Source organism: Macrotis lagotis, chromosome 3 (genome assembly GCF_037893015.1).
Source record: "Macrotis lagotis isolate mMagLag1 chromosome 3, bilby.v1.9.chrom.fasta, whole genome shotgun sequence".
NCBI classification, from domain to species: domain Eukaryota; kingdom Metazoa; phylum Chordata; class Mammalia; order Peramelemorphia; family Peramelidae; genus Macrotis; species Macrotis lagotis.
This window is the reverse complement of record NC_133660.1, coordinates 136,676,195-136,748,283: the sequence shown is the minus strand read 5'-3', so window position 1 is coordinate 136,748,283 and position 72,089 is coordinate 136,676,195. Positions and strand designations below refer to the sequence as shown.

At 33.4% G+C, this 72,089-nt stretch overlaps 2 pseudogenes; one reads left to right on the top strand and one right to left on the bottom strand.

The window, feature by feature from the left end:
- The first annotated feature begins 42,868 nt into the window (after positions 1 to 42,868).
- LOC141519212 (GDP-D-glucose phosphorylase 1-like) lies at positions 42,869 to 53,956 on the top strand (annotated as a pseudogene).
- Positions 53,957 to 61,873: 7,917 nt separating this feature from the next.
- On the bottom strand, positions 61,874 to 62,727 carry LOC141516258 (ceramide synthase pseudogene; annotated as a pseudogene).
- Between the last annotated feature and the right edge of the window lie 9,362 nt (positions 62,728 to 72,089).

Here is a 72,089-nt window from a genome sequence, read left to right as displayed (position 1 = left end):
ACATGGAAGGGGATGAGATTCAGAAACAAAATACTGGCTAATATGGATAAAGGGGGTAAAAAGGGAAAATACACACAGAGGAAAGATAGCATGGAGGGCAATAAAGACTTAATAATTGTAGCTTTGAATGTGTCTGGGATGAACTCTCCCTTAAAACATAAGTAAATAGCAGAGTGGATTAAAAACCAGAATCCTACAATCTTACAAGAAACTCATTTGAAGCAGAAAGATACATAAAGAGTAACGGTAAAGGCTTGGAGCAAAATATATTTTGCTTCAGCTGAAGAGACAAAAACAGGGGTAGTAATCCTTATCTCACACAAAACAGCTGCAAAAATAGATAGCCTTAAAAGAGATAGGGAAGGAAACTAAAGTCTCTTAAAAGGTACCATAGACAATAAATTAATTGCAAAACTAAATATGCATGCATTCAGTGGGATAGTATCCAATGTCTTAGAGGAGGAGCTGAAAGAACTACAGGAAGATATAGACAGCAAAACTCTACTAGTGGGAGACCTCAACCTCATGCTCACAGATTTAGATATAGCAAATCACAAACTAAACAAGAGAGAAGTAAAGGAGTTAACAGATTGTTAGAAAACCTAGATATGATAGACTTCTGATGGAAATTGAATGGGGATAAAAAGAAATATATGTTTGCTCTGCAGTACATGTCAGTTATATAAAAATTGACCATGTACTAAGGCATGAAAACCTAATAATAAATTTCAGAAAGGCAGAAGTAATGAACACATATTTCTCAGATACAATGCAATAAAAATCATACGCAATATTGGGCCAGGGAGATATAGACCCAGAACTAATTGGAAACTAAATAACCTCATTTTAAAGAATGAGTGGATCAAACAACAAATTATTGGAAGAATTAATTATTTTATTTTATCCTAGATAATGACAATAATAAGATAACGTACCAAAACCTGTAAGATTCACTCAAAGTGGCACTCAGGGGATATATTATATCTTTAAATGCTTACATGAATAGATTAGAGAAAGAGGAAGCCAATGAACTAAATTAACTACTAGAAAAAATTAGAGAAAGAACAAATTAACCCCCCCAATTAAATACCAAATGAGAAATTTTAAAAATTAAAGGAGAAATTAATAAAATGGAAAGCAAAATATATTGAATTAATAAATAAAACCAAGAGTTGGTTTTTATTTAAAAAATAAAATTGATAAAACTCTGATCATTTTGATTAAAAAAAGAAAGAAAACCAAATTGCTAGTATCTCAAATGAAAATGTGAAGTCACCACCAATGAGGAGGAAATTAAAGTAATAATTCAGAATTATTTTGCCCAACTCTTTGTCAATAAATTTGCAAATCTAAGGGTAGTGGATGAATATTTACAAAAATATAAGTTTCTCAGGTTAAATAAAGAGGAGATAAAATATATGAACAACCTGACCTCAGAAAAAGAAAGTCAACAAGTCATCATTGAACTCCCTAAAAAAATATCAAGGACCTGATGGATTCATAATTGAATTCTACCAAACATTTAAGGAACAATTGGCTGCAATTCTATATAAACTCTTTGGTAAAAGAGTGAAAGATAGAATTTTCTATCACACAAATATGGTGCAGTTAACTAAACTTGGAAGAGTTAAAAACAGAGAAAGAAAATTATAGACCTATCTCCCTGATTAATATAGATGCAAAATCTTAAATAAAATCTTAACAAAATGATTACAACAAATTATGACTAGGATAATACATTTTGACCAAGTAGGGTTTATCCCAGGAACAAGGTTGGTTCAATATTAGGAAAACTGTTAGTATAATTAATTATGTCAACAACAATCCTATAAAAAATTATATGATTATATAAATAGATGCTGAAAAAGTTTTTGACAAATTATATCACACATTCCTATTAATAACAATAGTGTAGGAATAAATGAACTGTTTCTTAGAAGAATAAGCAGTATCTATTTGAAACCATCAACAAGCATTATATTCAATGGGGAGAAGGTAGAGGCATTCCCAGTAAGATCAAAGGTGAAACAAGAATGCCCATTATCACCACTATTATTCAATATCACATTAGAAATTTTTGCTTCAGCAAGTAGAGAAGAAAAAGTAATTGAAGGAATTAGAACTGGGAAAGAAGAGGCAAAACTCTTACTCTTTACAGATGACATGATGGTATACCTAGAGAATCCCAAGAAATCATCCAAAAAACTACTGCAAACAATTAGCAATTTTAGCAAAGTTGCTGGATATAAAATAAATCTTTATAAATCCTCAATTTTTCTATATATGACCTGAAAGATACACCAGGAAGAACTAAAAAGAGAAATCCCATTCAAAGTAACATCAGACAATATAAAATTCCTGGGAGTCTATTTGCCAAGACAGACTCAGAAACTTTTTGAAAACAATTACAAAACATTTCTCATACAAATTAAATCTGATTTAAATAGCTGGGCAGACATCAACTGCTCATGGATTGGTCAAACTAATAAAATAAAAATGACGATTCTTTTTTTTTTTAGGTTTTTTTTTTGGCAAGGCAAATGGGGTTAAGTGGCTTGCCCAGTGCCACACAGCTAGGTAATTATTAAGTGTCCGAGAGCATATTTGAACCCAGGTACTCCTGATTCCAGGGCCGGTGCTTTATCCACCTATCCACCCCCAAAAATGACAATTCTACCGAAGCTAAACTACCTGTTTAGTGCCCTACCTGTCAAATTTGCAAAAATTTACTTTAATGAGTTAGAAAATTTATAAGTAAATTCAAATGGATAAATAAAAATTCAAGAGTTTCCACAGATTCAATGAAAAAAAAATGCAAAAGAAGGGGATTAGTCGTACCTGATCTAAAATTATACTATAAAGCATCAGTCATCAAAACTGTCTGTTATTGGCTAAGAAACAAAGTGGTGGCCCAATGGAATAGACCATGTGCAAAAGCAGGAAATGATCATAGTAATCTACTGTTTGGTAAACCAAAGGAGTATAACTATGGGGATAAAATCTTTCCCTTCAGTAAAAACTCCTGGGAAAATTTGAAGTTAGTATAGAAAAAACTTAGACTAGACCAAACCTCACACCCTGCACTAAAATAAGATCCAAATGGATACAGGATTTAGACATTTAAAAATATTATAAGCAAATTAGAATATCTAGTAGTAGTTTACCTGTCAGATCTATGGAAAGGGAAGCAGTTTATGTCTAAGGAAGAGATGGAGAACATCACTAAACACAAACTAGATGATTTTGATTACATTAAATTAAAAAATTTTTGCACTGACAAAACCACTGTTACCAAGATCAAAAGAAATGTCGAAAATTGGGAAACAATCTTCACAACTAATCTTTCTAACAAAGGACTCATTTCTAAAATATACAGAGAACTGAGTCAATTTTTTTAAAAAGCCATTCCCCAATTGACAAATGCTCAAAGGATATGGAAAGGCAATTTACAGATGAGGAGATCAAATATATATATATATATATTTATAATATATATATATTATATAATATATATATATATATATTTATAATATATATATATATATATATATATATATATATATATATATATATATATATATATATATGTCATGGAGCACTATTATTCTATTGGAAACCAGGAAGGATGGGAATTCAGGGACTCCTGTAGTGATTTACATAAACTGATGCTGAATGAGATGAGCAGAACCAGAAAAAACATTGTACACCCTAACAGCAACATGGGAGCTATGATCAACCTCGATGTACTTGCTCATTCCATCATTGCAACAATCAGGTAGAATTTGGGTCTGTTTGCAATGGAGAATACCATCTGCATCCAGAGAAACAGAGCTTGAACAAAGACTATGAATTATTATCTTTAATTTAGACAAAACCTGATATCTTATTTTCTGATCTTGCTATCTCTTTTATTTTAATTTTCTTCCTTAAGGATATAATTTCACTCTCTTCACATTTAATTTGGAAAAATGTATACCTTGGAAACAATGTAAAGACTTGCAAATTGCCTTCTGTGGGGGATGGGGGAGTGATGTAAGATTAGGGGAAAAATTGTAAGACTCAAAATAAAAAAAATCTTTCTAATGAAAATAACTGAAGTTAAAATTAAAGTAAAATTTAATGTAGTGGGACAGCGAGGTGGCAAAAATGGATAGAACACTGGCCCTGGAGTCAAGAGAACTGACCTCAGACACTTAATATTTGTCTAGCTCTGTGAACTTGGGTAAACCACTTAACCCCACTTCCTTGCAAAAACTAAAAGCAAACAAACAAACATAATAAGCTGATATAGTAAAAACAAAAACAGTTAATGCAGTGTTCATCAGAGTCAGAAGCATTTTTTTGTGCTTTTTGTTTTGTTTTATTTTGTTTTTCTTCCTCTGGATGGGGATAGATTTGTCTATATTCAGTCTTATATGGTTGATCAAACTCTCTGAACTGCTGAGAGGAGCTACATCCATCAAGGCTAATCAACTCAAAATGATGTTAATGTGTTGGTTCTGCTTCTTCTCTCAAATCCTATAATTCAACCATGCTTCTGTAGTCTGACATTTATGGTTTCTTGTAGAACAATAGTATTCTATGACATTCAGATACCATAACTAATTTTATCATGCTCTAACTCATAGGTGACCCCTCATATTCCAATTCTTTACCTCTATGATAAGAGTTGCTATTGAATATTTTGATATATGTGGGACTTTGCCCATTTTTTGTGATTTCTTCTTGATAAAGGCCTAGAACTGGAATGTCTGGGTCAGAGGGTTTGATCAGTTTTATTGCTCTTTGGGTATAGTTCCATATTTCTCTCCAGAATCATTGGATCAGTTCTCAACTCCACAAGGAATGCATTGTCACAATCCTTACACAATCTCTCCTACATTGGCCATTTTCCATTTTTGTAATTTTAACCAATGAGATAAGTATGAAGTAATAACTCATAGTTAATTTAGTTTATATTTCTCTATCCATTAATGATTTGGAGTATCTTTTATATAATTATATATAGTTTGAATGTCTTCATTTCAAAAATTGTCTATTCATATCCAATGACAATTTAGCAATTAGGGAATGACTTAAGTAACCTTATAAATTTGATGCAAATCTCTATATATTTTAGAAATTTGATCTCTATCAGAAATTCTAGTTGTGAAGATTGTTTCCCAGATTTATATTTTCCTTCTAATTTTCACACAATTCATTTTATTATTGCAATTTCATTCAATATGGCCAAAATAATTTATTTTGCAATTACTAAATTCTCTATTTCTTCCTTGGTCATAAATTTGTCCCTATTCCATCAATCTGATAGAGTATTTCTTGATCTATTGATTTATCCACTATGTTGCCCTTTATGTATAAATTCTGCAGCCACTTTGACCTTACTTTAGTATAGAATGAGAGAGGTGGATTTATATCTAGTTTTTGTCAGTCTGTTTTCCAGTTTTCCCAACAATTTTTGTCAAATAATGAATTTTTATTCCAGAAACATTCAATGTCATTTGGCTTGTCAATAGATTATTGAAGTCATTAACTTTTGTTTCTTTTGAACCTATCCTAATCCACTGATCCATTACTATATTTCTTAATTAGTACCAGGCAGTTTGATGACTTCCTCTTTATAGTATAATGTTAAATTTTGTAGAACTAGGTCACCTTCCTTTACATTTTTATCATCAATTCCCTTGATAGTCTTGACCTTTTGTTGATCTTGTTGAATCTTGTTACTTTTTTCCTATCTTTGTAAAATAATCATTTGGTAGTTTAATTGGCATGTCACTAAATAAGTAATTTAATTTGGATAAAATTGAAATTTTTATTATATTAAATTGAAATAACCATGAGCAATTGATGTTTTCCCAATTATTTAGATTGGACTTTATTTGGGTGAAAATTGCATTATAATTGGGTTCATACAGTTTTTGAGTTTGACTTGGGAGGTATATTCCCAATTATTTAATGTTGTCTATAGTTACTTTAAATGGAATTTCAATTTCTATCTCTTGTTCTTGGGTTTGGTTGTTCGTATATAGAATTGCTGATGATTTAATGTGCATTTATTTTATATCATGCTGTTTTACTAAATTTTTACTTGTTTCAAGTAGTTTTAAGGTGATTTTCTCATGCTCTTTATGTATACCATCATTTCACCTCTAAAGAGTGAAAACATTGCTTCATCATTGTCCATTCTGATTCCTTCAATTACTTTGTCTTCTCTTTTTGCTAAAGCTAATATTTGTAATACTATATTGAGTAGTAATTGCGATAATGGATATACTTATTCCAGTTCAGATCTTATTAGAAACACTCCAAGTTTATCTGGACAGTTTGTATTTTTGTAAATATTCATCTATCTCATTTAAATTTTTTTAGCATACAGTTTGGCAAAGTAGCTCTGAATTATCTGTTTAATTTCCTCCAAGCTGGTGGTTAGTTCACCCTTTACATTTTTGATATGGTAGTTAGGTTATCTTTTTTTTATCAACCAGATTAATCAATGGTTTATTGATTTTATTGTTTTTTTTCATAAAGCTAACACAGTCTTACTTTTAGATCACTGATTTTCTTACTTTCAGTTTTTTTAATCTCTCCATTGATTTTCATAATTTCTAATTTGGTAATTGATTGGAAATCTTTAAAAATGTTCTTTTTCTAAATTTTTAAGTTGCATATCCTATTCATTAATCTATTAATTTTATTCCTATAAAACTTTAGAGGTGAAGTTTCCACTCAAAACTGCTTTGACTGCATCCCATGAATTTTGGTATATTGTCTCATTATCATTTTCTTGCATTTATTTAATGAATATTTCTATATTTACTATTTGATCCATTCATTATTCAAAATTAAGATATTTAGTTACATGTAGTTTTTGGTTCCTCTTTGCATGACCCTTTATTGCATGTAACTTTTATCGTATCATAGCTGAGAAGTATGCATTTATTATTTCTGGCTTTCTGCATTTGATTCTAAGGTTTTTATGCCCTAGTTCATGGTCAATTTTGGTATAAATGCCAAGTTTTCTCCTGACGTTTGTAATATCTAAGTTTTCGAAGATTTTATTCAATTTCTTGACTTCCTTCTTGTTTATTTTGGTGCTAGATTTTTCTAGTTCTGAGAGAGGGAGGTTGAGGTCTCGCATTAATAAAGTTTTGTTGTCTATGTCTCTTAATAATTCACTCAAATTTTCCTCTAGGAATTTGGATGCTCTACCACTAGGGGCATACACACACACACACACACACACACACACACACACACACACACACACGCATATATTATATATATGTATATATAAATATATATGTTTAATAATGATATAAATTCAAAAATCCTTTTAAATGCTAACCCTTCAAAAAGTAAAACCTTTAAAAAAAGATGTCATTTCCTCCTCTAACTTTTTTAATGAAATGAATATTTGCTCTTGCTTTTTTTGATATCAAGATGGCTATTGCTTTTTTTCTTCAGCCTGAAGCATAACACATTTTGCTCCATACTTTTGTCTATACCGCTGTGTGTATCTCTCTGCTTTAAATGTTTCTTGTAAACAACATATTGTAGAATTCTGTTTTTTAATCCATTCTGCTATCTATTTCCATTTTACAGAACTGTTCATTCCATTCATATTTACAATTAAGATTAATAATTCTGTATTTCCCTCCAGGTTATATGTTCCTATTTACATTTTCCTCTTTCATTTTCTCTCATTTCTTCTTATAAAAGTTTTACTCCCTTTCCCCTTTAACTTTTCTTTGCAAGTTTAAATTTCACTTTTTTTTATTTTCACTTATGCCTTTGTCTCCCCTTTGATAATTTCATTCTTCCCTTATCTTTCCCTTCCCTTGGCCCTGTCTGAGTAATGGTTTTAGTCTGATTCACACCTACAATAAGTCAAAGACCATAAGTGGAAAAATACAAAGTAATTTGCTATCATTATAACAAAGATAAAGTCGCAAAAAGCTTGCAACAATAGTAATTAATGATTCCTAGGAGAATAAATATAACAAGTACAATTAAGATAATGAAAGAAATGGTAAATGTTACCAAAGATAAGCAATAGAGATGGAATGTTTTACCAAAGATAGTAAATCAATCAAGTTCCCAGAAAACTCCAACCTCATTTTGGAGAATCACAGTTCAGCCCTTTCACAGTTCTGATCAGAAGAGACCCATACAGATTGTCCTCTCTTTGAGTGAGATTGCAAAGGGTCTGAGCAAGAATTGCATAATTATAAGATTCTGAACAAAGAGATCTCAGTAACAACTATCTCCATGACTCTGGACCCAGATGATCCACCTTTAAACTGGCAAAGTATCAGGATGAAGGTTCATGCTCCAGGTAATTGAGGGAAAAGCAGGTGAGCTTCCAGGACTGGTCAAGTTTCCAGTAAACTCTCAGCTCCTTATTGGGGACTGGCTAGGTTCCCAATTATGCAAGTGTAAATCTACAAGGTCACCATGCCTCTAATTTGTTCTACTATTTTTGTTTAGGTCATACTAGTGTCATGGAAGACATTAATTGATAAATCATTCAGTTCCCCATCCCTTCCCTGTAGAGTAGGATAAATTTTTAAACCCAATTGGGAATGTATCTTATTTCCTCTCTAGTCCAAACCTGTTGAATAGAATTTAATTAGTACTCACAACTCCTCCCTTCTTTCCCTCTAAAATTATAAATCTTTGTGCCTCTTCATCTGGTTTTATGTATCAATCAAGTACTATTAATCAGATATCATCAGGAGCAGCTTGATGGAACAATGGATAGAACACAAAACCTGCAGTCAGGAGGACCTGAGGTCAAATCTGGCCTCAGACACTTAATAATTACTTAGCTATGTAACCTTGGGCAAGTCACTTAATCCCATTACCTTGCAAAAAATAAACAAAAAGCCCAACAACACCCCCCCAAACCCCACCATTATCAGTCACAGCTTCATTGATTGATTGCTTGATAATCTCAAAGTGGATTTGTATTAAATTTATCCCTTCAGAGTAAAATAGGTATTCAAAAATGCATTGTAAAGCATTCAGAATGCATACTTTACTTGAACAGTGATTGAATGTAAACACTTTAAAGGTATGAACTTTTATTTTTGGTCTTTGCATCACCAGTACTTAGTTTAACTTTACTTAAGGTCTAAGTTCTAAGAAAAAAATTTATTCAATTTTCTTTTAAGTGAACTGGGTTTCTATTGAGTAAGATATGTGCAAGAACTTTCCAGGTGGCAAATGAGTCAGATTTTATATTTGTGATCAAGAGCTTTGAACATGCAATTATTAAAAAATCAAATATCTTAATTTTTAAGTCACCATTTAATATAAATATATATATATGTATATCATATTTTACATGGTTGTGTTTACATGATTTTATTCATTGAAAAAAATCACATATCAGAATGTGGCAAAAATAAATAGAGCCTCCCCACTTCTTACTGAATAGGTAAAATAAGTCCTTAATCTTGCATTCAAGGGTCTTCAAAATATATTATTTCATTACCTTTCTTTTGTTATCTAAATAGTATTTTTAAAGACTATGTAAGAAAGAGTTTTCAACATTAACATATAAAAAATTTTTTGTTCAAAATTATTCTCCATCCATACCTACACTTTTACTTCATCAAGAGAGCAAGCAATCTAATATTAGCTCATACTTAAAAATCATGTTAAACATATTTCCATATTAGTCATGTTGTAAAAGAAGGATCAGAATAAATGGAAAAAGCACATCAAGAAATATGAAAATATAATGTTTCATTGAAACACCATATATCTTTTTGGGGATATGAATTGCATTGTCCATTTACAAGTCCAGGGTAGGCAAAATGTACTACCTAAGAGTTGTTTATTTTGCATTTCTCTAATTAGTAATGATTTTGAGTATTTTTTCATATGACTATAGTTAACTTTAATTGCTTAAATCTGAAAACTGCCTGTTCACATCCTTGACTATTGGGAAATGACTTGAATTCTTAAATATTTGAATCAGTTTTCTATATATTTGAGAAGTGAGGCCTTCATGAAAAACACTGGCTGTGAAAATCGCTTCTCAGGTTTCTATGTTCCTTCTAATTATGACTGTATTGATTTCTATCTGCAAACATTTTAAATTTAATAAAATTGAAATTATCCATTTTGCATGTTATGCTCTCTATCTCTTGTTTCATTTCAAAATGTTTCTCTCTCTCTCTCTCTCTCTCTCTCTCATTCTCTTTCTTGCTCCAAACATCAGATAGGCTAATTACATCCTGCTCTACTTATTGTTTTATGCTATCACTTTTCATGTCTAAATCATGACCCTATTTTGATTTTATTTTGGTATACGGTGGAAAGTGTTGTTCATGCTTAGCTTCTGACATGCTTTTTTCCAGTTTTCCTAGCAGTTTCTCTCAGATAGGTGAGAGTTTTTTGGTTTAAAAATAGATTGCTGTATTTATTTTCTACTGTATATTTTACCTAATCTATTGCACTGGTACCAAATAGTTTTCATGACTGCCATCTTAAAATATAATTTTTGATCTCATAAGTTTAAATAACATTCCTTTGGATATATTTTGTTAATTCCCTTGATATTCAATATTTTAATTAATTTATTTATTTTCACATTGCCACAATTTTATTTGTGCAAAAGTGTTTTGCAATTGTATTCATATAGTTTCTAATTTGTCATGGAAGATAGACTCTCAAGTATTTTATGTTGTCAATAGCTACTTTAAGTGAAATTTCTCTTTCTTTCTGCTGGGCTTTTGGCAATATATATAGAAAAGATGAAGATTTACATGGATTATTTTATATCCTACTATTTTGCTGGAATAAATTGTTTCAAGTAGATATTTAGTTGACTTCCTTAGGATTCTGAAGTATATCATCATATCATCAGCAAAGAGTTTGTTTCCTCATTGCCTTTTCTAATTCCTTCAAATTATTTTTCTTCTCTTATTGTTAAAGCTAATTCTCTATTACAATACCAAATAAGAGTGGTAATGGCAAGCATCCTGGTTTCACCCCAAACTTATTGGGATAGTTATTCCCCCTTACTTATAATGTTCATTGTTGGTTTTAGACAGATACAACTTATCATTTTAAGGAAAGATCCATTTATTCCTTCGCTGTCTAGCGTTTTATATAGGAATTATTGCTGTATTATATCAAAAGTTTTTCAAGTATTTATTGACATAGTCTTATTATTTCCCTTAAGTTTTGCTATTGATATGATCAATTACTTTGCTCTTTTTTCCTGACTTTGCACCATCCCTGCATTGCTGCTATAAATTCCACTTTGTAGGGGTGGCTAGGTGGCATAGTGGATAAAGCACCGGCCTTGGAGCGAGGAGTACCTGGGTTCAAATCTGATCTCAGACACTTAACTACTTAGCTGTTTTTGTTTGTTTTAAAATCAAATTTATCAGTTATTTATCTATTTTGTTATTTTTACAAAAAGTCAACTGTTTCAGTTCAAAATTTTACTGACTTTCAGTTGTATTAATTTCTCCCTTGATTTTCAGAATTTCTAATTTATTAGGAATTTAATTGGGAAACATTAATATTATTTGTTGTATGCCTAAATCACTGATCTCTTCCTCATCTATTTTATTCATGTAAGCATTTATAGATATAACATTTCACTGAAGAACATTTTGAAAATGTTCCATAAGTTTTTGCATGTTGTCTCATTACTGTCAATTTCTTTGATGAAATTGTTATCTTAGGATGTTATTTAACACTTTCTTTCTTTAGCCTTAGACTATTTAACAATTAATTTTAGATCTATCATTCCATGTACCTTTATTATATATTCTTTTTATTTAATCATGATCTGAAAAAAACATAAATTTCATATTTCTGCCTTCCTGTATTTGAGTGATTTTTTTTGTCCAAATACATGGTGAGTTTTTGTTTATTTGCCATGTAGTACTAAGGAAAAATATGTATTCCTTTATTTTCTCATTAAGTGCCCTCCAAATATAAATCATATCTAACTTTTCTAATTTTCTATTCCCCTCATTAATCAATTTGCTGTTTATTTTGTTTTTATATTTATCTAATTCTGACAGAGGAAGTTTGTGACAGTTTACTAGTGTATTTTTGCTTTAGACCTCTAACTCATTAAACTCCTGGAACTGAAGTTGATGTTATGGATGTCATATCATTAGATGAATATGTGCAGTTTTATATTATTTCCTTTTCTTTTTTTTTAGGTTTTGTAAGGCAAATGGAATTAAGTGGCTTGCCCAAGACCACACCTAGGTAATTATGAAGTGTCTGAGGCCTGATTTGAACTCAAGTACTCCTGACTCCAAGGCCAGTGCTCTATCTACTGTACCACTTAGCCACCCCTATTATTTCTTTTTCCATGGTACCTTTTAGCAAAATCTAATTTCTAATTCTTTTGATTAGATCTAATTTTGTGTTTACTATATCTGGGAAAAGGATTAGTATTCTTGCTTTTTGTACTTCAACTGAAGCAAAATATATTCTGCTTTAGCCTTTTACCTTAAAGTTATGTATAATTCTGTTTCAATGTTTCTTATAAACAAAAGGATATAGGATTATAGTTTGAAATCGACTGTGCCACTTTATGGAAGATTTCATCATATTCCCATAAACAGTTCTGATTATTAAATGTGTATTTCTTTCCGCCCTATTTTTTTCTATTTTTTTTTAGATTTTTTTTTTCAAGGCAATGGGGTTAAGTGGCTTGCCCAAGGCCACACAGCTAGGTAATTATTAAGTGTCTGAGGTCGGATTTGAACCCAGGTACTCCTGACTCCAAGGCCAGTGCTCTATCCACTGTGCCACCTGGCTGCCCCTATTTTTTTCTGTTTTTAAGAAAGATTTTACTTATTTTGAGTTTTACAATTTTCTTTCTATTCTTGCTTCCCTCTGCCTACTCCCCACAGAAGGCATTCTGTTAGTCTTTATATTCTTTCCATGGTATACATTGATCTCAGTTGGATGTGATGAGAGAGAAATCATATCCTTAAGGAAGAAAAATAAAGTATAAGAGAAAGGAAAATTACATAATAACTTTTTTTCTAAGTTGAAGGTAATAGTTTTTAGTCTTTCTTCAAAGTGCACAATTCTTACTCTAGTTACAGATGGTATTCTCCATTGCAGATAGCCCAAAATTGGTCTTGGTTGTTGTACTGGTGGAATGAACAAGTCCATCAAGGTGGATCATAGCCCCCGTGTTGCTGTTAGGGTGTACAATGATTTTCTGGTTCTGCTCATCTCACTCAGCATCAGTTCATGCAAATCACTCCAGGTTTCCCTGAATTCCCATCCTTCCTGTTTTCCAATAGAACAATAGTGTTCCTTGACATACATATAGCACAGTTTGTTAAGCAATTTCCCAACTGGAGGGCATTTACTTAATTTCCAGTTCTTTGCCAACACAAACAGGGCTGCTATGAATATTTTTGTACAAGTAATACAAGGGTATAAGTAACCTTTCTAATAATCTCTTCAGGATATAGAGCAAATAGTCACATTGCTGCATCAAAGGGTAACCACATTTTTTGTTGCCCTTTGGTCACAATTCCAAATTGCTCCCCAGAAAGGTTGGATGAGTTCACAGCTCCACCAACAATGTATTAGTGTCCCAGATTTTGCACATCCCTTCCAACATTAATCGGTGTCCTGTCAGGTCATGTTGGCCATTTTGAGAGGTGTGAGATGGCATCCCAAAGATGATTTAATTTACATTTCCATAATAAGTAAAAATTTGGTGCAATTTTTCATATGACTATGGATTGCATGAATTTACTCAGCTGCGAATTACCTTTGCATATCCTTTAACCATTTGTCAACTGGGAAATGGTTTGTTTTTTTGAAAATTTGACTCAGCTGTCTGAATATTTTATAAATGAGTCCTTTGTGAGAAATACTAGTCATAAACATTCTTTCTCAATTTACTACATTTCCTTTGGCCTTGGTTACAGTGTTTTTGTTTGTGCAAAAGCTTTTGAATTTAATGTAATCAAAATTATGTAGTTTGTTTTAAATAATGTTCACTGTCTCTTCTTTGGTTATTAACTGCTTCAGTTTCCATAGATCTGACAGGTAAACTATTCCTTGATCTTCTAGCTTGCTTATAATATTGTTTTATGTGTCTAGATCCTATATTCATTTTGATCTTATCTTGGGATAGTGTGTGAGGTGTTGGTCTAATCTAAGTTTCTGCCATATTAACTTCCAATTCACCCAATGGTTTTTATCGAAGAGAGGGTTTTTATCCCAATAGTTGAACTCTTTGGGTTTATCAAACAGTAGATTACTATAACCATTTCCTGCTAATGCACTTAGTCTATTGCATTGATCCACTCCTCGATTTCTCAGCCAGTACCAGACAGTTTTGATGACTGAAGATTTATAATATAATTTTAGATCTGGTAAGATGAGTCCCCTTCTTTTGCACTTTTTTTTCATTGAATCCCTGGAAATTATTGACTTTTTATTGTTCCCTATAAATTTACTTACAACTTTTTCTAACTCATTAAAGTAAATTTTCAGAATTTTGATTAGTAGGGCACTAAACAAGTAATTTAGTGTTGGTAGAATTGTAATATTTATTACATCGGGGGTGGCTAGGCAACACAGTGGATAAAGCACCGGCCCTGGAGTCAGGAGTACCTGTGTTCAAATCCAGTCTCAGACATTTAATAATTACTAGTTTTGTGGCCTTGTGCAAGCCACTTAACCCCATTGCCTTGCAAAAAAAAACTAAAAAAAATTTATTACATTAGCTTGACCTATCCATGAACAATTGACATTTGCCCAGTTATTTAAATCTGATTTTAATTGTGTGAGAAGTGTTTGTAAATTTTTAGTCTGCCTTGGCATGTAGACTCCCAGGTATTTTATATTGTCTAAGGTTACTTTGAAGAGGATTACTCTTTATAGCTCTTTCTGTTGTATCTTGCTAGTCATTTATAGAAATGTTGAGCACTTATGAGGGTTTACTTTATATCCTGTGAATTTCCTAAACTTGCTAATTATTTCTAGTAGTTATTAGATGACTTTTGGGGATTTGCTAGGTATACCATCATGTCATCTGTAAAGAGGGAGAGTTTTGTCTCTTTCTTCCCAATTCTAATTCCATCAATTACTTTTTCTTCTCTTATCATTGAAGCTAACATTTCTATTATAATAATGATTAATATTGGTGATAATGGGCATGCTTTTTTTCACCCCTGATCTTATTGGGAATAATTGTAGCCTTTCCTCATTGCATATAATGCTTGTTGATGGTTTCAGAAAGATACTGTTTATTCTTCTGAGGAACATTCCATTTATTTCTACATTCTGTAGTGCTTTTACTAGGACTGGATGCTGTATTTTGTCAAAAGTTTTTTAGCATCTATTGACATGATCATATGATTTCTAATAGATTTGTTATTTATATAATTAATTATACCAACAGTTTACCTAATATGGAACAAATCTTGCATTCCTGGGATAAATCATACTTGAACATAATGTATTTATTTAATGATAACTTTTGTAATCTTTTTGCTAAGATTTTATTTAAGATTTTTGCATCTATATTCATCCCCAGATAGGTCTATAATTTTCTTTCTCTGTTTTGACTCTTCTTGCTTTAGGAAGACCATATTTGTGTCATAGAAAGAGTTAGGCAGAGTTCCATCTCTCTCCCTCCATTTTCCCCATTTTCATACTTGAAAATAAGATATGTTTGTTAACTGAGTGTGACTTTTTTCCAAAAAAAAGTTCATATAGAATTGGTATCAATTGTTCTTCATATGTTTGATAGAATTCTCTTGTAAATTCATCTGGCCCTGGAGTAGGGAGTTCAATAATGAATTGTTAAATTTCTTTTTCTGAGAGAGGATTACTTAGGTTTTTTGTTTTCTCTTCATTTAATCTGGGCAACTTATATTTTTGTAAATATTCATCCATTTCACTTAGATTGCCAAATTTATTGGTGTAGAGTTGGGCAAAATAATCCTGAATTATTACTGTAATTTTGTCTTCATTGGTGGTGAGTTCACTTTTTTTATTTATGATACTACCAATTTGGTTTTCTTCTTTCTTTTTTTAAAGTCAAATTGACCAAAGCTTTATTAATTTGATTGATTCTTTCTTAAACCCAGCTATTGGTTTTATTTATTAGTTCAATTGTACTCTTGCTTTCTATTTTATTAATTTCTCCTTTAATTTTTAGAATTTCTAATTTGGTATTTAATTGGTGGTTTTAATTTGTTCTTTCTTTAATTGTTTTAGGTGCATATTTAGTTCATTGATTTCTTCTTTCTCTAATTTATTCATGTAAGCATTTACACATATAATAAATCCCCTGACAGTTACCTTGAGTGTATCCCATAGGTTTTTGTAAGTTATTTCTTTTTTGTCATCATCTAGAATGAAATAATTAATAGTTTCTATAATTAGTTGTTTAATCCACTCATTCTTTACAATGAGCTTATTCAGCTTCCAGTTAGTTGTGGGTCTATATATCCCTAGTCCAATATTGCATGTGATTTTTATTGCATTAAGATCTGAGCAAGATTTATTCACTATATCTGACTTTATGAAGCTGATTATTAAGTTTTTATGCCCTAGTACATGGTTGGTTTTTGTGCAAGTGCCATGTACCGCAGGGAAAAAAGTATATTCCTTTGCATCCCCAATCAATTTCCTCCATAAGTCTGTCACATCTAAGTTTTCTAACACTCTATTTTACCTCCTTTACCTCCTTCTTGTTTATTTTATGTATAGATTAATCTAAATCTGAGGGCAGGAAGTTAAGTTTTCCCAATAACAGGGTTTTGCTGTCTATATTTTCCTCTACCTCTTTCAACTTCTCTAAGAATCTAGATGGTATACCATTGGGTACATACATATTTAGTCTTGAAATTACTTTAGTGTCTATGGTACCTTTTACGTGGATATAGTTTCCTTCCTTTTTTCTTTATGCAGCTGCTTTGTCTGAAATAAGGATTGCTACTCCTGCTTTGTTTCACTTCAGTTGAAGCAAAATAAATTTTGCTCCAACCTTTTACCTTTCCTCTATATGAATTTCTTGTAATCAGTTTATTATAGGATTCTGGTTTTTAATCCACTCTGCTGTTAGCTTATGTTTTAAGGGACAGTTCATCCCGTTCAGATTCAAAGTTATAATTACAAAGTTATAATTCCAATAAATTGCCCTCCATGCTAACTTCCTTCTGTTTGTATCCCCCCTTTTTTCCCTTTGTCAATATTCCCCATTGTTTTGTTTCTGAATACCACCACTGTTTTCCCTCCTATATCTACACCCTTCCCCTTTCTTGCCACTTTCCCTTTTCCCCTTCTTCCCTTCCTTCCTTCTGTTAGTTCCCTGTTCCCCCCATCCCTCCCTCCACTTTCCCCATTTTAACACTTGAAAATAAGATAAGTTTCTTAACTTAACTGAGTGTGTCTAAGTTAACTTTAAGACAAGTCTGATGAGATGAAGATTCAGGTGGCTTTCACTTCCTCCCTTCTTCCCCCCATTACAATGGATCTTTTGTACCTCTTGATGTAATAAGATTTACCCCATTCAGTCCATCCTCCAGTCTCTTTACTTTCCCCCCTTTTAAGGAGGTATTATTTTAATCATTATGCGTCACAGAAATGTTATGAGTGTCCATCACTTCTGGCTAAGCATATTCTCTCTCATAGAGTTACAATTTTCAAGAGTTATGAGACTTTCTCCCAAATGGGTATATAGCCAGTTTCATATTATTAGATAGCAGTTTTTTATTTACCTTTTTCCCCTTGTTTTCCTTTTCATGTGTCTCTTGAGTCTCCTGTTTGATGTCCAAATTTTCTATTTAGCCCTATTCTTTTCATCATGAAAACATGGAAGTCTCCCATTTCATTATATGTCCATCTTTTCCCCTGGAAGAGAAGGCTCTGCTTTGCTGGGTAGTGGATTCTTGGCTGCATTGCAAGCTCCTTTACTGTTTGGAATATGTCATTCCATAATCTTTGTTTCCTTAATGTTGATGCTGCCAGGTCTTACATAATACTTGTTGTGGCTCCTTGGTATTTAAATTATTTCTTTCTGTTTGCTTGCAGTATTTTCTTTAATATTTGATAGTTCTAGAATTTGGCACAACATTCCTTGGTGTTTTCATTTTAGGATATCTTTCTTGTGGGGACCTATGTATTCTTTCAATAACTGTTTTGCCCTCTGGTTCCATAATATCAATGCAATTTTCTGTCACTAAATCTTGTAATATTATTCCCAGGCTTTTTTTTCCTCTTCAATGTTTTCAGTAAGATCTATAATTCTCAGGTTTACCCTTCTTGATCTGTTCTTGAGCTCAGTGGTTTTGCTGATGAGGTATTTTACATGTTTCTCTATTTTTTCAGTCTTTTGGTGTTGTTTAACTAAATCTTGTTGTCTAATGAAGTTATTAGTCTCCATCAATTCCATTCTTTTCTTTAGAGAAGAATTTTCTTCATTTACCCTTTTCAACTCCTTTTCCAGTTGGTCAAATCTATTTTTAAGGAGTTTTCCATTTTCCCAAATGTACTCTTGAGAGATTCATTTTCTTTTTGAATTTGCCCAATTGAACAGTTATTCTCATATTGTAGTTTCCAAGGATTTGCTTTCTAGTTGCAAAGTGTTGATTTTCTTTTCCCAGTTTTTACAATTGATTTTTAAACTCCTTCCTGATTTCTTCAATGAAGTCTTTCTGGGCTGGAGATCAATTCATATTCTCCTCATAACTGCTAGATCTCTCTGGGTTAGAATCTGTGTCTTCTAGGTATTTTTCCATGGTCCCCCTTTTTTACTGGCCTTTTTTTATATTTCTAGGATCTTGTCTTGGGGAGGGGGCGCTGTCTCTCAGAGGTTTGCTTTTCAAGATCCCAGAGGTTTTATTCACTTGTCTTAGTAATTCCAAGGGCCAGCCAGTATGCATGTGGTTGCTTTCTCAGGAATGTTTACCTCCAACAATATGCTGAGTCCTGGGGGGGGTGGGGGGGTGAGTTAATCTCTTTTATTTGAGTGAACTTTTTTGCCCTGAGGCAGTGGGTGGTTGTTTATTTGTTTGTTCTGGGCAAAGGTCTCTGCTGAAAGTATGGAGCTCAGGTCTCTGGCCCAGGTGGTTGTTCTCCAGGAATGCTCTGAAACTCTGTGCTGGAACTCATCCTCCTGTAGCTCCTCTCCCCTGGGCCAAAGACTCCACAGCTAAAGTTGGGTCTCATACTTGCCACTCATCTAAGTTTCTGAGGCTGAGGCTGGCCCTCTGGCTTCCCCGCAGCGGCTGTCCCTACACTGACCCTCTGCTGTCCTCTCCAGGTTCACTCAAGGTCCCCTGAGACAGAGACAGACTTTCTTGGTAAGTGTTTTCTTTCTGGGTTTTGTTAATTGAATTTCTGTTAACAGAGTTCTTTCATGTTGTTTTTGAGGTGAAAGAGGAGTACTTAACACAGTGCCTGTCTTCTTTCCACCCTCTTGGCCAGAAGTTCCCCACTCTCCCTATTTTCCTTCTTTCCTTCTTTCCTTATACTTTTTCTGCTCCTTTCATATTATTCCACCCCATCAGTGTTTTGCTTCTGCTCCCCATCACCACTCTTCATCTATTCTCTATTTTCTATCAATCCTCATTTTTCTTTCTCCTTTCACCTCTGACTTCTATTTTCCCTTTTGACCTTCCTGGTACCAACTCCAGCCAAACTTTTCTTTGTCTTTTCACCCTTCTTTTTCTTATGTCCTATATGCTAAGATAAATTCTTTACCCCAACAGTGATTTTCTTATTCCTTCTTTGAGACAATTTTAATGAGATTAAGATTCAAGCAATGCTAACACCCTCCTTTTTTTTGCTCTAAATAGGTTCCCTGCGCTTTTTCATATGATGTAATCATGCCATACTACCTCTCTCTCCACTTTTTTCTAGGATCATCCTATTTTTAACTATATTTTTCATACCATCCAATCAAAGTCTTCTTATGATCATACCCTCTATCTTAGTATAGTCTAACTACCCTAACAGACATACAATTCTCAAGAGTTTAAATATGCAGTTTAAATGTGATTGAATGCCATGATGTGTTATTTTTTTCTTTCTTGTTTACCTTTTCATATGTCTTTTGAGTCTTGTATTTGAAGATAAAATTTTCTGTTCAGCACTGGTCCTTGTTCAGGAAACTTTGAAATTTCTCCATTTCATTGAATATTCATATTTTTTACTAAAACTTTATGATTGGTTTTGCCAGGTATTTGATTCTAGGTTGTAATTCAAGCTCTATTACCTTCCTGAATAATGTTTTTCACAATCTCCCAATCCTTTAATGTCAAAGCTGCTCAGTTCTATATAAGCCTGACTGTAGATTCTTAGTTTTGGATTGTTTGTTTCTTTGTTTTCTGGATGTCTGCAGTATTTTCTCATTGATCTTATAATTGTGGAATTTGCCTACAATATACCTTGAGGTTTTCTTTTAAAGTTAACTCTCAGGAAGTGATCACTTAGGTCTTTCAATGACTATATTGCTCTCTGATTTAAGGATAGCAAGGTAGATTCTCTTCAAAATTTCTTGAGGATTATATGAGGAAAAGAGGAGAGAGAGAGAGAGAGAGAGAGAGAGAGAGAGAGAGAGAGAGAGAGAGAGAGAGAGCCATAATTACATCACATGAAAAGGTACAAGGAATCTATTACAGTGAGTAAAAAAAGGGAGGACTAAGCATTGCTTGAATCTTACTCTCATCAGATTCATCTCAAAGAGGGAATAAGACTCAGTTGGGGTAAGGAATTTATCTTATCCTATAGAGAAGTTTTTTAGGTAGTCCTATACTATTTCACTTATCTCTCCTGAATGTATTTTCCACTTATGTTGTTGTTCCAATGAGGTGTCATACATTTTCTTTTATTTTTTTCATTGTTTTTATTTTGTGGTGGTTGATAGAGTCTTAGTCTGCTACTTGCCAAATCTAAGTTTTACAGAATTATTTTTTCAGTTTTTCAATATTTTTATCTGATTGATTTTATTGAGTTGTTTTCATCAAAGAATTTTTTCAATTTTTTCAACTTATTTCTAAAGAATTGTTAACTCAGTTTTTGTCCTTTCTTTGCTAAACTGTTTAATCTGATTACCTTGCCTGAATCACATTCTTTTGCCCAATGTTTCTTCTGACTCACTTCCTTTAATTGTAAAATTCTTTTTGTGATCTTCCCAGAGGATTTTTTTGCATTTGAAATTAGCTCATATTCTCCTTTGAATCTTCATATACAGGGATTTTGTCACTATTGTGTTTTTTGAATATGTGTTTGATCTTCCCTGCCAATAGAATAGTTTTCTATTTGAAAGGTTCTTTTTGTTTGTTTGATCATTTTTTTTATAATTGACCTCTGCTCCTGTGGCACAGGTTTCTACTATGGGGGATGAAGGATCTAGTCAATGACTTTTTACATAGGTCATAGTAGCTTGTCCACTGTGCTGGGTTAGCCCAATTTAATAATGCTGATTTCTTGGGATTCCAGGGTTCACAATTTGTCTTATGTGCTGGAGCCACTGGCCTGCTGTGGCACCAGCCTCCTGATTCCAGAACAGTGCACCTTAGTTGCTGAACTGTTCTTCAGCTATGAGCCTCTTACTGACTGGCTCCCATGCTGCCTATGCTGGGCTGTACTCCCTTTTTATCCAAGTTACATTTCCTGTAGTCCTTCTAAGATGCCATAATGTGGAAAAGTTTCAATTAAGCACTTGTGAATTCTCACCCAAATATTTTTTAGAGACTAGAATTAATGTTGTTCCTGAGGTAAGGTAGGGAGAGTTCTGTCAGCTTTCTGGCTTCTTTCCACCATCTTGGCTCTATTTCCTTCAGTTACTTTTTTTTTTAGTTTTTTTTTTTTGCAAGGCAGATGGGGTTAAGTGGCTTGCCCAAGGCCACACAGCTTCAGTTACTTTTCAGATATTATTAATGGACACTCATTCTTGCCTACTCTGCATTCTAATTCCAAACATCTTTAAACTTAACCTGTTTTGTTCCAAAGCTATTCCTCTGCTCACAAGAATTTTGAAGTTTGAAGGGTCTTCAGTGGTCATGGCTCATTTAAAAAAAAACAACAACTTCAAATTTGGTATCCCAATATTTGATCATCTAATTTTTGTTTAAAGAATTGCAGGGAATTGAATTACATGGTCATATAATTAAGAACTGGAACGTTTTATATATATATATATGTATATATATATATATATATATATATATATATATATATATATATATGTCACTGTCACATGGGGCAAAGTTTTAGACTTAGATGAGTAAATTTGAGTTTCAATTAAATCTCAAATAGTTTTTAGTCACATAACTTCTCTCAACCTCAGTTTCTTTGTCTGAAAAATGAAATTAATGGAAACCCTATCCTTCTATGACTGGTATAAGGATCTAATGAAAAAATTTGTTAAGCACTCTGTGAATCTTAAACCTTTTGCTAAAAATTAATTTTTCATTATTTTTGAACCATCAGTGGCTATGTCTGCTTTAACTTCTATTTGAGGATTCCACAACTCAGAGAATAAGTTACTCATTCAAAGTTATACAGAGAGGACATAATGGAGTCTAGGTTCTTTCTCTCCAAATCTAGTGTTATTTCAATTATATTCCTATGGTTTCTTCTGGAAACTCAACATTATATTGGTTAAATCTGCACCTATTTGTCCCCCATTTCAGACTTTTCTATTTTTTTTTTTTTGGTAAGGAAGTCATCAGCTACTCAATGTCATTTTTACACCTCTTATCTTTGTTTTTTATATATCATCACTTATATTCAATCAGTTGTCAATTTTAATTTTTGTAACTTTTTTTATTATATTTCCTCTTTCCCTTCCTGCTAATTTAACAGAAGTTCTTATTACCATCTATCTCATCTGGATTTTTACAATTTCCTTCCAATTGGTTTTGCAGTCTCTAGTTTCTCATTGTGCCAATTAATTCTTCACACTTCAGTGACATTATTCTTCCTTATGAATAACTAACCATGTCCTCCTCTATTCAAAATCCTTCAAAAGTTCTCTCTTACCTAGTGGAGAAAGTAGAAACAGATTTAGAGTTATATTTAAATCTGCCATTATATTGAGCCCTGTTAGCCTCTCATAAGTTCTCTCCATAGAATTTAAGACTCAGCCAACTTGAATAATATGCAATTCCGGGAGACATGCTGTTTTACTCTCTACCTCTTAACTTTAATGTAAACACTCTCTACACCTGGACTACATTTGTCTCCTCTCCTTTAGAAACTTTATACATTCTTCATTCCAGATGAAGTTAAGCCATGACTTTTTGATGTGAATCATTTATGATCTCAAGTCTGACATTTTCCTTTCACCCTCTTGGACCTTCATTTTGAATATATATCCTTATTATATACATAAGCCATTCTGTTAAGTTATTGTTGTCATAGTTTTGTTTTTAGTTTTAGTTCATCATTTGATAGAATCTGAGTTCCATGGTATCAGAAATTGTGTCTTGTTTAATATGATTTTCTCTAGGATCTACCGTAAAGATTTAATCATAGAAGGTCCCTGATATATTTATAGTTGTAATTGTGATTTACTCTGGTATATTTGGCACATAATATGGATTTCAAGTAATCTAGTTTATAGGGTCACATTCATTTTATATTTAAAATGAAATGCAGAATCACATTCTTTCAGAGTTTTAAGAGACTGTGCTAACTAATGAAAACCCTACTTTTAGAAAATTATACTGCCTACCATACATCTGAAAAATAATTATATAGTTTTACATAATTATACAGTTTTTATAAAAAAATTTCCATGGAATGTAAATCATTATATTACTTAAGGAAGACCATTGCAATTTATGATGTCTATAAATGTTAGTATACTAAGCAGAAGGCACTGTCATTGATTCAATTCAGCAGGCAAAAAATTTGGGCCTGTAATTGCAGTATTATATTTTATATATTTCTTCTAGCCCTACAAGGAATTTTGGGCTAAACACCAACTTTTTGTATAAGTCTATGACTCTTAGAGAAGTTAACTGCTACTCTCTTCACATATAAGACATTCTTTATAAAACTCTTACAAAATCGTAATGACTCAAAACAAGTTGATATCAATATATACAGAAGTTGCATTTCTAGCACATAGAAATTCCCATACCAACTCATAGCAACACCTTCATCAGCTCTCAAGGCAAAGCTATTAAAAATCAAAGATTTATGGTTTCTTTTAATTTTACTTTACTTCCCCTCCCCATTTTATATAGAAAGGTAGATTATTGCCTTCATGCTTTTGCAAACATTTGAGTTCCATATTTTTCTACTATCTATTCTTGCCCACCCCCCTCCCTGTGGCAGTGAATAATCTGATATAGATTGTAAATGTATAATTGTGTTTAAAATATTTCAATATGGAGGTAGAACAAATATGGTGCCATGAGAACAGGCTTTCCCAGGAGCTTTCTCCAAAATATTTCAAAAACCTTAAAATTATGACTCTAAGTTTTTGAAAGACAGAACCCACAGGAATGCCTAGGGAGGCAATTCTCCAACCCATGGTAATCTGGAAGGTCACAGGAAGGCTCTGTTCCAGGGTGTTGGAGAGGGCAGCATTGCAGCCAGAATCATTGCACTGGGACAAAGGAGCTGCAGTCTTCCAAGAATAGCCTGCAGGGTGCCTGGGTCATTAGAATGCTGGCTCCTGGCAGCAGAAGCAGTTTCCTGACCTGCCAATCCAGGGAACACCAAGCACAACTTGAAAGATCAGTGCTGAGTCCTCTGCCAGAGTCAGTTTGGAGCCTAGGCCAACGTGGCCCCTCAGTGCAGTCATAGCCTTCAGCGCAGCCCAGATTCCAGGAAACAGAAACAGGCCTATAGAACCACCCAGCAAGGAGCCACCTGGCAACTATTCCCAGAGCATTCAGTTCACAAATGTAAGTGGGGGGGGGGGGGCGAGAGACTGTTAAGGTCTCCCCCCTGTCCCTGGGACAAGACCCTGGTGTCTATATTCAGACACTGGTCACAGTCTGGGCCCCCAAACTGCTATAGTGAAGTAGGGAACCTCCTCACAGATCCAGGGCAGATGCATGTGCTTCTGGTCATTCACAGACCAAAGTACAGGCCATCAGAGCAGTCAAACTCTCTCATAAGACTTTAAAGGAACTGAAGTCTTTGAGGTAATACTCAAAAGCTCAGGAAGCACCCCCCAAACAGGGCACAGTCTGAAGAAATGAGTAAAAAAAAAAAGGGACCTGACCTTAGACAATTTCTTTGGTCCTAGGGAAGATCAAACACACACTCAGAAGATGACAAAATCGACATCTGCATATAAGTCAATATCTGCATGTCTCCAAGAAAAATAGGAGATGTGCTCAGACTATGGTTGATCTCAAAAATACTTTGCAAATCAAGTTAGGGAGGTAGTAGAAAAATTGGGAAGATAATTGAGAAAGAAATGAGAGAGGAAAGCCAAAAAAAGATGAAGAAAATAACAGGTTTAAAGACAGTTTATGTCAAATGGAAAAAGTAGTTCATAAAGTTAATGAGGAGAAGAATGCCTTAACAAACAGAACTGCCAGAGGAAAAGGAGATAAGAAGGCTCTCAGAAGAAAACAACTTGTTCAAATGTAGAATAGAGCTAAAGGAAGCTGATGCCTTTTCAAGGAAACAAGAAATAATAAAACAATATCAAAAAAATGAAAAAGTAGAAGATAATATGAAACATTTCATTGAAAAAAAAAGAACTGACCTGGAGAACAGATCCAGAAGAGACAATTTAAAAATTATTAGGCTACCTGAAAGTCATGACCAGAAAAAGAGCTTTTAATAATATTAAAGACTTTATAAATGAAAATTGCCCTGATAGCCTAGAAGAGAAGAGCAAAATAGAAATTGAGAGAATCCACTGATTTCTCCTGGATAGAGATCCAAAAAAATAATAACCCCCAGGAATTTTTTTGTCAAAATCCAGAACTCCTAAGTCAAAGAGAAAAATATTACAAACAGCAAGAATGAAACAATTCAAATATCATAAAGATACAGTCAGAATTACACAGGATTAAGGAGCATCCACATCAAGGGCTCATGGGATTTGGAATATAATAATCTGGAAGACAAAAAAGCTTGTTACCCAGCAAAACTAAACTTCTTCTTCCAGGGAAAAAGGTGGGCATTCAAATGAAATAGGGAAGTTTCAAATGGTCCTCTTGAAATGACCAGAGTTGAACAGAAAGATTGATCTTCAAGTACAGGATTCAGGTGAAGCATAGAGAGAGTAGATGGGATGGGTAAATTGTGAGGGACTTAATGATGATGAACTGGGTTTTCTATTCCTGTTAATTTCAGAAAGATATTTTTAGAAAGAAATTTTAATTATGACTGCATACATAAATATATTCAGTAATTGATAATTAGGCAATTAATGTAGACTAAACATTGTTACTCAATAATTAAGGAAAAAAAGTTTTTGTCTGAAGTGCAAAGATTGTTTATCTCTACTGTTCAATTGTATCTAATAATAATTTAAAAAGTTACTTCTCCAAATTTGCATACCTAAACATGTTATAACTTGAGTAACAAGAATGATAATTCTTTTTATAACTTATAAAACATAGTGATGTAAAAATATCACAAAGTTTTTTCATTGAATATACAATGTTTCCTATGCTGTAAACATACTGTAAGCAGATTGTAAAATTTAAATAATAACCATTATTTATATCATAAAACTCTCCCTCATATTCTTCAACAAGTCACTTATAAAAATGCACTCTTTGAACCAACCAATTAAAGACTTGGCTTGTACTTTACAGCTGTTGTCCAATATTTATAAAATAGAGGTGAAACATAATTATTGTTACATTTCACATAAATATTGCTATCAATTTAAATTAGTCACTAGGTAGCTATTAATACCAGATGGAATGAGTGTATTTAACAAGTAGAAAAGAGATGTTGATAATATAACTCTTTGCCTCATACTGTCCACTCAACTGGCAATAGTTTCATAACTATTAATTATCTGGTATAAATGAGCTAGTAAGTTTGAGTTTCTTTTTTTTAGCCCAATCACTTTTAGAAAAAGAGATTGTAACTAGAGAGAAATACATAATTAAATACCCAATAGAACTGTCATATCTTATAATGCAAGTCATATAGAATGAAAACTCTTTAAAAGCTTTCTTAAAACTAAGAAATTAAAGCATTTGCAGTTATAAAGGCTTATCTTAATCAGATGAAATCATATTGTTCCTTATAAGAATATAACATTTTTAAGTCCCTCTCAGCAAATTTTTGTCTTTGATTGTCACTATATTCTTTCTGATTTGTTCATGAGGTCAGCAAAATATACCTCATTTTTCCCTTTGAGTCCCCCATCTGTGAGGAGGTAAAAAGGGTTTTTATTTTTATTCTGTGACAGTGGATAATTTTCACAGCAGAGAGCATGGATAACTGTTGTTAGGTTGTTTCAGTTTTGTCATGTCATTTGGGAGTTTTCTTAGTAAATATACTGGAGTGGTTTGCCATTTCCTTCTCCCTCTTTTTTAAAAGGAGTCAGCAGGATTAAGTGACTTGTCCAGAGTCACACATCTAGTAATTGTGTTGATTTCAGTAATGAAGAGGAGGATTCCTGATTTCAATTCCAGTATACCACTTAGCTGCCCACTTGGCTAGCTAAAGCTTTAATTCTTTTGTACAATACTATAATTATTTTTTGACACATGGTATATCTATCATTTAAAATTCTTGTATGTTTAGATTAAATTTCAATATGTAGATCAAAGATAAAATAAAAGTCAGAAAAGATTCCAGCTATTAAACAAACTGACAGATAGAAATCAAAATGTCGATGCCTACTGATCATGATGTAAAAGGAGTAGAAATCAATTTTTTTGAAAGCCTGTAGTAGAAGCTACTTATAAGGATATAGCCAGATTTCATTCTGGTTAACCATTAACTCCTGGCATTTCTAGAACACTTTATTTTTGTTTATATTGAAGTGTTTTTACCAAAAAATCTATATAACTTTGAAAAATAACAAAGTACAATATCTGCATGTATGCATTATGTATAGACTACATAATTTGATATAAGAAGATGTTGGTGTGCATTTTGAGTTCCCTCTCAGTCATTCTTTCTCTGCAATTCATTGATTAAGCATCTATGAGAAACTAATTTAAATAAAATTAAAAGATAGCCTAGGCCTAAATGGGGCAGTTAGATGGAACAGTAAATAGAACATTGGGCCCAAAGTCACGAGGACCTAAGTTGAAAACTGACTTCAGACACTTACAAAGTGTTTTATCTTAGACCAGTCACTCTGTCTGCCTCAGTTTCCTCACTGTAAAATGCGTTCATGAAGAAAATGGCAAACAATTTCAGTATCTTTGCCAAGAAAAACTTAAATGGGGACACGGGGAGTCAGTATGGCTGAAATGATTGAATAGTAACATTAGGACTAGAATGTAGAGACTTCTTTCAGTGACAAACCCCAAACTAATATACCTCCCTCCATAGTCTAACTTTCTCTAATTGTTTAATATACATATTATTCCTTCTTTTCTCATGTAAAGAAATGTAGAGGACAACATTTTATAGTGCCTTCTTAATGGATAAGCGATCTTTTGTATATGTATACTTCTATCAATTGTGGTGAGTGCAATCCACCTGAAAACAGTCATATCCTGTGTGATTTTTGGCAAAGCTTTCCAATAAATTTGCCATAAATATGGTTAAAGTTTTGGGGATTTTTTTCCTAGATCTAGATTTTCTTCTAGACAAAATAGGTTTTCAACTCACTTACTGCATGGATAACAATACCTGTTCCTTCTGATTTCACTATGTAAGGACATTCTTTTTGCCACTTTCTTCTTCTAAGCATACTTGGAAATATTTTATATCACTATGGTCCCTTTGTGCCTCTCTCCTGCTGCTTGACTGAGTAGCAGCTTTAATTATTTGAAGGAAGTATCATTCTGTTATTCGTATAGCATCATGCTGATATTGTGACAATTCAGTTTGTAAATGTAGGACAACAACAACTACTACTACTGCTACTTCTTCTACTACTACTACTACTACAGCTATTACTGTTGCTACTTCTACTATTTCTACTACTACAACTGCTACCACTACAATTACTAATATTACTTCTCCTACTCCTCCTCCTCCTCTTCCTACTACTACTACCACTACTTCTTCAGCTACTACTATTACTACTAAAACTACAGCTACTACTTCTACTACAACTACTGCAACTACTACTATTACAACTATTGCTATTTTTACTACTACTACTACTACTACATCTACTATTGCTGTTACTTCTACTCTTTCTACTAATACAATTACTATAACTACTACAACTACTGCCGTTACTACTCTTACTCCTACTACTATTACTCCTACTACAACTACTACTACTACAGTTGGCACTACTACTACAACTACCACCATCAGTACCACCACCACCACCACTACTACTACTACTACTACTCCTTTAGTGTCAATGAATAACACTCTGACCAACCTATTTGTTAGTAGCATGAGTTACACAATTTTCTTTATTAGAGTGAGGGTATGCTGTGCAAGTGTTCCTTCTCACTTGCAAGAATCATTCCATCCTATGTCTTGATTGATTGGAACCAGTATTTTGGAGCTGGTCTGGCTCAATAGGTTTCACTTCCTCTTGTATCAGTGAGGCACCATTAGAAATCATCAATGTTAGGTAAGCACCAGCCATACTGAAGATTAGTCCAATCTGCATCAGATTAGGATGAAACAGTTGTTTGCATTCTGTTGCCATATATGACTTGAAGATGTAGGTTTTGGCCAAGACTTGCTGCAACTGTCACTGGAAATATATTCTCTTGCACAATGGTCAAGATAAGAACTGAACTAGGAGAGAGTGGATGACAAAAATTTTAAATTGGAATGGGGAAGAGGGATGGGAGTGAGACAAGCAAAGATTCAAGTTATGTAAATTCTATTTTGATTCTTGCACAAGCAAACCTTGGGTTAACACCAAACACAAATTTGGGAATAAAAACATCATATGGAAAAAGAAGTCATTCATTAGTCATTTTGAAAAAAAATTAGACTCTGGTCTCGGTTTGTTGCAAGATTTGAATTGGGGGAGGGGGCAAGGGGAGCCAAGATGGCAGCATAAGAACAGCCTTTCCTAGAAGCTCTCTCAAAAATATTTCAAAAACCTTAAAATTATGTCTCTATCTCAATTTTTGAGAGACAGAACCCACAGAAAGATCTAATGAGGCAATTCTCCAGCCCAAGGTAGCCTGGAAAATCATGGGAAAATTCTGTTCCACAATGGTGGAGGGGGTGGCAGCACAATCAGTATTATAGCACTGGAGATAAGGAGCTCCAGTCTTCCTGGAACAGCCCACTGGGCACTTGGATCCCAGGAAGCCCGGGAGCAGAAGCAGTTTCCTGATCTGGCAACTGAGGGAACACTAAACACAACTTCGTAGATCAACAGGGAAACCTCTGCCAGAGTGAATGCAAGCCAGCATATCCCTCAGTACAGTCTCAGTTATAGCATAGCTGTGACCCTCAGTGCAGCCCAGATCAGAGGAAACAGAATCAGGTGCACAGATCCTCCTGGCCACAAGTTGCCTGGTAACTGCGACTAGAGTGCTCAGCCCACAGAAGGTAAGGAGATGGGGTGGGGGGAAGACTAATAAGGTCTCTCATCTGGTCCTGGACAGGACTATTGTGCTTTGTCCTTATTCAGACTCTGTTCACAGTCTGGGAGCCCCCATTGCCATCCACAGCCTAGAGCACAAGCAGGAGAGCAGGCAGGGCCTCAAATACTGAGGTTTTTGTGGGGGTGTCTCAATAATACTCAAAAACTCAGGAAGCACCCCAAACCAGACATAGCCTAGGGAAATGAGCAAACAGAAAAAAAAGGAACCTGATCATAGACAGTTATTCTGGTTCCATGGAAGACCAATACATATACTCAGAAGATGAGAAATTTTTGAGATTTTTTTTATTTTTATGGGGGGTAGGAAGGAGCATTATGTTTACTCTTAAAAGATGACTATTTTAGTAATGTATCATTTTTTTTAGGTTTTTGCAAGGCAAATGGGATTAAGTGGCTTGCCCAAGGCCACACAGCTTGGTAATTATTAAGTGTCTGAGACCAGATTTGTACCCAGGTACTCCTGACTCCAGGGCTGGTGCTTTATCCACTGTGCCACCTAGCTGCCCCTTTAGTAATGTATTATTAAAGAAAAAGTAAATTAAAAAAATAAATGAATAAAAATTTTAAAAAAGGTTTGAACTAGGGACATAGGTTATTGTCAAAGTATTGAGAGAAATAATTACGGTGCTAAGGTGAACTCACAATATTATTGGGTCTGATCAGGATTATGAATTATTGTGCCGTGTTTAGCAATGGTATTCTTACAAGCTGAGAAAGTGTATGTGCACACACTCAGCCAAGGATAAACACACACACACATACACACACACACACACACACACACACATATATACATATATATATGTATATATATATATATATATATATATATATATATATATACCCACTTAAATATACTCACACATAAATGCCAATAGGTCTACATCTACCTATATATGTTTATAAACAAACATCTGTGTACACATATGAATAAACCAAGAGAGAAAGAGAGACAGAGCAGGGAAGACAGAAATGAATAAATGAAGGAAGATGAAAGGAGAGAGGGAGAAAGAGAGGTTATGTAAACACCCTGAGCTGCTTTGGCTGGCTACCATTCTAGCCAACCTTGGTCCATCAGCATCAGCTCATATATCATGGACATGGACCAAAAATGAACAAGAGAACCCCAACTTGAAGGGAAACACAAATTTACAAATTATTTAAAATTTCAACCTGAAACAAAAATATATATTTAAAAGAATATTATAGTGGTCATGCAGCTGTATTATAGGCAGTACATAATTATCTCTTCTATACATACATATTAATTTAAGCATTCAATTAATTAATTGATAACTTGCTTATACAAAATATCATCCTCTGTGATGGGTGAGGGTATTTTCATGATTTCCAGATATGTGTAATCAAGTAGGGGAAAGAAAACATGTATAAATGAATTCTAAAAAATGAGTCATATAATAATGATTTTAACAATAATCGCTAAAAGAATCCATGGTATAAATTAGCATGATAAATTTTATTGAATATTCTCATTGAATGATGGAACAAAGATCTGAACTGAATCTTAGAAAATGTGAGAATTTTAAGGGAACAGAATTAGAAGTCTATAATGGATTGAGTGACTATAAATGAATGGAAGAGTATGAGCAAAAGATCAGGTGAAAACAATCCAGAGTTATGGCAAGTAAATGAACTTGATTGTAGAAGAAGTTGAAATATATGTTGAGAAAAACAACTTTTGGGGCACTACAGATGTGAAGATAGAAATTATAAGTACAATAATATTAGTATTTTCCTATTTTAATTCACAGACTCCTAGATCAAGAGTTGGAAAAAATTGAGGTCATCTAGTCCAGCTCTCAGTTTACAGTTGAGAAATAAAAAGTCCAGAGATTTTAAATGAGAGGTCACATGTCACACAGGCAGTAAATTCAGTGGAGAAGTATTAAATGATTTCTGTGTGTTAAGCACTGTGGAGGAAAAGATTTTGAGATACATAGACAAAATTAAATTAATTCCCTCCTCTAGAGAACTTACAAATATAATTTTAACTATTCAGTGAAATCAATATTTCAAATAATCAATGTAATGAATTAGCCTAATCACATTAATGGAGTACTTGAGACTCCATATAAAAATCACCAAAGTCCAATTTTTTTTCCTCATATATGATGAACCAACTAAGAAGATAGAGTACCATACTCCAGATTTTTAGTTTTATTGGTATAGAGAGCTGTAGGGGGCAGAAATTCCTTGACATGCCATTTCAGTTCAACCTGTTTTCATAGAGCTCTGCAAGATAAAGTGACTTATGCAAAACTTATTGTGCATTTTTTCTGAGGGCAGATTTGAACTCAAATCTTCTGCTCTTTTCCTATTCTATATTATCTCTATTGAAATAATCTTCTCAAACATTTATTTAACAATTAAAAAATTAGGAAATAAAGATTGTGCAATTAAGATTCTACTGTAGCAGGGAAACTGAACACAGAGCTGCTCTCCATTATTTTTGGTCGTATCCTTTGGGGATATGGAGAAGGTTTAGCACATAAACATAGAATACCATTCATGAACAATGAGTGCTGTCTTAGCCAATCCTTTTTGACTGCCCCTGTGGTATGTGCATTGGAGAGTACCTGGAGCCAGGTGTTAAACCACCCCTAAGTATCACCCTTGCCCTGCCCACCAGAAAAGGGTTTGAATGGATTTCTTCCCAGGGGAAGCTATCATTTTCTCCTTAACTCTTGAGTAGCTTCTCCTCTCTTCTCCTCTAAAATTCTGCTCTTTTCCCTTTTCCTTTTGAGTTTGAGTACTTCTTTCCTAGCTTGCAACTATCAATATCACCCCAGCTCCATGTGACTAGATCTGTTGATCTAAGCTTCTCTTCTTTTCCCTTTCCCCTTTTGACTTGACTACTCCTTTCCCAGCTTGTAACTACCAACATCACCCCAGCTCCATGCTGCTGAATCTATGTTGATCTAAGCTTCTTTTCTTTCCTTTTTTCCTTTTTTAAGCACTTTAGCTTCTTAACCTCAACTTCTGCTAATCAACCTATGCTTTAAGAAACTCCCTCTTTCCAATTCTCCAAAGAACCTAATCTGTGAAGTTGGCAGTCACCAGTGAACTTCACATAGTAATTTGTAAACTTTCAAAGAACCTGTGCATTAAAATCAATGTCTTTTCTTAATCTACTGAGTCAGAGAGTAGTAAATTCTTCATCCTGTCAAAAACCTTATTGATTTTAAAACCCCTTTTTCAAGTCCATTTCCTACTGTCTTCACATCTGCATATATTATTCTCTTAGTAATAACTTCGGAAAAGAACATTTGAAAGTTTCATTATGAACAATTAAACATAGATTCATAAGGAAAAGTTACATTAAAATATCTTTTAAGAACATTTTCATATTTTTATTATTCATATAAAGTGGACAACTCAAATTTTAAATTTCTCACTTAACATTAAATCCTATGTGAGAACTACATAAACTAGAGACAATTTCCTCATAAAATGAAGTTAAAAGGTCAGACATCAAAAAAGAAGATGCAATTCATTTCACTGGAATTTAAGTTGATACTTGTCATGATCATTCTCAAAACAAATATGACCTCTTATTACCTGATTATTTTGAAGGTGATTTTTTCAAATTAAAAATTGATTTGCATAACATGAATAAAAAAGAAAAAGTAAAACAATAAATGAGGTCACTAGTTTAATTTTCATACTTGAATATGCAAATTATTTAATTTGCAATGTAAAAGTGCAGTTTCTCTAGAAAACATCACTATATTCTCATTAATAAGATTATTTGCCTAGAGATCACCCTCAAATCTTTTAATTCCTTTAGAAAATCAGCTTTATTTCCTAAATATAAGTAAATAATTTCCCTTCCTGCTCATTTTTTAAAAAAAATTAAGATCTTATCATTTCATGCTTGCATCATTTCAATATTTATAATTGATCTTAAGTGTTTTCTGTCCCCTCACTTTTTGGTTCTCCACACAAGTTCTTCATTTCCTCAAATAACAGTGTAGCCATGTCATTTCCTTATCAAAAAACTTCTGTCTCTTCATAATGTCTCTAGGACAAAATTAATATTTTCTGCCATTTCACCCAAATTTTTTCCCTTATTTATCACCCATATTGATGGCCCTGCCTGCATCCTATGTCATAGCCAAATTAGAGTACACTCATATATGACAATTCATCTCCCATCTTAACATCTCTTCACAAACTGCTAAGCTCAGTGTCAACTTCCTTTAAGAAATCTCTAACTCTTTACAATTACACTTATCACCTCCATGAAGAAGCTTCACTTCCAGTTATTAGCAATCACATCTATCACATAGCAATGTTTACTTATATTGTCTACTTATTTAGCCAAGAAAAAGATATCTGAGTACATGTACTATGTATATGCATATATAGATATGTATTCATAAAGGTGCATACATATATCTATATATAAATAATTTTTCAGGAGCTAGCACAGCATTTTACACATAGTGTTTGTTGATTCACTGATAAAGATATTTGTGATTTGTTCTAGAGAAGTAGAAATCACAATCTCAGTTAATAAAATCCATTGTTTCTAGTATTCTCACTGACTTTACTTTGCTTGATTGCATTCTAAACATTTCTCAACTATCTTTTATGCACATCAAATGTACACAAATGAACAAATCAAAGCTATCACAGGATCATCATCACTTAATTGTGACTGTACTATTCAATTCATTGAACTATTACCGAGTAAATTAAAAACATATATACAATGACATCATCAGGAATCTGGATATTGTACAATTGCCAAAATAAAGAGATAAGGATATAGTTTCTGGCTTAGAATCCACAGAATTGATATTTCATTGTTGAACAATAAATTACATCATTATAACTTCAGGAATTTTAAGTAAGTGATAAGAGCTGCTTGAAAATACTATTTTCACATCTCTCATGATTTTAATTTTTAATTTTGTTTTTTACACAAATGCTGCTAAATTTAATTTAAAAAAATTGTATATATACATATGTGAAGATCTGTGTATATTTAGTCTGTACATATATATATATATATATATAATATTAATATATATTTGTATATTTAGAGATAAGATTTGAAGAAGAGTAGTATGTGTGCCCCAAAATGCAAAGCCGTGGTAGTTAAATAAAGTTTCTAATTCCTGGTCTTCCACTATCTCTGATATGTGACCCTGAACTTATCATCTTTGAGTCTCAGTTTCTTATCTGTAAAGAAAAAAAGGAGATTTGTCTACTTAAACTCAAAGACCTCTTCAGTTCTAAAACTTTGTGATCTAAGTTAATGTTTCCACTGATGATTTCAACATGAAAAAATACATTCCACATTCTAGATGTTCCACTTTGATGAAATATTCCAGAATTCCACAATCAATCAAGTCTTTCACATTCCAACAACATTACCTTTTTAAGTATTGTTAAATGCTCTGACATATTTGAAAAATTGAGTCCCAGATCCTAAAGGTTATTTGTTATTGAGGAGAAATAAAGTGTTCTATGTGTATGCCAGGATGGCAAATGAAGACTGTAAAGATGAAGAATCTTGAATGAGATTCATAAAATGCTTGAATCCCTATTCCCCAAATTCATCATAGACTAGACTGTCAGTAAAGGCCAAAACCAAACCTTAATTAGACATTGTGCTCAACTGATCATAGCTTTTGGAAAAATAAAGCTAGAAAAACTATTTGTGTGGAAAAAATATATATTTATAATTGCTCCTGAATGCTGCTTAAGTTATGTCTTTTGGAAATAATGCAATTTAAAAATAAACTTGCCTATCACAATCCAATTTTAGGTCACATTACATGGATGGAAGTAGAGCTTACATTATAAAGTTTATATAAACATGTTCTGGGCTTCAAAAAGCAGAAGTATGTCTGCTCTGAAAAGTAGTGAAGGTCACCAATAATCTGAATAAATCAAATTCATTCAAGATTAAATTTAAAGAGTCACATTCTGACAGCTAGTAATTTCATCCTACAGGTAAAATTACAGCTTTGCCCTGAGGAATTTTGCCATGCTGCTATGTGAAAGCTTATAAAATTTGGAAGAGTTTTCTGGGAAACTTCTGTGTTTTTAATACATTTTAGTATGTAAAAATTTTAAATATGCTTTTAAGCAGAGTCAATAAATAAGAAATAATTTATATACTGAAAATCATGAGTTAAAATTAAACTAAAGGCAGAAAACAGATCATGATAAATTTTAATTTTGTTGTCAATTGGTGAAATTATTTACAAATTACCATTTTTTGTTTTAAATATTAAAGTCATCAGAAAGAGATGGTGACAATGTGACTAATATGGAAATATGTTAAACAAGATTATGAAAGTTTATACATGTAACCTACATCAAATTAGTCACTATCAGGGGAGGAATGAGGGAAGAGAGGGAGGTAGAAATATGTGAAACATAGAAGTTTTCCAAAAGACAAATGCTGACATCTATCTTTTCATATAACTCAAAAATCATAAAATATTATTTAAAAAAACAATGAAAGTGATGGTAAGAGTTGGTGCTTCATGAAAAAGCAGAGAGAAATGAACATAGTCAAGAATAAAGTTTAATTTACTCATAAGATAAAACTGCAAAATCAATTTTACAAGTATTTATTTGTCATTTAAATACATTACATCCAATCTTAGCCTGATATTATTAGTAGTATAAAAGTTAATTGATTTTTGAGAAAAATTTTAATGGTTAGTAGACACTAATAAGGTAAGAATGTAAAGTGGAAAGATTTTCATAGTTGGAGTCAAGAAGGTCATAGTTTAATCTGATTCTTCCAGTTATTCGTTATTTAGACTACTTAACCTTTGAGAATACAGTTGAGATATATTTTTATTGTTATTTTATATGAATATTTTGAATATCAAAGTAATAGTTAAATAAAATGCTCTGTAACTATTATGTGCCATATACATATGGGAAACATTGCATTGTTGTTATAATATTTATGTAAATATTCATTTTGGGATCAATAATGTATGACTCTATATGTATGTATGAATTTAACTATGTATGTATGTATATACCTTAATGTGGTTTTCTGACCTTGCACTTAGGAAGGTAGATTGACATTTAGCCTCTGAAACATGAATCAGTGAATTAACAGATAAATTGTTAACCAAACCAACTTTTTATTGCTTAATATGTACTTTTTTTTTGCAAGGCAATAGGATTAAGTGGCTTGCCCAAGGCCACACAGCTAGGTAATTATTAAGTGTTTGAGGTCAGATTTGAACTCAGGTACTCCTGACTCCAGGGCAGGTGCTCTATCTGCTGTGCCACCTAACTGCCCCCTCTAAAACTAAAACTTTCAGAACACTACACACACACACACACACACACAAAATGTACAAAATATTTCAATTGGTACTATGAAAGTAATTTTATAGATCACTCTAGAGAGGGAGTTTGTAATCCCAGAAATGGAAAGAATTCCAGAGGCTCTCTACTCTCAGCTATAATTAAATAAAAATGAATTCCATTATAAAGCAGAAAAGTGGTTTTATGGCTTTTGCCTAAAGAGTTTAAATGCATGAGAACCCAATACATTCATAAATAGTTAATTCCACATTTAGGCACCTTTCAATAGTTATTTTTTCTTATATAATTTTCTACCATTATTAATGCAGAGTCATTGAAGCTTTTCTGCCTTTACAGGCAAAGATGAAAAATAATAGTTCATCCCTATCTTGCAACTTACTTTTCTTCAAATACTTTAAGTTAATTCTCATATAATTGCTTTGATTTTTTAAGGCTAAACATCTCCATTTTCATTACTGAATAATCATAAGAAAAACTTCATCATCTTTACAATCCCTTGGTAGCCTCAGATTTCATTTTTGTTCATTCATTTTTTTTTTCAGTTGTGAGCAATTCTTTGTGATTCCATTTGGCTTGGAGAAGTTTGCCATTTCGTTATTCTGTTCATTTTACAGATGAGGAGACTGAAGCAAATAAAGTTAAATGACTTGCCCAGGGTCACACACCTAGTAAGTTATCTGAGGTCAGATTTTAATTTGTAAGATGAATCTTCCTGACTCCAAGACTGGTGTTCTATTTATTGTGCCCTCAGGGATGCACAGAACTGAATACAATGCTCCACATATGAAAGTATCAATGCAGAATTCAGTACTTGGCTTATCTTCCTAGCCCTAGAAACTGGTCTTCTTTTGAAGAACTCATACTATTAGGCAGTTTTTCATGGAAACTTCCATCAATTTCTCCTGGTTCTGTCTTCTAGAGTCAAGCAGAATAAGACTATTCCATTTCTTCCATAATGTAATTCTCCAATAAAACATGTTTATATAATTTTATTCAAGTCTCATTCACTAAAAATGTAAATAATTACAATGAAATTACAAGTGTATTTTTAATAGTTGTTCTTATAATGCTAGAAAATTTTTAATGTCACAATATGTATATAGATATGTATATACACTCACAGATATGCAACTGATATTAAATTAAAACCTAAAATTAATTGATATAATACTAAAGTAATAAAATGAAATTGAAATTAATAAAATTAATGTTAAATACTAAAATAGTTCTTTAGTAGCTTAAACTCCTTACAATTCAAATTTCATTCAGAAACATAGGTTAAGTTCTTGTAAATTCCAAGAGATTTTTGTTGTTGTTTTTAGGTTTTTGCAAAGCAAATGAGGTTAAGTGGCTTGCCCAAGGCCACACAGCTAGATAATTAAGTGTTTGAGGTCACATTTGAACTCAGGTACTCCTAACTCCAGGGCCATTGCTCTATCCCTCAAGGCACCTAGCTTTCCCCTAAGAAATATGTTTGATACACACATGCTCATTTAGCTAAATCAATTCCTAAATTCTAGTAGAGCCTTCAGCTATGTGAATAGCAATTATGCCTTCATTTAGTGGCCTACTAACTGCAGATTGACATATATTGGTATGATAAAAGTCCATTATAAGTACTGCACTCTGTACCTGGTTGACTGTGGGCAAACAAAAGAATTTAAGTTTAAATGCTCTCAATTCCTTCATAAAGTACTACTTTAAAGACTTTTTAAATAAAATGTTGTGCCTTTTTTAAAAAATTGAATGAAACCAAAATTTTTTTTGATATTGAGTCTTTTTATTGAAAAATATCTGTGCTTGATTTATATTTATGTTGATCTGGTTTGTGGTTTGCTAAACTTAGTGATGAAGTCTCTTAAATGTACATTTAAACTTCTAAGACTTTGTTTAATTAGACTATTCTTTTTTCTTTACTTTTTGTTTATCATAAATGAAAAAAAATTGCCAGAAGCAAGAAAGCTCATTGAATGCATATTCTAGAATTCTTTTGTATGTCACTTTCCATAAATCATGGTAGATTATATTAATTTCAAATGTTTCTATAATTTCCAAATTAATAGTCTAGGGTTATGCCCACAAAGCTCTTTGAAAACAAAAAAGGAAGTGCTCTAGCATTTGAGTGGCATTATCATATTGTTTTCAAGTAGAATATCCTTGAAAAGCCAATGATTTCCATTTTGATAAGCGGTTAATTAAGGTCATATTTATAATTTGGATAGAATGGAACCTGTTGACAGGATAAAGGAGATTTAAAACAGAATGTGAAGTAATAGTTTATATACTATATTAATATTTGGAGGGAAGGGATAAAATGAGTTAATGACTAAGACTGGAAATAATGAGACAAGTAAAACATAGGCTGATCTACCTGAAAGAGTTTGTTTCAAATCTATTCTTTGACTTCAGTTCCTGAATCTGATAAGGATATGACTCACAGTTAAAATCAACTCTAAATAGCAACTAAAGAGGGAATGGCTTAGTTCTCAAACAGTATAGGTTGGAAATGTTAAGAGATAGTAACATTTTAATATATACAGAACAATGATTTTTTCTGCTCTAACAAAACTTTGGTTGTTCAGCATGAATAAACAAAATGACTTCAGAATGGTTGAAATTTACATGGTGCCTTTAGATCTCTCTCTCTCTCTCTCTCTCTCTCTCTCTCTCTCCTCCCTCCCCATCAGAAAGAGCTGGGAAGTAATTCCCACTACAATAGGAATCTCATTTTTTTCTCCTCATTTTACCATTTAACAAGAAAATAGAAATGATAAAGTGTGTAGAATAATTCTAGTATTTGAAAAGATAAGCTAAGAGGCAAGCCTACCAGCATGATCAATTTATAACTTACAATAAATAGGGTTAATGGCCTTTCAAAATTATGGAATACCCAGAGAGAGGACTCAGAGTATCTTATAAAACTATAAGCAAGATGTAAGTAAAAATGTCAAGCAACATGGGCTATTGATAATATAGAGAGAATTTAGATTTTGTCATTTGATCTCCCCTTCTGATATCTCCTTAACCACAAAAAAAATATATGGCTAAAATTTCCCAGGTAGTAGGAGTAGTCCAGGCAATGGAAGACGCTACAACAATTTAAATTGATCAGATTTGATTTTTGATTAAACAAAGCTTCTCTGGAAGTGGGTGATATGAATGGTAGGTGAAGCTTATGAAAGGAAGGAACTTGAAAAGAGAATATTATATCTAGATTGATTTTGTCTTGGTAAAATAGAATTAAAATCAAATTTCAGTTTTACATTAACCAAAAGACTTCTCAGTTTGATGCTATATTAATCAATGCTAAAGGACCAGTTATTCCTACCACATCACAGCTTTGTATAAGAAATGAAATGGAAATTTTGGAAGAATTTAACAAAAGGTACAGAAGTCATATGGAAACCATCAGAAAAAAAAAACATTGTGTATTTTCTTCTTTTATTTTAACTTTTTAAAAGCTTTCATTTTAATGATTTTTTTTTTTTTTAGTTTTTGCAATGCAATGGAGTTAAAGTGGCTTGCCCAAGGCCTTGCAGCTAGGTAATTAGTAAGTGTCTGATCTGGATTTGAACTCAGATACTCCTGACTTCAGGCTCAGTGCTTTATACAGTGTGCCACCTAGCCACCCCGATTGTGTATTTTAAAGATATTTTATCATTTAGTATTGCAATCACTCCATCAAAGGAAAAAGTTAAAAATCATTTTTTCTCCAGGATAAAGACCCACAAAATTTGACATGGTTTTTCCTTTTTGTGGGTCCCTAATCCCTATGACATAGAAGGGATTATTGTACATGTTTTATGACTAAGGAAATTATAAAATTCTTAGTTCCCCTTAGCTCCTATTCACTCTTTTAATTAAAAATCTATGTATATAAGTTTGTGTTTGTATAAAAACATTTATTGAAGTGTGAAATGTTTATGACAAATTGTTCATCTTTCTAATTATCAATCATCTATATCATATGGGGTTACATAGCATAAAATTATCAAATTCTGTTTATGCATATCAATACATGTATACTTATGTTATAGATGTGCAAATATGGTGTGTAATAAATGTTACATATACCAATTACATACATCTATACACATATGTGTTGTATAGAAGTGTTGTAATCATTCCACCATTTTGGAAAATATTTGGAATTATTCCCAAAAGATAAAATCTGTGCTTACACTTTGATCCAGCAATAATGCTACTAGGTCTGCATTGCAAGATATGCAAGGAAAAATAACAAAAAGATACACAAACACACACAAATATAGCAACTCTTTTGTGGTGGCAAAGATTTAGAATTTGAGGGATGCTCATCAATTGGGGAACATTTGAATAAATAATTATATATATATATATATATATATATATATATATATATATATAACTGTATAAGAAATACTGACTGTACATTATCTCAGAAAAAAACTGGAAAATTTATATGAATTGATGAAAAATGAGTTGAGCAGTACCAGAATAATCTGCAGAGAAACAGAAATAATGTCTCTTTTAAAAAAATATATAGAACTGATCCCACCATTCTGGAGAGCAATATGGAACTATTCCCATAGAGCAGTAAAACTGATTATACCTTTGGCCATAATTTCAATGCTAGGCCCATACACAGAAGAAATAATAAAATATGGGAAAAGTCCCACATGTTCCAAAATATTCATAGAAGCTCTTTTTGAGGTAACAAGGAATTGGAAATTAAGGGGACATCCATTAATTGGGGAATAGTTGAACAAGTTATGGTATATGAATGTTTGGGAGTAATATTGTTCTACAAGAAGTCATAAATACTTGGACTCTATTGGAGTCCATGGAATGAATTATAGAATTTGATGCTGAGGGATGGGAACAGAACCAAGGGAACATTCTACACATCAACAACAACATGGTGAGTTAATCATCCTTGAGGGATGTAACTCCTCCCAGAATTCAGAGAGGTAGGACAACCTATTAGATCAGCTATGGGCAATGCTATCCATATGCAAAATAAGAAAAGCAATACAAAACAAAAGAAACTTTCACATTCTACATTCACTTTTTTAAAAAATTTTATTTTTTTAAATGGGGTTAAGTGACCTGCAAAAGCTCATGCAGCTAGGTGGGTATTATGTGTCTGAGGCCAGATTTGAACTCGGGTCCTCCTGACTCCAGGGTTGCACTGATCCAGCTAGCTGCCCTCATTCACTTTTTAAAAAAATATATCCCTTATATATGTTTCTTTCCCTTAATCCTAATTTCCCCATACCAAAAATAATTAACATATTAACATATTTAACCCAAATGTGTATGTATAATATTCAGCTGACTGTTCATAGATGAGGGGAAGGTTGTGGGAAGGGAGGGTAAAAGGAAACTAAATAACTTAAAAATATACATATGTATATGAATGAATGTTGAAAAACTTTCATAAAATGTATTTGGAAAAATAAAATATCAATAAAAATATATTTATGAAGCTTTAGGATGTTGGGCTACCTGTTTCTCTTCTCAGACCTAGAAAAAAGTCATTTATATACTATATTTATATACTCTCAGACCTAAAAAAAGTCATTTATATACTGAAAGCCACCTGGAGGAAACATACTTAGTAGAATTTGAGATTTTCATATAGGTCCTAGCAGAGAATTTAAATGAAATTTCAAATTTAACATCTCAAAGCAAAGGTTGTGATGAACAGTAAATACTTCCTGTCAGGCTGGGAGTACTATTTATTGTGTATTGCCCGGAGAAACAGAGTGGATGGAATACAATGGCAGAATACTGAATCTGATGTCCTGTGTCTCCCTTTTCTATCTACTTTTGATTGTACCTCCAGGAATTTTAGAAGGAGAACATGGAAAAAGAATTGTTTCTATATTGCCTTGGGGAACTGCAAATCCAAATCCTACCTGTTCCTCTGGGTTTTGTGACTCAATTGAATGCAGACAGGGTGTACAGAGAAGTTGCTTTCAAAACAACCAGAGTGTGAGGCAGGCATTTGATCCCTAGCAATTCAATTTCAATAAGATCTAACCAGGAGAAATTCTCTTCCACCAGAGTCTGAATTTCAGGCTTTCCAATGGCTCTCAAGTGCACTTAGGTCCTGGTAATTATCAACTTCAATTCCTTGGATTGGGGCTATGAATTCTTTGTGCCAGAGCCCACCCAAGAGCTTCCACAGATTCTCATGTCAGATCCACTACAGTTGGGAGTGGAATTTGTCATATTTAACACCCACCTTGGCTTCCAGGCGGTCCTGGAAAGACTAGGTGTCTTCTAATGCATTGTTTTTTAGGGTTTTTTTTTTTTTTTTGCAAGGCAAACGGGGTTAAGTGGTTTGCCCAAGGCCACACAGGTAGGTAATTATTAAGTGTCTGAGACCGGATTTGAACCCAGGTACTCCTGAATCCAGGGCCGGTGCTTTTTCCACTATGCCACCTAGCTGCCCTTTCTAATACATTGTTGGTAGAGCTCTGAACTAAAACAACCTTTCTGGAGAGCCATTTGGAATTATGCCCAAAGCATATCCTATAGACCCACTACAGGGTCTATAACCTGATGAGATCATGAAAAAGGGTAAAAACATCATTTAAACAAAAATATTCATAGCAGTTCAGTTTGGTGGTGGAAAAGAACTGGAAACTGAAAGAATGTTCATTAATTGGGGAATGGCTGAACAAACTGTGGTATATGTACATTATGGAACACTATTGTTCTATTAGAAACCAGGAGGGATGGGAATTCAGAGAAGCATGGAGGGATTTACAAGAACTGATGCTGAGTGGCATGAGCAGAACAAGAAGAACATTGTACACCAAAACAACAACATGGGGTTGATAATCAAGCTTAATGGACTTGTTCATTCCATCAGTGCAATAATCAGGGACAATTTTGAGGTATCTGAAATGGAGAATACCATCTGTATCAAGAAAAAGAATTGTGGAGTTTTGAACAAAAACCAGAGACTATTACTTTTAATTTTAAAAAAAGCTGTTATCTTATGTAATTTTGCTATCTCTTATGTTTTATTTTTTCTTTGTAAAGATATGATTTATCTGATTATAGTAAACTTCTGTTTGAAAAGCCCAAAGAGTTCAGCTATTGGGATAGAAAACTTTTCTCTTTGATGGAAACTGCTGGGAAAATTTTAAGTGATTATAGAAGAAACTTAGATTAGACCAACACCTCACACCCTATACCAAGATAAGATCAAAATGGATACAGGATTTAGGCATAAAAAATGTTATAAGTAAACAAGAAGATCAAGGACTACTTTACCTGTCAGATCTATGGAAAGGGAAGCCATTTATGAATAAGGAAGAGATGGAGAACATCACTAAAAACTAACTAGATGATTTTGATTACATTAAATTAAAAAGCTTTTGCACAGACAAAACCATGGTAACCAAGATCAAAAGAAATGTAGTAAACTGGGAAGCAATCTTTAAAAGTAGTATTTCTGACAAAAGACTCATTTTTGAAATATACAGAGAACTGAGTCAATTTTTTATAAAAAGCCATTCCCCAATTGACAAATGGTTAAAGGATATGCAAAGGCAATTTACAACTGAGGCGATCAAAGCAATCCATAGTCATAAGAAAAATTGCTCTAAATCGTTACTTATTAGAAAAAAGCAAATTAAAGCATCTCTGAGGTACCACCTCACACCTCTCAGACTGGTCAATATGACCAGAAATAATAATGATCTTTAATGGAAGGGTTGTGGCAAATCTGGACACCAATACATCATTGGTGGAGCTGTGAACTCATACAACCTTTCTGGAGAGTTAGTCTGGAACTATGCCCAAAGGGCATTTGATCCAGCAAAATGACTACTGGGTCTATACCCTGAAAAGATGATGAAAAAAGGATAAAAACATCACTTTTACGAAAATATTCATAGCAACCCTGTTTGTGGGGAAAAAAAATGACTTAGCTAACTCTAGAATATGTATGTCATGGAACATTGTTATTCTATTAGAAACCAGAAGAGATGGGAATTCAGACAAGCCTGGAGGGATTTGCTTGAACTGATGATAAGTAAGATGAGCAGAACCAGAAAAACTGTGCACTGGAACAGCAACATGGGGGCGATGATCAACTTTGATGGACTTGCTCATTTCATCAGTGCAACAATCAAGGACAATTTGGGGCTGTCTGCAATGGAGAATACCATCTGTATCCAGAGAAACAACTGTGGAGTTTGAACAAAGATCAAGGACTATTACCTTTAATTTAGGGAAAAATTGATATCTTATTTTCTGATCTTACCATCTCTTATTCTTTGTTTCTTCTTTAAGGATATGATTTCTCTCTCATCACATTCAATTTAGATCAAGGTATACAATGGAAACAATGTAAAGACTGGTAAATTGCCTTCTGTGGGGGGTGGGGGGAGGGATTAAGATCAGGGGAAAATTGTGAAACTAAAAATTAATGAAATCTTTATAATTCAAAAATCAATAAATCAATCAATTAATAAAATCTTTAAACAAAAATATATGATTTCTCTCTCAACACATTCAACTTAGACAAAAAGGGAGAAAAGACTAGGTGTCTTGACTTCTATCACCCATATACATCTGCATGGTTACTATCTAACTTAATCCATAAATTACTTATAGAGACAGCTCCAAGTCAGCCACCAGACTCCTATGGTCATAACTACCTACTAGAAGGATTCCCAGACCCTGGGTTCCTATTTTATATGGATGAAACTGGTTCAAAGTTGAAGGCACTTGTAGAAAAGGTCTGACAGTTCACCAAATATATCATTAACTAGGAGATTGCTCATAACTTACTTTTGACTGGGGAGACCCCGCCCAGAAACCCATCATCTTCTTTGGTTTATGCTAATGTACAGGCCATCCTGTGGGCTAGTGTTTCAGCTTTGGTTTTTAAGGAAGGCTTTCAATATAGCACTCTGTAAGTCATCAAGACACCAGCCTTTTCAAACATCCCAGGATTTACACAGCTTGACAGAAACTTCAGCTTTGAATCTCATTCAGAGCTTTCTGCTACTTCCAAATTTTTACCTCATTAAGAAACAATGGTATCCCCCCTTGCCTAGCATAATAGGTGTTTCCCTGAGAGATAGCTATTTTTCTAATTTATCTTGTTCCTCCTTTGAGTGGTTTCACTTCAGTGATGCTGTTCAAAAGAACCTTCAGTGGTCTCCATTGGCTTTATTATCTCATACAAATTTCTTAGAGGTCTGGCATTTAAAGCACTCCCTTCCATTCTTGCTTCCATCTACTGTTCTAGATTTACTTATATAAATCCCCCACTTCCTTTCTCCATGTTAGCTAAACTGAACTACCAGCTGACTGTTGCTGAGTCCAGTGTTCCCAGTCTTCCAGTTCAATGATGGAAATGCTCTCCCTATTCATCACTGCCTTTCACAGCCCTTGCCTTCCTGCAGCTTTTCTCCATGACACTTTTGCTGATCCACTTGCCCATCTCCAGTTTGTATTCTCTTTTCTCATTATCTTGGATTATTTATTTGTGTACATGTATCTAGGCTCCTTGAAGGCAAAGACTAAATTTTATCACATGTGAATTTGCTTCAAAAATGTTTCTTGAGTTCTGTTACAATAATACATGCATATATGTATGTACATACACATAAGCCATGTACACTAAGTGTTCTTCACCCAGGGGAGGAGAATTTGTCCAATTAGTACATTTATTTCTATATAAATATATATATATATATACACACACATATGCACATATATGTATACATATATGGACATGTACATTTATATGTATATATACATATATATATATATACACATTTAAAGAGAGATTTCACCATTTACATTTTTGCAAGATTTTTATTTCCACATTTTTATCCTTCTCTTTCTCTCCCTTTAACAGAAAGTAATCTAATATTGTTTACACGTGTATAACTATGTTAAACATCTCCATATTAGTAAAGATGAATCCTAGAAAATGGGAACAAAAAGCCACTAGAGTTATAAAAAAAATTAAAAAACTCAATTTTTTAAAAATGGAAAGTAGTATGATTTGGTCTGCATTCAGACTCCCATAAGTCTTTCCCTGAATCTGAATGATATTTTTCAATCCAAGTACATTAAAATAGTCTTTGATTATTGTACTGCTGAGGAGAGTTAAATCCATTATATTTGACCATCACACAATATTGCTTTTAATGTGTGAAATGTTACCAGGTTTCTGCTCACTTCACTAAGCATCAGTTCATGCAAGATTTTACACTTTCTTTTTCTGAAGTCTAGCTATACATGATTTTTTATAGAACAATAGTATTCTATCACATCCATATACCACACTGTATGTACTTATTCCCATTTGATGGGCATCTCCTCAATTTCTAATTCTTTGCCACTACAAAGAAAGCTTATATGAATGTTTTTTACACGTCAGTCTTTTAAGTCTTTTTATGATCTTTTTGGGATACAGACCTAGTAGAAATATTGCTAGGTCAAAGGTTATTATCAATTTTATTGCCCTTTGGGCATAATTTCAAATCGTTCTTCAGAGTGGCTGGATCATTCATAAATTCACCAATAAAGCATTAGTGACACACATCCTCGGCAACTTTGATCATTTTCTCTTTCTGTCTTATTGTCCAAAATGATTGGTGTGAGATGTTAACTCAGAGTTGTTTTAGCATGCATTTTTCTGATCAAAGGTTTGGAGCATTGTTATATATGACTATAAATAGCTTTACTTTTTTCGTCTCAGAATTGCTGTTTATATCTTTTGAACATTTATAAATTGGGAAATGACTTGTTCTCATAAATTGGACTCAGTTCTATATATATTTTAGAAATGAATCCTTTATTAGAAACACTTCATGTAAACATTTTGTTGCAACTTTCTGTATTCCTTTTAATCATGGCTACTACTTGTATTTGTGCAATCATTATTATTATATGCAATCAAAATTATCCTTTATGCATTTTATGTTATTTAACTTTTCTTTGTTCATAAAAACTTCTCTTTCCATAGAACTGACAGATATACTATTCCTTTCTCTACTAATTGGCTTTTGATATCACCCTTTATGCCAAAATTCTGTACCCATTTTGACCTTATTTTGATATAGGATTTAAGTTGGTGGTATATGCCTAGTTTCTGCCATACATTTTTCTAGTTTTTAATATCAGTTTTTGTCAATAGTGAGTTATTAGCTCAGAAGCTGGAGACATTAGGATTAACAAACTATAGATTACTGTATCATTTACTACTATTTCTTTTATATCCAATGTATTCCAATGATGCAATACTCTATTCCTTAGTCAGTAGCAAACAGTTTTATCACTGTTCCTTTATAGCATAATTTAGATAAGGTACATGTAGATTTTATACCTTTATATTTTTTCATTAACTCCTTTTATATTCTTGACATTTTGTTTCTTCAAATGAATTTAGCTACTAATTTTTCCAGCTCAATAAAATAATTTTGGTAGGTTGTTTGGTATTGTACTGAATAAGAAATTTGATCTAGGCAGAATCACCATTTATTTCATATTAGTTCAACCTACCTGTGAGCAACTGACATTTTTCCAGTTATTCTGATCTAATTTTATTTGAATGAAAAATATTTTATAATTATTTTTCATTTAATTTCTGGGTTTGTCTTGTAAGGTAGACTTCCAAATATTTTGTTGTCTACAATTACTTTAAATAGAATTTCTCTCTGTTGCTTTTGTTTTTTATTGGCCATATATAGAAATGCTGATGATTTATGTGGGTTTTTTTTTATATGCTGCAACCTTATTAAAGTTTCTAATTGTTCCAATAAGATTTTTAGCTGATGTTCTAGGATTCTTTAATTATACCATTTGCACATCTGCAAAAAAAGCAAGAGTGTTTCCTCATGCCTAGTCTAATGTCTTTAATTTATTTTTCTTCTTTTAATGCAAAGGCTTACATTTCTAATAAAATGTTGAAAGATAGTGGTGGGAACAAGCATTCTTTTTTCACCCCTGATCCTAGTGAAAATGCTTTTAGCTAATCCCTGTTATATATAATGCTTGTTGATGGTTTTGCAGAATTCTTAAAATTTTAAAGAAAACTACATTTATCCCTGTGCTCTCTAGTATGTTTTAATAAGAATGACTAATACATTTTGTCAAAAGTTTTTAAATTACCTATTGAGATAATAATATGTTTTGTTAGTATTTTATTGCTATGATCAATTACACTAACAGTTTTTCTAACATTGAATAAGACCTGCATTGCTGGCATAAATTTCACCAGATTATAGTGTATTATCTTAGTGGTGATTTGTGTAATTGCTTTGTTATTTGATTTAAAATTTTTTCCTCTATATTTATTAGGGGTATTGTTCTCCAATTTACTCTTTGTTTAGTCTCTTCCTGGTTGAGGTATCAGCACCATATTGGTGTCATAGAAGAGATTTGGGTACACTCCATCTATTTTTTCAAATAATTTTTATAGAATTAGAATTAATTTTTCTTTAAATGCTTGACAGAATTTACTTGTAAATCCATATGGCTCTGGAGATTTTTATTTTTCAGAGAGGTCATTTCTGTCTTGTTCTATTTCTTACTTTGAAATGGGGTTATTAAGGTATTTTAATTCCTCCTCTGTTAATCTGAGAATTACTTGGCATACAGCTAGGCAAAATAATTTTGAGTTATTACTGTACTTTCCTCCTTATCAGTGATGAGTTCACTCATTTCATTTTTGATACTGCTAACTTGGCTTTCTTCTTTTTAAAAATAAAATTAACAAATTTTTTATCTGTTTTGTTTTTTTCATAAAACTATCTCCTAATTTTATTTATTCAATAGTTATATTCACTTTTATTAATTTTTACTTTGATTTACAGAATTTCTAATTAGCACTTAATTGGAATTTTTTAATTTGTTTGGTTTCCAACTTCTTTTAGTTGCATACCCAATTAATTGACCATCTTTTTCTCTATTTTATCAATGAAAGCAAATAGAGATATAAAACTTCCCCTAATAACTGCTTTGACTGTATACCAAATTTTTCAATATATTAGCTCATCATTGTCATCATCTAACATGAAATTGATTATTTCACTGATTTGTTATTTCATCCATTCATTCTTTTAAATTTTTATTTTGTTTCTAATTAATTTTTACTCCATTTTTCCATGATCCTTTATTTCATGTAATTTTATTCATTATGATCTGAAAAGGTTATATGTAATATTTCTGCATTCTATATTTAATTTTGACATATTTATGTACTAATACATAGTCATTATCTGTATATGATGGCATATACCACACAGAAAAGGGTATATTTGTTTTGAATTTACTTCAGTTTTTTTTAGAGGTCTATCAAATCTATGGTATCTAAAATTCTATTCACCTGTTTAATATCCTTCCTGTTTATTTTGTGGTTTGTCTTTTTTTGGGGGGGGGCAGAGGATAAGATATGATACTAGAAGAATTTAGCTATCTATGTCTTCATGTAATTCATTAATTCATTTACTTTCTCCTCTGAGAATCTGGATGCTTTATCACTAGATGTATATATATTTTAGTATTGCTATTATTCTTTTGTCTCTGGTACTTTTAAGGAAGATATAATTTCTTTCCTCATAACTTTTAATGAGATAACTTTTAAATTTTCTTTGTCTAAGACAAAGATTGCTACCCCTGATTATTTTCACTTCAGCTGAAGCATAACATATTCTGTTCCAGTCTTTTACCTTTACTATATATGTAGCCCTGTCTGCTTCCAATATGTTTCTGTTAAATAAAATATTATAGGATTCTGGTTTTTAATCCATTCTGCTCTCTGTTTCCCTTATATGGTGGAGTTCATTACATTCATATTTATATTTATTAACTCTGTATTACCCTCCATTTTATCTTTGCTCTGTTTGTATCTTTTCTCTCCTTTCATTCTATCCTTTCCTCAACAGTGTTTTGTTTCTGATTTTTGTGTTCCTCAGTTCTCCCTCCCTTCTATCATACCCCCTCTCCTTTCTTTCCCCTTTCCCATTTTTAGATTTTCTCTCACTGTTCTCTGTTGCTCCATCTCCCAACTCCCCCCCCCCCCCAACACTTCCCATCCTAATTCCCTGAAGGCTAAGAAAAATCTCTAAACACAACTCTGTGTTTAGGTTATTCCCTCCTTGATCCAAATTCAGTGAAAGGATGATTCACACAATTCTCTCATCCCTTCTTTCTGTCTACTGCTATAGGTCCTTTATATTTCTTCATGGATTTTAATTTACCCCATCCTGTCTCCCCCTTTCTCTCATCCTAATACAAAACTTTTTTTCATATCATTTTTTCTTACCATAAAAGCATTCTATGTCTATATATTTCATCAAAGTATACTCCTTTAGAGTTTGAATTCTCAAGTATCCTCATCCCATGTAGGTACACAACAAATTTAATCCTATTGAATAACATAATTTTTCCTTTTCACAAGATTAACATTTTATGCCTTTTATGCATTTTTTGACTCTCATGTTTGAAGATCATATTTGCTGTTCAATTCTGCTCTTTTCAATTTGCAAGTCACCTCTTTCATTAATTTTTTTTATCTTTCCCCCTGTAAAGGTATGCTCAATTTTGCTAGATGTTTGATTCTTGAATGTAAATCAAATTCCCTTGCCTTCTGGAATTTCATATCCTAAACCCTTTGATTCTTCAATTTTGATGCTTCCAGGTTCAGTGTAACCCTGATTATGGCACCTTAGTATTTGAATTACTTATTTCTGGTTACCTATAGTAGTTTCTCCTTTATCTGATTATTCTAGAATTTTATTACAACATTCCTTGTCATTTTCATTTTGAGATTATTTTCAATGATTATTTTCCCTTCTGGATCTAGGATATCAGGGAAGTTTTCCTTGATGATTCCTTGGAAAATATTGTCTAGGCTTCATTTTTGATCATGAATTTAAGGTAATCCAATTGTTTTTAAATTGTCTCTTAGATCTGTTTTCCAGGTCAGTTGTTTATCCAATGAGGTATTTTACATTTTCTTCTACCTCGCCTTTTTTAAAAATTTTGCTTAACTGATTCTTGGTATCTTATATAGTAATTAGCTCTTGACCAATTCAATTTTTCAAGGAATGCTTTTCTTCAGTTAGATTTTCCATCTCTTTTTCCATTTGGTCAAGCCTACTTTTAAAGAGTTGCTACTTTGTCCATTTGGTCAATTGGATTTTGAAGGATTTATTTTCTTCAGACAATTTTTGCTTTTTGGAAAGTTTTGAATTTCACTTACATTCCTTTTTCCCAATATAAGTCCAAGCATTTTTTCTCTTCAATGTTTTCAGGAAGAACAGTAATTCTCAGATTGTCCCTTCTCAATCTATTCTCAAGATCAGTGAGACATGTTAAGATTAGTGATTTTGCTCATAAGGTATTTTACAATTTTTTCTATTTTTCTTTTTTTGGCTTTGTTTAACAGTTTCTTATTGTCTCATGAATTCATTAGCTTCCACAGACTCCATTCTTTTTTGTAAGAGAAGAATTTTCTCAATTTACCTTTTTGCAACTACTTTCAATAGGCCAATTCTATTTTTGCTAGTTTTCCATTTGGTCAATTCAGGTTTTGAGAGAATTATTTCCTGTTTATATTTGCCCAATTGAGGATCTGAGAAAATTATTCTCATTTTATATTTTCCAATTGTATTTTGTAAGGATATTTTTTCTTGTTTCAAGGTACCATTTTTCTCTCCCAAATTTTCCAATTGCTTTTTAAACTCCTTCCTGATTTCTTCAAGAACATCTTTCTGTGCAGGAGACCAGATCATAGTCTCCTTAGCGGTTCTAGGCCTCTCTGAGTTATGGGCTTTTTCTTCTAGGAATTTTTCTATGGACCCTCCTCTGTACCAGCTGTTCTTCATTTTTCCTAAGACCTTGTGTCGGGGAAGGAATAGTTCCCAGATGTTTTGTGTTGGGATCCCTGGGTTTAGTAACTCCACATGGGATGACTAGTCGAGGACACTGGTTTCTTTTTCTGGTGTGTCTGTGGCCCTCATTTAAGGCCCTCTCCCTTGGCCTGGAGGGGGTACTTAAAGCTGGTGAATACTTTTATCTTTTGAACAATGGTGGGCTTTGCCCTAAGGCAAGGTAACTGCTCTCCCTATTCATAGCTGAAGGAACTCTGCTGCTCATGCCTGAGTCTGGAGCAGAGGTGGGCTGTATTTGTCTTGTTCTGGGAAGATGCTTCAGCTGAAATGAAAGTATGGACTCTTGAGTTCCTCCAGACCAGAAGAACCTAGGGGTAGATGTCTGCAAATTTCCTGCAACGAAACTCACCCCCCAGCCTTGCCAGCATGCTCCAGACAGTCGGTACCACCACCAATTTCTCTGCTCCTCAGTTGGCCCCCCACCCCTGTAGCAGATCAGGCTAGTGCCACTCTCAGGATCTCATGCTGTCCTGTGCTCCCAGAAGATTCTGCCCTCTGTGCCTGAACACACCCATGATCCTGGAAGACAACCCTTGAGGTAGATGTTCTTCTCCTAGTTTCTCTTTTCAGGTTTTGTCAATCAGGATTCTGTTAATAGACTTGTTTCATTTTATTTATGAGGGAAGATCAGGATATTAAGACAGTGCCTATCTTCTCTCTGCCATCTTGGCCATAAGTCTCATTTATATACTTATCTTGTCATCATTTTCACACCTTCAAGAAGTCTTTTCCATAATGGATTGAAATCAATAAAAACCGTTCTTGCATAATTTAATTTCTTTATATCTTTCCATATATCTAGCTAACTATCTAGCTGTTACTTATCTTTTTAAAAACATTTTAAGATATCACTTTTCTTTGTGCAAATTCTTTTATTCTACTGGGGGTTCAATAACACATAATAAAATACTTGCCTTCGCTAAACCAACAGATATTGAAAGGTTTTATCAGCATTGAAGAATACTACGTAAGAACAATAATTATTACGTGTTCTTTTTCTTTGGGGAGGGAATAAAATATATCTTTTTTAAAATCATGTATCATTCAATCAACTTCTAAAGATGAATATACTAGCTTAAAATTATTTCTACTTATTGACTCACAATCTTAGTCATTGCAGTTTTAGTAGAAACACACTCAGATGACAATTACAATCAAAAAATGAAATCCAATCAATATTATTATTTGTTCTACATTTCACTTCCTACTATTAGGAAATCAGAATCATCATAAGCCCTAACCACACCCCATTACATTGCATACAAACCCAGAGACACTGATATAGACAGACAAATACACATATGAATAAAACTTGAGATATAAAGCTATAGATATTGTTAGATAGATAGAGATAGATAGATAGATAGATAGATAGATGGATAGATTTGAATAAGACTTGAACATCTCTCTGGTAAAGAAATTTTATATGTTAATGCATGTTTTCAGTGTAGTAACTCATGCACATACACACAAATTTTTGTTGTTGACAGAATGTATATTTTGTCAATGGATCATCACAAAGGCTTTTTTGTATATATATCATAACTATTATTATAATTAACCCCATTTCATAGATGAAGAAATTGAGGTTTCATTAGCTGCTGTGATTTTTTTCTGCCCTGGATCACACTGCTAGTAAGTGCAAAAAGATACTGTTAACTTTAATTCTTTCTGACTCCAAGACTAGAACAATTGATTTTTAAAAACATCAGTTTTGCTTTCATAGACAAAATACATTAAATCTATTTTTAAGTAAGCAATAAATGACTGTTACATATGTGGTATTATTTAAGAATAATCTGAAGAATGACTTTGTTCAGTTCTTGATCACTTATATTCATACTACCCATAAAAATGTTCAGCTCCTTTCATTTTTTCTATTATTTAGTGTTCTTTGATACAATTCCCTCCTGCAAATTTCCAGAAACAATCATTTTATTCTTTGGAGGTTAAAATAATAATAATATTAATTCAATCTTTAAAAAGGAAATAAGATGTGTAGATGAAGATGAAAAATTCCCCCATAATTATACACATTACAATTGATTTCTGGATCTTCCATTTCCTTTGTTCATTTGCATCATCTGTCCTCCTCATCCATTCCCATATATATATATATATATATATATATACTTAGCATTATCAATTCCCAACATGAGACTAATAACAGCACAAGAAGTAAACCTATATAACTTTAAATAATATTTCTATTATCTTTTTGTTGATTTTTCTTTAAAGCTCAAAAGGAGCTTTTCTCTACTTATAAATGCATGATATAAAATCTTCATAGAAAATTTATCAGTCAGGGTGGCTAGGTGGCGCAGTGGATAAAGCACCGGCCCTGGAGTCAGGAGTACTTGGATTCAAATCTGGTCTCAGACACTTAATAATTACCTAGCTGGGCAAGCCACTTAACCCCATTTCCCTTGCAAAAACCTAAAAAAAGATTATCAGTCATTATTTCATAAGTAGTGATTAATAATCCCTGATTCTGAAATTGTCTACAATTTCTAAGTCTAAAAGTTCTACTTTACCACACCTTAATAGTTTTATGATTGACCCTATATCATATTAATTTATCCAAGGCACTATATATTTCCTGTTTCCATAAACTGATGATCACAGAGGGATGACAAGCATGTAAATGAAAGAACTGATTAAAGTCCAATAAATTTTTAACCTTGTATCAGTGAAGTTCCTTTTGAAAATATTTTTTAATAATTATACTTTAATATAAGAACCCTCCAAACAATTTGGCTCAGGGCAGAAATGAGATGCACAAACACGTGTGGGGCTGCTAGCAGGACAACTAGTATAGCCATTTATTCACAGTATCAAACAATCTTTATAGCAGAAAACCACAACATTAGCATCCAAGGGAAAAAAAAACAAGTAATGACATTTCTCAGACTTAAGCAGGATGTAATCTTGTTCAGAAAATCTGGGTACAAGTCTATCACATAAGTAAAGTCATGCATTGACGCAGCTGAGTTATCACAGCAGAGTTTTGTGGAAAGGTTTTTGCAAAAGGGTCACATAAGCCCAGAATTTAGTCACAGCTGATCTTTCATTGAGACTTCTTAGGAAGTTCTCTCCAATTTAATATAATTTATTCAACGTATTATTCTGTTTTTTATGAATTTAAAAATATTATTCGAAGAAAGAATCCATAGATTTCAGCAGACTATTAAAGTAAAACATAATGAATTTTTAAAAAGTCCAAACAACCATAGTTTTAGGGCCAAAGAGTGGGAAGAACTTACCAATTTTTAATTTGAATTTGTTTAGAATAAGTAAATACATATTCCATAATATATTCTAAATCATGAGCATTGAATATAAAAAATTAATCATTATCAACATCATTGAACATCCTTTGCATTAAGTATATTGCAAAAAACACTATATAGACTATAAAAACATTAGAAAATGTTCTAATTTTTATAATCTTGTATAATTTTATTTAAAGGAAGAGAAGGAAGAAAAGAAAAGAAATAGAAATAACAAGCAAAATAAAATATAATGATTTTGTGATCATCACAGGTGAACAGGGATTTGGACACTCCAATCAGTATTGAAAGATAACTACCTAAGCATTCCTGGCCATTTTTTGTGACCCTTTTAATATCTTGCTTTAACTATTCTATTTGGGGTCTATTATATGCCAGAGAGCTTCTACTAATTCTCTAGAAAGTTTTCAAGATTTCATGTCATTATGACCATTCAGTGCGATACCTGAGTGTTCTAGTTCTCCTACTCTCAATAACTGATCTAACCATTTTTATTTTCCCCTTCACATATCATTCCTCATATTGTTTCTCCTATATGCTTTCAATAAACAACCACTGTATAAAATACAGGGACTTGACCTAGTTTTCAAAAGTACTAGTATTTGAGTTTTAAACAGATGTATACAGCTATAAGACCATAAACTGTTTGACAAATGACTAGAAATTTTCTGAAGCTCTGATCTATTTTAGTGGAGAAAATAATCACATTAAGTACTCTTCTTCCTTAGAAAATATGTAGAAACTATTTTCAATCTAATTTTAATTGATTTCAAGGTTAATATAGTGATCTGTTTTGAATAATCCTAAAACAAAACAAAGAAATAAAAAAAAATCCTTCCTATTATTTTCCTTTTTCCAAATGGCAGGGTAGAAAGTATTATAACTTCCTCAAGGACTCAAGATTCAATTAACTAATAGTTGATTTTTAATGAGAAAGCATATTATAAAGATTAAGAGACGTAAATGGTAATGACAATGATATGCCTGTTACATGTGCATAATAATTTATAAGACTACTCGATATTTGGAATATGAATATATACAGGAAATTTCAGGTAAAAATATTCACAGCAGAGAGAATCTCTAGTCAGAATTCAAGTTCATTTTCCATTAAATTGGTAAAGGGAATAAAATCATTGTTCAATTTGAGTTCTATCATTCTGCAAAGAATGATATCAGTTTTCTAATCTATCAGCTCTTTTCTTGCCTTCATTGTGGATATAATACAAAAGTTTTATTTTGTATTCTTCCATTTTTCTTTATTTTATGGATAATGAAGTTCTAATTTAGATAGTGAGTGGATTTCTTAAGGTTGCAGAGATTTAGGACATTTTATATTGGAATAGTTTTATTAATTACTTCTTGTCTAGTTAAATATTCTACAGCACATGAAGTCTGAATATCTCAAGTATCTTCTCTGGAAAGAAGACTAAAATCCTTCATGTTTATGCTTTCCCCTACTCCAAATATACTCAACATTACCCTGTTAATCAAAAATTTAAGAACCAGTTAGATCAAGATATGAAACTTCTTATCTTCGGGTGGCACTTGAAATTCAATAAATCTAAATGCTTTTTAGGGATGAATTAATTAAATGTTTGCCCTAATATAGCAGGCAAATGATGTTATAAATATCCAAATAGCCCTGGGAGAAAAAAGTTTCCACACTGCTAATTTAGGTGATGCCTATAAATTCTAAACCTTCAAAATAAGACTGAAAGTTATCTCTAGAATAAAAACAAAAATAGCCTGGGTTATGGAATGGCACTGTTTGGTGCTTTTTAGACAAAATAATAGAGATTCCAACTAAGTGATAATTTCCATTAGGTGGGATTTTGCCAGTGGTGTCCAATTCTTGGCAAGAACAATGGAATGGTTTGCCACTTCCTTCTCCAGTGAATTAAGACAAACAGAGATCAAAAGACTTGCCCAGGGACATGGATTTATTAAGCACCTGAGGTCAAACTTTTCTTTCTAACTCCAGAATCAGTCCCCTACCTACACACCAAGTTATCTAGATTCCCTATTATAATTATGTTAGAATAAACACATTGAAAGTCTATAAACAAATAAACGAATTAATAAATGACTAGCAATATGAATAGGTGAGCATTTTTTCATCTTTTTATTCTAAACTATTAAATTAATTTGTATAATAAGCTGCTTACTACACAGGGTTGTTTTTATTTAAATAGTTTGTTATAGCTGTTTTGATGACACTATTATAGTTAAAACACTGTTTCCTATTCTCCCAGATTTTTTTGTTTGTTTAATTTTTCTCATCTTTTCCCAAACTTTTATTTGCAATATTCCTCAATCCTGGAAAGAGACCTTCCCTCATCCATGCTTATTGAGGTACCTTCTATCAAAGGCCAATTTGGATGTTATCATCCAAACCAATATTTAAATTAAATCTGTCTTTGATCATAATTACTTATATATTTGGTACTCTGTATGATATGTATATATCTTGTAGTTTATGTAATATGTAATGTTGAATCCCTAGTTTCTGTTCATAAAAGGGACTTAATTGACTTATTTAAGTTTGTATATATTGGACTAAGTAAATCATCACCTTTGTAAATAGACTGGTTCTTATTGGGAAGTTAAGTTTCAAATGGTAAACTCAAGATGACAGGATAGAGGAGTAATTTGCTCAGTTCTCCAAAAATTCAACAACAAGCTTTCAAATAAAATCTCAAGAAATAAGGTACCTGACTTCAGGGCAAGATGGAGGAGAGAAGACAGATACTGTGATAGTGCTCTCTCTCTTTCCCCTCAGAAATAACATGAGAGAAACCTCTTAATAGAAATTCCATAAAAAAAAAAAAACAAACAGAAAGAGAAGCTAAGAGATCACCTACAAAAAAGGTTTCTCACAGGTGACCATTGGTGAACTGGGAGATGAGAACAGAAGGTTAGGGCTGGAGAAGGCAGCTGGAGGAGGCCAGAGGGTCAGCCTCAGCCCTGGATACTTACATGGGGGGGGGGGGGATGAGATCCAGCTTTAGCTGTAGAGTTTTTGGCCAGGTCGAGAAGAACTATGGGAGGGTGAGTTCCAGCACAGAGTCTCAGAGCATGCCTGAAGAACAACCATCTGGGTCAGGAACCTGAGCCCCACACTTTTGACAAAACCCTTTGCTCAGAACAAGCAATTAACAACTACCCACCCCCACCCCTGAAGGGCTACAGAGCTCACTCAACAGAAAGAGATTAACTTTTCAAGGTCAACTCAGACCTTGCTGTTGAGGACCTCAAACACTCCAGAGAAAGCAACCAGCACCCCCTACTGGATGACCATTGGAATTACAAAGTCAAGGGAACAAAGTCTGTAGTAACTTCAAAAGCAAACTTCTGAGTGTCAGCTCCCCCCAAACACAAAAAGGAAAGAAAGGACAAAGAAAAGTGGGACCATGGAGAAATACTTAGAAGTGACAGATCCTAATGCCAGAGAGATCTAACACTGCTGAGGAGAATATGAACTGGTCTCCAACCCAGAAAGATTTCCTTGAAGAAATCAGGAAGGAATTTAAAAATCAATTGGAAAAATCGGGAAAAGAAACTCAAGAGAAAATTAACATCTCACAACAAGAAAACAAATGCTTGGAAAAAACAATTAGACAAATACAAAAATGAGAATAACTCCCTCAGATCTTTTTTTTTTTTTGGCATTCACACTGATCTCATCTTTATTAGCGGTCTTTATATAGCACCTCCCAAGGTTCCCCCTGCTCCTGGATCTGGAGGAAACCTCAAGAGTTCTATAGCACCAGGGACAGGTGGGAGAGGGCAAGAAGGCCAAATTACATAGCCTGAAGGAACGAGCACAAGAGCCCCTCCCCCAGTTTCCCCCAAGTGGGGCACTCAGCAATGAAGAGGCTGGGCCAGGTGGTGGTGTGTGGCCTGTCAGTGTCTGCCTCCCCATAAGAAACTAATACAAACCTGGGGAAATAAATAAAATTCCTAGGGGTCTGGAAAGATGCTGGGCTGCCTGTGTAGGAGAGGAGCTAGCTAGCTCTAAGGGGTAGCCAACCTATACCCTGGTGAGACACAAAGAGGTTAGAGGTACCTCTCCCACCCATAGGGAATGCATGAGGTTAGGAACTGCCTTCCCCTAGACTACAGCATATGGGGAAGGGAAATAGGTGTGTCCTTGGCAAAAAGGAGAGGGCCCTTTTCTAGATTATTTACTCCTTGATCCTCTATAATCCCTGTTAGTCTCCCCCCTAATCCATCCTATCCTAAATTGCTGTGGAATAGGGCACCTTCCTTTTTAATTTCCCTCCTTTAGGCCCCATGCAGATTACAGTTGGGAAAAATGGGTATCCCTGGGGTTATATATGTAGGAGGGTGCCTCCTAATTTCCACTTTCTTACTTTCTTAGTTCCTACACAAAGGAGATCGTTGGCCATTCCAAACCCTCTGTCCCTCAGTCCCAGGCACCCTGAGGACAAGAGAGGTAGCTGTTTCTTATAAGCCTGGTCCCTGTTCCATCCCTTTTACCATCATATAGGGAGAAGCTTCCCCCCCAACTTCTCCATCCCTATCCTCCAGGCCTAGGACCACTGGAGAGGCCCCTAGTTCCCATCCATACCCTTCAGTCCCTGAGCCCAATTCCTGGAGGAATGGGTGCACCAACCCTCTCCCTCTCCTCAGTCCTGGGGCCCATCGTGAAGTCCCGGGGGCTGACGGGGGACTGGAGGGGTGGGTCCCCGAGGCCTAAAAATGTGACATGCTCCCCAGCAGACGAGGAAAAACCAGTAGAGCTGTGGAGCAAGTAGCAGGGCGGCCCCCAGGTTGACATGGGCTGGTATATGGAGGGGTACAGAGAGCAAGGGCAGGCCTGCATGCTGCCCGTAGGCCCAGTACAGGTAGGGGAACAGCAGCACTCAACAGCACAGGAAGCTCAGCAGCATCAAGGTACCATTCACTTTGTGCAGCAGGGTGTGTTGCTGCTTGTACCGGATAAGGATATTGCCTAGGCAGACAAAGGGTGTGCTGACTTCCTCCATCAACATGCAGCCCAGAAAGAAGTCCCCCTTGCCTTGGCACCACACCACTGATAGTGGAAAACAGACCAGCACCATGACTGCATGTTGCAGCACCATGAGGAACTCCTTGTGCAGGTAGCCTCGGGCCACAGCCCAAGTGCCTCCTGGGGGGCCAGCCCCTCCCTCATCCTTTCCATGACCTTTGACCTGGTGCTTGTGCCAGTGACGCAGGAACATGGCGTAGATGTCATAGATGAAGTAGGGCACTGCAAACTGAGTGTAAGCTGAGGATAGCCAATGCTGGTCATCAGTGATATGTTTGCAGGAGGTGGAGACAATGTAGCCAGCTGTGGAGGCCATGATAGCTTGGACTGAGGACACTAGCCTGGCTGAGACAATGACCGCGTCAGTCTCCTCCTAGGGCAGCTGTCGCAGCCTCTGGAGCGTGTTCTTGGAAAGGAGGAAGAGTCCCGGGAACACAACCCCCCCCCAGCCACCATCGGGGACAGCATCATGGCTCAGGGATTTGGGGCAGGGTAGAATGAGTAGAGCAATAAGGACTGGGGAAGCTGAGGCCTGTGAGGAGTTAAGAGATGCTGAAGGAGATAGAGAGAAAGGGGGTTTGGTTAAGGGACAGAAGTAGAGATGAAGGGAGAGAAGAATTAAGCAAAGAAAGAATATAGACAGGAAGGACACAAAGAGGATAGGATGGGGGGAGAGGAAATAGTAACAGGAGGGACAAGAGAAAAAAAAAAGAATAAAATGAAAATGGGGAAAAAAAGAAAAGAAGGGAGAAATGGATAGGGACCTGAGAGGAAAAAAGGAGAAATAAAAAGAGGGAGGAGAAGGAAAAATAGAAGGATGGAAAGAGATGAATATGGAGGAGGAAGGGGTGATACTATGAGAGGAGAGAATGGGATAGAGATAGGGGACAGAGAAAGGGTGAGGGCACAGATGGGAAAGGGACCTCCCTCAGATCTTAAAATAAGAGAAGAAAAAGAAATTGAAGGAATTAAAATAGGTAAGTAAGAGACAAAACTCCCACTCTTTGAAGATATGATGACATGCCTAGAGAATCCCCCAAAAGTCAACTAAAAATCTACAAGAAATAATTAACAACTTTAGCAAAGAAGAAGGATATAAAATAATTCCTCATAAATCCTTAACATTTGTATATTTGACTAGCAAGATACAGCAGGAAGAGCTAAAAAGAGAAATCCCATTGAAATTAACCTCAGACAAAATAAAATACCTGGGAGTCTACCTGCCATGGCAGACTAAAGAACTTTTTGAAAACAATTACAATACTCTTCTTACACAAAGAAAATCAGATTTAAATACCTGGGCAAGCAACTGTTCTTGGATACAACAAGCTAATTTAAGAAAAAAAATGAAAATTTACCAAAACCAAACTACTTGTTTAGTGTCCTACCAATTAAAATTTCAAAAAATTACTTTAATGAGTCAGAAAAAGTTGTAAGTAAATTCATAAGAAGAAATAAAACGTCAAAAATTTCCAGGGATTCAATGAGAAAAAGTGCAAAATAAGTTTGCTTAGCCTTACCAGATCTAAAATTATATTATAAAGTATCTGTCCTCAAAACTGTCTGGGATTGGCTAAGAAACAGAGTCAGGGATCAGTGGAACAGACTAGGTGCAATACAGGAAATGATTATAGTAATCTGCTCTTTGATAAACCCAAAAAGTCCAGGTAATGGGATAAAAATTCTCTTTGATAAAATCTGTTGGTAAAATTCGAAGTTAGTATGGAAGAAACTTAGATTAGACCAACACCTCACACCCTATACTAAGATAAGATCCAAATGGATACAGGATTTAGACATAACAAACAATATCATAAGCAAACTAGAAGATAAAGGAGTAATTTACCTGTCAGATATATGGAAAGAGAAACAGTTTATGACCAAGGAAGAGATACAGAACATCATTGAAAACAAACTAGAAAACTTTGCCTATATTAAATTAAAAAGCTTTTGCACAGACAAAACCACTGTGACCAAGATTAAAAGACATGTATTAAATTGGGAAACAATTTTTGCAACTATTATTTCTGACAAAGGACTCATTTCTAAAATATACAGAAAACTGAGTCAAATTTTCAAACAGTCTATTCCGCAATCGACAAATGGTCAAAGGATATGCAAAGACAATTTACAGATGAGGAAATCAAAGCAATCCATAGTCATATGAAAAATTGCTCCCAATAATTACTTGTTAGAGGAATGCAAATTAAAGCATCTCTGAGATACCACCTCACACCTCTCAGACTGGCTAATATGACCAGGAAAGAATAATGATCATTCTTGGAAGGGTTGTGGGAAATCTAGGACACTAATACATTGTTGGTGGAGCTGCGAACTCATCCAACCTTTCTGGAGAGCAACTTGGGATTATGCCCAAAAGACAGCAAAATGTGCATACCCTTTGACCCAGCAATGCCACTACTGCATCTTTACCCTGAAGATATGATAAAAATGGTAAAATCATCACTTGTACAAAAATATTTATAGCAGCCCTGTATGTGGTGGCAAAAAATTGCAAATTGGGTGAATGTCCTTCATTTGGAGTATGGCTTAACAAACTGTGGCATGTGTATTTCATGGAATACTATTGTTCTATTAGAAACCAGGAGGGGTGGCAATTCAGGAAAGCCTGGAGGGATTTGCATGAACTGATGCTCGGTGAGATGAGTGGAACCAAAATAACAGTGTATACTGCAACAGCAACATGGGGTGATGATCAACCCTGATGGACTCGTTCATTCCTTCAGTGCCACAACCAGGAACAATTTAGGGCTACCTACAATGGAGAATACCATCTTTATGCAGAGAAAGAATTATGGACTTTGAACAAAGGCCAAAGACTGTTTCAGGCGAATTAGAAAAAAATATATATTATTATGTAATTTTTCTATCTCATACTTCATTTTTCTTCCTTAAGGATATGATTTTTCTGTCATCACATTCAACTGAGATCAATGTATAACATGGAATCAATGTAAATACTAACAGAATGCCTTCTGTGGGGATTGGGGGAGGAAAGCAAGAATGGGGGGAAAATTGTAAAACTCAAAATAAATATACTTTGTTCAAAAAAATAATAAAAATGAAATAAGGATGCCTCTTATCATATTATTCATTATTGAATATTAGAAATTTTAGCTTTAGCAATAGAAGAAAATGAAATTGAAGGAATTAGAATTGGTAATGCAGAAATAAAACTCTTACTCTTTGCTGATGATATGGTGGTATTCTTGGAGAACCCTAGAAAATCATCTAAGAATTTGTGAACTAATTAACAACTTTAGCAAATATGTAGGATTAAACTAAACCTATATAAATCATCAACATTTCTATATATTACTAATAAGATACAGAAATGAGAGATAGAAAGAGAAATTCCATTTGAAATAACTGTAGGGACCTTAAAATAATTGGGAGTTGTCCTGTAAAGGCAAACTCAGAAACTATGAAAACAACTATAAAACACTTTCACACAAATAAAATCAGATCTAAATAACTTGACAAATGTCAATTGTGCATGGCTAGGCTGAACAAATATAATAAAAGTTGTAATTCTATCTAAATAAATTAGTTTTTCAGAGTCATACTAATCAAAATATATTAACTAAATTGATATGAAGAATATGGCAAAAGAAACATAGTAATTAATGAAAAAAAAACCACAAAGTAAAGTGACCTAGCCATACCACATCTAAAACTATATTATAAAGCTTCATTTATCAAAACATTTTGTTCCTGGTTAAGAAACTGAATGATGTATTAATTGAATAAATTAGATACAAAAGAAATACTAAATGACTATAAGAATCAGCTCTTTGGATAAACTGAAAGATTTTAGCTTCTGAGCCAAGAACTCAGTCTTTGATAAAAACTGCTAGAAAAGTTTAAAATTTGATATATACAAATACTTTAAATGCAATATCAAGATAAGGTCAAAATGGGCACTGGAGAAAAAAGAATAGTTCTTGTCAGATCTATGGAAAGGGGAGCATTATATGAACAATGATGATATAGAGAACATTATAATATTAAAATGAAAAATTTTGATTTCATTAAATGGAGTATTTTTTGCATAGATAACATCAAGATTACAAGGAAAGCAATAAATTTGGGAAAAAATTTATAACTAATAATTCTGAAAAAGGACTCCTTTCAAAAACATATAGGGAAATTAATCAAATTTATAAGAATACAAGTCATTCACCAATTGATAAATGGAAAATGGATAGAAAAAAGCAATTCACAGATGAAGAAATTAAAGCTATCACTAATCATATGTAAAAATGCTTTAAATCATTTTTTTAAGGAAAAATACAAGTCTGAAGTACCATCTCACACTTATCACTTTGGTCAATATGATTAAACATAAAAAATAATTAATGTTGGAAGGGATATGGGAAAACTGGGACACTAATGCATTGTAGGTGGGACTGTGACCTGATCCAACCCTTTCTGGATAGCAATTAGAATTATACCCAAAGGGCAATAAAAATGTGCATAGCCTTTGATCCAGCAATACCACTTACTAGGTTTGTATTCCAATGAGATCATGCAAAAAGGTAAAGAATCCACATGTACTAAACTATTTATGGTAATTATTTTCATAGAGGCAAACAATTGGAAATTGAGCAGATTTTCATAAATTGGGAAATGACTGAATAAATTGTGGTATATGAATATGATTGAAGACTACAATTCTATAAGAAGTCATGAGGGACAAGATTTCAAAATAGACTGGCAAAACTTGCATGAACTAATGCTGAGTGAAGTGAGAACCAGAATATTATACATACTGAAAGCACCATTGTGGGATGATAAACTATGATGTACTTCTTCCTTTCCAAAGTACAATAATCAAAGACAATTCTGAAAGATTAAGGATGGAAAATATCATCCATATCCAGAGAAGGAATTGTGGAGTTTAACTGCAGACCAAAGTTTACTATCTGCAATTTTTTAAAATTGTCTTGGGTATAATGGTTTTTTTTGTTTTGATTTGATTCTTCTTTCACAATCTGATTAATATAGATCTATATTTTAATATGGTTAAACATGTATAGCCTACGTAAGTTCATATTTTGTTAGTGGAGGGGAGAGAGAAGGGAGAGAGAAAAATGTAAAACTCAAAACCTTACAAAAAAGATAGTTTAAAACTACCAATTTCATGTAGTTGGAAAAATAAATAAAATATTAAAAAAATAAAATAAAATCTCAAATTAAATTCTAGAGTGACAGTTCCAACAAAAGATCAAAGTGAGATATTCTTTCAGATTAAGGCAATAAAGGAGATCAGAAAGAGAGATCTATGACATGAAGGAAGGAGACCGGGTCAGAGCTGATGGAGATAAAACACCAACAGTGGGACTAACTGGTTATAAACAAAGTAGTAGGAGCTTCAAAAATCTGCAAGCTAAACACAGTATTAGGACCTGTCAGTGGTGAGAAAGAGATTGCAGGGTACTCTTGTGTTAGTAATAGATGTAGAATCAGTTCTCATTTGATGATTTTATTCCATAAATTCATTTTGGGGCCTTAGCTCAAGGGCAAAGAGATTCCTGGTGGAAAGGGTAAAACATCTTAGGGAAAACTGTTTGACAGTTACATTATATATACACAATTTTTTTATCCTAATTTAATTGTATTAAGAGGATTACATTTAATCAAGAGGTAGAGGAAGTCTTGAGGAGCTGTATCACTTCTGAACTCAAGGTAACAGGGACTCCAAGAAAATGTATCATTTTCTATCCCAAGGGAGGATGGACCCTGAAGAGCTACAAGGATTATAATTCCAAGCCATCAGGGACCATACCTAGGAAAGGAGCAGAGGGAAATAGTAGTAATATAAATGGAGAAGACTATAAGAAGACATCAAAAAACATGTATTTTCTTTTTTTTTTTAAGTTTTTGCAAGCCAATGGGGTCAAGTGACTTACCCAAAACCACACGGCTAGGTAATTGTTAAGTGTCTGAGGACAGAATTGCTTTATCCACTGCACCACCTAGCTGACCCAAGACATGTATTTTCAATAGAAATCTATACAATATAATGATAAACCTATATAATTAATCAGTCTTTTTAAAAATGGAAATAGTGGCTGTAGTCCTACTCTGCTACTCTAATACAGCCCTTAGTGACATAATTTTTCTCCAGAATCAATACAGATCAAGATGTATGATATTTCATATGTTTCATAATTAATGACATAGTGAAAATGTTCAGCTTTGACTTTCAATTTCATCTTCACTTTTATTAAGCTGCCCTGAAAATTTTGTCTCAATTATAGGATTTATATGAGTAACTTGAAATTACCACATGATTTATTAACAAAAGAAATAAAATGAATAAGTAGAAAAATCTTTGCCTTGCAAAATTCAAAGGAACTGCTCAACCTGACTTACCAGTTTATCATAACTGGAAGAAAGAATTCCAGAATGTTTGAAATAATAAATCAGATGTGCAAAAAAATTAAAATAAACAGGGTAATGCCAGCTGGAACTTTCGATAGTATTCAAACCTAGTATCAAGAGTGTCTATGAATTTTGACAGTAGCACATCCAATCTCTCCTGGTACAATGGGAATTCATGGTAATTCCAACTATAACATTTGATCTGAATCTACTGCTCTCACATATATATCTGGTCAGTACAATTCTATATATTTGGTAAAATAAACTATTTTACTATTATTTAGTTCATGTACCACAGAAATCTCAGGCAAAATCAAAACACAAAATGTGAAGTGACTGTCATGCACTCACCCATTCAACTAGAAAAATTTAAATAATCACAAAGAAGGTCAAAAAAGAAGTCTAAAAAAGGAAAAAATACTTATGAGTTTTGCTGAGAAATAAGTATTAAAATATGTCCTTACTTGCCCATTTGTTTTACTTCAGAGGTATACCAGTCAATATTTTCCATAATTTTAAAATTTATGAATTTATTTTCATCCATTTGTATATGCATATATCCCAATTACAAAATTTTGCTCCACCCTCCCTTCCCACCCCTCTCCACTAAAGCAGAAAATAGTCAGTATAGCATTTTACATACATATTTTGGTAAGACATTTATAAATGAGTAATTTCTGGCATGATTAATTAAGATTAATGGGGAAAAGATATATAAGAAATAATTTTATAGTGTTCATCACATGCTGAAGGGTTTTTTTCTGTGTGTCTTGTTTGTTTTGATTTCTTCCACTTGTTTGGGGATAATGTAGTCCATAATCAGTCAAATACAGTTATCCTAGCTCTCTGTACTGTAGAGAAGAGCTGGTGCCATCAAGGTTGTTCATTGAATAATGTTGTTGATGTACATATGGTTCTCTTGATTCTACACTCTTTGCATCCTGTAAGTCATTTCATGCTCTTCTAGACTCTGACCACTTATGGTTTCTTACAGAATACTATTCCATATTATTCACGTATCATAACTTGTTTAGCCATTTGCCAATTAATGGGCATCTGCCCAATTTCCAATTCTTTGCAAACTACAAAAAGAACTACTATGAATATTTTGGAACATGTACGAATTTTGCTATTTTTTACAATTACTTGCTGGGTCAAAGGGTATGAACAGCTTCATCGTTCTTTGAGCATAGTTCCATATTGCTCTTTGGAAAGGTTGGATCCATTCACAACTCCATGAGCAACTCATCAATGTACCAATCCTCCTACAACCTCTCCAATATTGATGATCTTCCCCTTTTCTCATGTTGGCTAATCTAATAGTTGGGAGATGAGATACTACACTGTTGTTTTAATTTGCATTTCTCTAATCAATAGAGATTTGGAAATTTTTTTATATGATTATATAGAGAATTTTATTTAATTTGAAAACTGTTCATATCCTTTGACTACTTATCAAATAGGGAATGACTTATAGTCTTATAAATTTGATGTACTTCTCTATATAGTTTATAAATGAGACCTTTATCAGAATTCCTGGTGGTGAAGATTATTTCCCAGTTTCTTAATTCTTTCTAATTTTGGCAGCATTGATTTTATTAGTGCAAAAGCTTTTTAATTTAATATACTCAAAATCATTCATTTTGCAGTTTATAATGTGCTCTAATTCTTGTTTGGTCATAAATTTATCCCTTTACCATAGATCAGATAGATGGATTATTTTTTGGTCTATGAATTTATCTTTAGTATCTTTTTGTCTAAATCTTTTACCCATTTTCACCATATTTTGCTATAGGATGTGAGATGTGGATATTTGCTTAGTTTTTTTGCCAAACTATTCATCATTTTTCTCGAAAATTTTTTTCAAATAGTGAGTTCTTATCCCAAAGGCCAATGTCTTTGGATTTGTCAAATAATAGATTACTGTAGTCATTTACTGCAGTTTTTTAAAAATCTATCCTAATCGACTGATCAATTACTCTATTTCTTAATCAATACCAGGCAGTTTTGATGTCTGCTGCTTTATAGTATAGTTTTAGATATGGTAGAGCTAGGCCACCTTCCTTTACATTTTTTATAAGTTCCTATGACATCCTTGTCCTTTTCTTGTTCCAGATGAATTTTATTACTATTTTTCTCACTTGGTAAAAGTATTTTTGGTAGTTTGGTTGCTATGTTACTGAATAAGTAATTTAATTTGGGTGGAATAGTCATTTTTATTATATTAGATTGACCTAATCATGAACATCTGATATTTTTCCAATTATTTAGGTATAACTTTCTTTGGGTGAGAAGTGCTTTATAGTTATTTTCATACAGTTTCTGGGTTTGTCTTGCAAGGTAGATTCCCAAATGTTTAATGATGTCTATTATTTTATTTTATTATTTTATTCATGTTTGACTTTTCACTAAAGATTTTATGTGAGTTGTACAATCCCCCCAAATCTTCACACCCCACCCATACACAGAAATCAATTTGTTAGTCTTTACTTTGTTTCCATTTTGTACATTGATTCAAATTGAGTGTGATGAGAGAAAATTCATATCTTTAAGGAAGAAACAAAAAGTCTAAGAGATAACAAAATAAGAAAATAAGATAACTGTTTTTTTCTAAATTGAAGGGAATAGTCCTTGAAATTTATTCAAACTACACAGCTATTTATCTGGATACAGATGGCATTCACCATTGCAGACCATCCAAATTTATCCCAGATTGTTGCACTGATGGAATGAGTGAGTCCATCAAGGTTGAACATCACCTCCATGTTGCTCTTAGGGTGTACAGTATGTTTCTGGTTCTGTTCATCTCACTCAGCATCAGTTCATGAAAATCCCTCCAGGCTTCTCTGAATTCCCATCCCTCCTGGTTTCTAATAGAACAATAGTGTTCGGTGACATACATATACCACAGGTTGCTAAGCCATTCCCCAATTGAGGGACACTTACTTGATTTCCAATTTTTGAAACCACAACCAGGGCAGCTATGAATATTTATGTACAAGTGATATTTTTATCCTTTTTCATCATCTCTTCAGGGTATAGACCCAGTAGTGGTTTTGCTGGGTCAAAGGGTATGCTCATTTTTGTTGTCCTTTGGGTGTAGTTCCAAATTTCTCTCCAGAAAAGTTGGATGCATTCACAGCTCCACCAACAGTGTAACAGTGTCTCAGATTTCCCACAACCCTTCCAACAATGATCATTATACTTCCTGGTCATATTGGCCAATCTGAGAGGTGTGAGGTGGTACCACAGAGAAGCTTTAATTTGCATTTCTCAATAATTAATGATTTAGAACAATTTTTCATGTGGCTATGGATTGCTTTGATCTTTTCATCTGTAGATTGCCTTTGCATATCCTTCGACCATTTGTCAATTAGGGAATGACATTTTGTTTTAAAAATGAGTCAGTTCTCTGTATATTTTAG